The sequence below is a fragment of the Prunus persica genome, chromosome G6 (genome assembly GCF_000346465.2).
Source record: "Prunus persica cultivar Lovell chromosome G6, Prunus_persica_NCBIv2, whole genome shotgun sequence".
NCBI lineage: Eukaryota > Viridiplantae > Streptophyta > Magnoliopsida > Rosales > Rosaceae > Prunus > Prunus persica.
This window is the reverse complement of record NC_034014.1, coordinates 20,489,199-20,542,151: the sequence shown is the minus strand read 5'-3', so window position 1 is coordinate 20,542,151 and position 52,953 is coordinate 20,489,199. Positions and strand designations below refer to the sequence as shown.

Sequence of the window (52,953 nt, the reverse complement as noted above, 5' to 3'; positions counted from 1 at the left end):
ATGAATTTTGAAAAGATATAATAAGAAACATTAATTTTTGTGTGTCACCACCAGATATGATCAATGGATGACTCAGAAATTCCAATCCAATATCAATTTCATAAAATTTGAACATGATCTATGAATGACTGAGAAATTCCAATCCAATATCAATTTCGTGAACATGATCAATGGATGATCGAGAAATTTCAATGCAATGATCAATGAATGATGCAATCTCATTGCCAAGGTATAAATTTCTAGTCTCTATTCTTCGCTTACATTCCTTGGCTAGCTATTTATTTTTAGAAGGCTTAAATATCGAAATGGTCCTTGTGTTTTACTTCATCGGCCAATTTAGCCCGTGTTATCAATTTGGCCAATTTAGTCATTGTGTTTGCATATTTTAGCAAATGTGGTCTTTTTTGTCAAAATTTTGTTGAAATTGAAGAAAAAAATATTTAAATTGATTAGAAATATTCAAATTCAAATAATAATAAAAACTTAATTATTAAAAGCCATGTTCTTGCATTCTGTTGCAAAGAAAGTTATTGAGTCAATCATATTTTCTTGCTGCAATCATCTTCCTTCTCACCCACTAACACACAATGTGTACTTTTTGGGCTTGAAGTGGGTGTAGTGAGAGTGGCTATGAATTTAGGAGGTGGTTGAGGTTTGAGCATGAAATTGGGGGAGGAAAATGTTACGATTGACTTAATAACTTTCTTTGCTACAGAATGTAAGAACATGGCTTTTAATAATTATGTTTTTATTATTATTTGAATTTGAATTTGAATATTTCTAATCAATTTAAATATTTTTTCATCGTTTAAAAAAAAAAATTAATAGAAAGGATCACATTTGCTAACATATACAAACACATGGACAATATTATTTCACGTTCATTCATTTCAATGAAACACCTCTATGCCTTTAGAATCCAAATTCCAAAATCTTTTTCATCATCATCATTTGAATTAACTTATGAGTTTGTTTTGGGTCACACAATCAAAAGTCGATTCTGACAACGAGGATGGAAGAAGATTTTGGTAACCATTTGAGTTCTCTATATAGGGCAGACATATTTTCCATTGAAATAAATGAACATTTATGTACTTCAAGACTTTCATCTCTAGGACAAGAGTAGAAAACATTCATTTCAACCCAAAAAAAGAGTATAAAAGATTAATTTAAAAGGGTAGGCTGCTAAAAAACAATAGCATAAGGTGTTGGGCTTGAGGTAATTGATGGGTTTAGGCCCAATTGCTTGGGGTTGAAGCTGGGAATGGATAGAAGGTTAAGGTAAAAGCCCACTATATATATAAAATATAAATAAATTATGTTAATTATATTCAAGCTGGTCTGGTTCGGCCCGGTCCAATTTTTTGATACATGGAATCGAAACCAAAACTAGCTAGAACCAGTCCGGTTCGGTTGTTGACTTTTTGGTCAACTCAATTTTTTTCGGTGCCGTTCTGCTCGGTTTTTTAGTTTGTCGGTTTGAATGCCCACCTTTACTAATCTCACCAAAGAGTTGGCTTAGATATTCTTTGCCCTAATGATTTTGATAAGGGTATATGATTGGAAAGAGGAGATGAGTTCCTTGACCTTTGCCACGTAAGCGGTCACCTAGTTGACCACCAGTTGTGAGTCGCTATTAATGTCGATGTGTGCAACAGTGAGCTCATTTGCCAATCGGAGCCCAAACAAAGGGGCCTCGTAATCTGCTTCGTTGTTAGAAACTTGGAAATGGAATTAAATGGTCTATTCTACCTTAGCTCCGCCTGACGAGATCAAGACCAGGCAGACTCTGTAGGCTTGTTGATTTGATGCACCGTCAATATACAAGACCCATCGTGGCTGCGCCAAGGTATCAGTGGTGATATCCATTGTGGTTAGTAGTGGGGCGGGCGCCGGGTCAATCTTGGTTTCTTGCTACTCACTTACGAATGTTGACAGGGTAAACTCTGAGATGAAGTCGGCAATAGCTTGGGCTTTTATGGTCATCTGTGGTTGATATTTAATATCAAATTCACCTAGCTCAATAGTTGATGAGTTGACATGGCATTTTTGGTTTTCGCAAGACATGGTTGAGTGGATGGTCGATCAAAATGACAATAAAATGTGTTTGAAAGTAGGGCCTCAATTTTCTAGCTGAGACCACTAAGGCCAGTGCTAAGCACTGAGCTAAGGGCTAAGGCGGGTCTTCTACTCTACCAGTGCACGACTTGGGTAATACACTGGGTGTTGTATTTTATTGTGTTCGGGAGTAACTGGTCACCTCGCGGAGGAGATCTTTATATGTTTTAGGGGATTCTTGGTAAGGGAGAAAAAGAAATCTTTCCTTGGATGCCCTCCATAAGGGCGATACGAGTTGTATCCTTATCGCAACCTTCACATCGCGCATACTTGCTATTGAATCGAGTGATGTAGTCCCTAAGTTTTTAATCAAGTTGTTGTTTGACTGCTAGTAAATCATTTGCGATGTACAACCGATTAAAGATTATCATGTATCGCTTCAAGAAAACCTTCTAAGTTCGACGAAAGAACCAATTGATTCAAGAGCAAGCCGTTTGCATGAGATCATAGCATGGTCTTTGAGCGTGGTTGGGAATATGCGATACTTAGTTGCCTAATTTACTTCGCGTCCTTCCATTGTGTAACGAAAATTGTCCAGATGGTCATAGGGGTCGGTCATCCTATCATATAATGGAATATTTTGGGCCTTCAAGTCTACTGGCATCCTGTAAATCATGGGTGTTGGGTAGTGGAATTTCTTCCTCCTTGAAATATGGCCCCCTAGGCATATTTGATTTCTCCACTTGGCTAAGCTCATCCCACACGCTCTTCAGCTTGCCAGTGACCAGGTCCTTGAGCATGAAGGTTATGCCATCAACACCATCCTCTGCTCCGTTCGTCTCAGCGGTGGTCTTTTATTTACACTCTTCACTTAGGTGCCTATACTGCAGTTGATCCTAATGAAGCCTTAGTGTCCGTCTACATTACCCTCCATTTGGGGTCGGCACAAAGATCGCCATTTTGTTCTTGGTTGGCCTCACGCTGCAAATTTACCCTATTTACCAAGTCTTCTTGATTTACCTCATTCTGTAAGCGGATGATGTTGCTGAAGCTATGGACATTCTTCACGCCATTCAGGATTCGGCTCATTTTGTTTTCCAAGTTGTCGAGACGATCTATTTGTTGCCTCTTCTTCTTCTGTCTCTAGAAGTTTTTCTTGGTAGAGCCTAAGAGGGCCTTATTTTTCAAGCTTTGGTTCAGCATGGTTTGGTTTGTTCGTGTTGGACTTCAATAAGAGAATGAGACTTTTGTTTGCAAATTCCCACTGGTGGTGCCAAATGTTGACTGATACGAAATCAATTAGCCAACTAGGATCTTGGCCTGGGCCCAGATCGGATGTGAATAAGACTAACTCTGCTCAAATGGGCCTTCTTTGATTACCCAAGTGATCTGCACAACGTTAAGAACAAGTTATCAAAGAGGCACGGGTGTGGCACCAGCCAAACCTTCTCCGATGCCAAAGATAGAAGTAGAACGAACTAATATTTAGGAAAGTGAATGAGTAGTGTTTCTGGATGGGGAAAAAGCTATTACCTTTGTATGGTTGTAGATGATGGGTATTTATAGGAGGTGAAGAGAATGCATATCTCCTTAAATCCAGCACAAGAAGATCTTCAGCCACCCTCATACTAGGGTGAGAGGGTGGCTCTAGGCACTGGTTACTATACCAGTTATCAGAGGGCTAATGGTTGGATGACACATGGAATTGATTATAGGTGCAGTAAATGTCTTCTCCACCCATAAGTCGACACATGTGTAGACTAGTGTAATTAGGAAGATAATATGTGGCGAGGCGTCAGTCGACCACGGTCCTTTCCCATGCGACATTTGAGCGAGAGGAACATTGGGGGCAAAAATGGTTTACAAGTGTGGGAGTTGGGTGATCCCATGAATGGATGAGTAGAAGAACGAGTCGACCCTCCAAATAGACTATTAGGATAAGCCCCATAACATGGCAATAGGTCGGACCGGTGTAAGACTAATTTGTCCTTACTAGCCTATTCGGATGAGTCGGTGCGACTAGGTCAGTGCAACATGTATCATTCATTTATCTACGTGGTCTTGTTTTATGGGCTTGGCGATAAAACCTGTCAACGGTGTTAGAGAGAATATTAGAGTGAAGTTGACGGTGACGAGCATATGCTCTTTTGGTTGTATTCTTTGTATATTTTTTTTCACTGCAGCGCTTGGGTTGGTGTTCTAAACACTTGGGACATATAACATAGTCCTATGGCTCATTAAAGTCCTAGATGAGTCATGTGACTCTACTAGCTGTCCAAAGTTGTTCAGAAGCACCACCCAAATGTTACTTTGAAAAAATTTACAATCTATTCTTGTCACCATCAATTTCAATCCAATATCCTCTTTAACACCATCCTCATCAACCTGCCTACCATCTTCTTCTCCATCTTTCATTGGCCCCATTTTCTTGCCATTGTTCTTTTCCTCCATGGTAAAATTATGCACTCTTTTGTCTCTATTTAAGTTCCATTTTCTTGAAAAAATTTCTCTAAATTTCTCAACAATTGGAATCGCCAAAGAGACCCATGCCAACCCCTTCATGTAACTTCAATTTGATAATAAAAACATTGCACTTAACGGAAAATAAATAAATGTCTATAAATTGTAAACTCTAAAAAACACAGTGATCAATTTGGCTAAACTTTTTTCTCAGTTACCAAATTGAATTTTCAAGTAAAACCCAATGACCAAAAAAGTATTTAACCCTAAATCATAATATACATGGCTAGACAATTAGAATAAGTTATGTAATATTGTAAGTGTACCTACCTAGTGTTCAATAGTATAACAATTTTGTTGTTGTTGGTGAAATGCCTTTAATTAAAATTGCGGAAAATGGCCTTGACTTGCATATAAAAAGTCTCAATTTCGAACTCCTATGACATCTTAGTTGTGTGCATGTGTATGAGAAACCCCATCCCTGTAATTTAGACTACCTTTTATTATGAAGAAAGTTTATTATTATATTTTGGTACGTGATTAGTGATATATAAGAAAAAAGTTTATTATTATTTTGACTATCGCTTAGACTAAAAAAAAAAAAGTGAAGAAAGTTTATTATTATTTTTTGGTACGTGATTAGTGGTATAATTCCATTTCTTATTTTAAAATTAAAATTTAATTTTTTTTGTAATTGGAGGTCAAGTTAGCACACTAATCTTTTTTTTTAAAAAATTAAAATAAAAACTTATAACGTCAGAGTGTCTCAGGTTCCACTTTCAATTTGTTCTTCAATTTGATCCAAAATTTTAGGATTTGTTTCGATCGTATCATAATTGATTGCTCCCTTTGATAATTTCTCGTTATATGATCCTCGGGGAAGCATTCGAAGTTCCAATTCAGCATAGAGATTTAGGGTTCGTAAAATGCCATGGCTGCTAACGTGCTCGAAGCTGACGCTCTTCACCATAGCTGGAGTTGCGATTCAAATGGTTGGCCTCTCCATCTTCGTCTTCGGCTTCTTCCCTGTCAAACCAACCCTACCTGGACACAGGTACTCTGGTTGCTTAGAATAATACCAAGGATCATAGAAATTGAAACATCAACAACCAAAAGAAAACAAAGCACTTTTTTTTTTTTTGTCTGAGTTGGTTCATTTCACTGACAATGGCAGTGGTCCGGAGAGTTTTCAAGCACCCAAGTGCAATTCGATTCAAAACGAGACCGAGAGAGACCTGCATCCTCATCACCTCGGGTCACTGTATAAGGTACTTGTTTCCCTCATCAGTTTTGTGAAGTTTGACAGTCTTCTAGCTCTAAATGCATACTTGCTCTGGTGGGTTTTTGGTATTTGTAATTTGTGGAATTTAATTTTTGTGGCAACAAAATTTTTGTGGAATTTAATGACTTCCAGGGCAATCCTTTTCCAGATAGTATGTTTGGGCTTTAAATGTTGCAATATCAGGGTTTTTGCATTTGTGTATGTACACATGCATACATACATAATTCCTTGTTCTATTGGCAATGCAGGAACTATCTGGAATGCCCCCTGCATTTGACCGGCTAATACTAATGGTATATTTAGTTTGTGTCTGTCAACATCTGTGCGGTTTTTTTGATGTGTTAGTCGATAAAGATGTTATCTAGAGGATAAGATTTGGTTTGTCCTTTACAATCATGCCAGTTTAGGTGATTGATGGTCTTCCAGCAGAACTTGTGCTTGGCAAGGATGGTAAGCCTCCAAGCAAGGCATTAATGGAAGCTATGCCATATACTCAATCACTGCTTGCTAATGGAATGGCAATTGGGTATCATGCAAAGGCTGCACCTCCAACTGTTACAATGCCTCGTTTGAAGGTTGTCTCCATCACAATATTTTTATATGTAGACAATAATTCTTGTAGAGGTCTGCTTTTTCATCACCCCTTGGTAAAGGATTGCAGGCTATGGTTTCTGGAGCAATAGGGGGATTCCTGGATGTGGCTTTGAATTTTAACACACAAGCTATGTTAGATGACAATCTTCTCGGTTAGTTGATAATTTATACTTTAATGTTAAATTCATTCACTATGTCAAATGTTTTGAAGACTGTCCAGAATTTCATGATACTTGTTTACATCTTTGCCTCACAGACCAGTTTTTCAAGATTGGTTGGAAAATGGTGATGCTTGGTGATGAAACATGGCTTAAGTTGTTTCCAGGATTATTTATTAGGCATGATGGAGTCAGCAGTTTCTTCGTAAGTCTCTTTTTACATCATCAGCATGTTACATGTCAAAGCTTGCATATGACGATTAAGCTTCTACATCTTCACTTTTGAAGTGTCTGGATGCTAATGGAGTGAATGCTCGTCTTAAGATTTCCTGTTTTTATAGGCTTGGCTGTGTTACCCTGATGTGTTAAGGCCACTGCCATTTTTGGTTGGCCAGTTTTCATGCAATTTTTCACTTTTCAGATTGATTAGTAATCTTATGTTTGATGTTACTCTATTCTTGTAGAAGTCAAATTGGTAATTTTGTATCTGGGTTTATTGTGGAGGTTGTAATATATGCTGACTTGCAACATGCATTCTTTCTTGCTGAAGGTTAAAGATACTGTACAAGTGGATCAAAATGTTTCTCGACATCTGGGTCATGAGCTTAACAAAGATGACTGGGATTTTCTGGTTAGTCTCAGTTACTAACTTACTAGATAATATTGGATTGTCCAGGGCTCCTAGTATACCTTATTAGCAACACTGCTGCCGATAATTGTTGTAAAGAATATTTGTACTCTTACTTTGCCAGTTTGTTAAATGGACTAGCATTTTAATAATTTTTACTTTCAAGCTGGTTTTACAGGGTAGTTCCAATTTTTCACTGTGTTTAATAGCAATAGTTTCATTATTATGGGGGAAAAAAAAATAAAATCTACTTTGAATATATATTCATCAGATTAATTGTCAAAATCATTCTTTGGAAAATTCAAAGTATCATGTACTTTGTATTCTGTTGTTTTAAAATGACATAATCAAATCTTGAATGATGAATTTAGTTTCTGCTTGGAGGCATTGCTCTGTTTTTCACTTTTAACTGAAACTGCATGTCAGATTCTACATTATCTGGGCTTAGATCATGTGGGACATATTGGTGGGCGCAACAGGTGGTCCTTTTTCCCATTTATGTTAAACCTCTTTTGATTGATTCAACAAGCTTATTTCTTGAGGATTAAGTGGACATGTTTTTTATTATTTCAGTGCCTTGATGGCTCCAAAACTTTCAGAGATGGATGACGTGGTTAAGATGATTCATATGAATAGTATACTAAATCAAAAAAATGATCAAGGACGGACACTCTTGGTTCGTCGTTCTCTTATCTGGTTCTTCTCATTGACTGTAGATTCTTACTTATGTCTCATGAATTCACTTCTGTTGATCATGGAATTTCATCTGGGGAGCAATAACTGACCAGCATTTTACCCACTCGATTCTGAAAAATGCGTAAAGAAACAAATAATGGAAGACTAACTATAATATGCAGGGCTAAAGCTGTAGGGGTTCTGAATTTGAGGCATAAGTGTATCCAAAGGAAACATGCTTTTCTAGAAGGCCTTTAAGCAATAGAGAGTGCATTTCTATCTAAACAATGTTTTGTCTTTTCAGATAACATTTTATGGCACTGGTAGTATCATGTAAAGCAGCTGTTAATGTGTAAAACTGTTGCACATAAATACATGTATGCTCAATGCGTAGTTCACATTCCATGCCAGTTTTCACTACTCTCTTTATATTAGTGGATCTAAACAGCTATATCCTTATAATTATTGTCTCTCTTTCTGTGAGGTTTGTAAAGTGTTTTATGTATTTATTTATTTTTCTGTTCTGTCAGTAGTCATTCAAAAATTTGAAATAATACTCATATCTGTCTCTATCATGAATTTCTTATCTAGGTCGTAGTAAGTGACCATGGCATGACTGAGAGTGGTAATCATGGAGGGTCCTCATATGAAGAAACTGACTCCTTAGCCCTTTTTATTGGCCTGAACAATGACATCTCTGATTATTCGTCGTCCACCCATAACATCATTTATCAGGTAATTAAGATATAGAATTGTATGGTTATAATGTTCCATGATTATTTACATTGAATGGGATTCCTAGTTTCCATTAAATCGCAACAAAGGCATACTTTAACTTGCTGGACTAGAGAATTTCGCACCAAGATTAAGACTAAAATATTTCCTCTTCATCACTTACCTGCAAATGCAATGTCATTTATCACGTGCAATTGTTGTGGTTCAGGTCGACATTGCACCAACATTAGCTCTTCTATTTGGCGTTCCAATTCCAAAAAACAATGTTGGTGTCCTAATTGCAGAAATTTTTGGGTATTTGGCTGGTTAGCTCCTTCCCTCCTTCCCTCTCTCTCTCTCTCTCTCTCTCTCTCTCTCTCTCTCTCTCTCTCTCTCTCTCGCATTGTTGAGGACGCCCCTCAATGTGGTCCAATTATCCAAACTGTCTAATTCTTAGATCCCTGTTTAAAAGTCATTCATGCAAAACATAAAAAATTTCAGTGTTTATGGGGGAATACTGTGTTCGTCTTTGTATATGGTTATAGTTAGATGATTAAATGGTTTCTGGTTAGTTTGGCCCCACATGCCCTTTTGGTTCTTATCAAATGGGATCCCTTGTTATAAGTTTTATATAGATTTGTATCTATGCATATGTGCGTGGGTGTGGGTGTCTCTGTGAATTATTATATCTATGTGCTGGTGTGATTATATGTGGGACCTTGGTATATCTAGGTTGGTTGTACAAGGGGTTGAAAGAATGATATGTGGATAAGTTAAGCATGTGTACACAATAAACTTGAAATATTTCTTTACAAAATTTTGAGGATCAACCACAATGGTACTGTATCCCATTGAGGTATCCATTGACCTATTTGTCTCCATTGAAAATAGGTGGTGTGATTTTCTTCAGGGATGCTATTTAAATTGAGCTAATGTTGTCTCTCTATGCTAAATGACATTTGGATGTCAATCTTTGACTGATGATGCACACTAAATCAGCTTAATTTCTTGTAATGACATTTACCATACAATTATAAAGGGATGTATGGAGGGAGTAAGGTGTTAGACATAGGCTAAAGCCCTTTCTGTAAGACAGCCATAAGAAATGAATAACTGACAATACAAAAAAATGATACTTGAAACAAGTGGAACTTTGAGCCACAAATCTATCCTCTCCTGTCAGATTAATTAGTCTCATCGGTAAATATTAATTACCTAGTTGTTTTTTAACCTATGAGTTTTGATAAGTAGATAAATTAATAACTCGCACTGAATGTTGCTGACTGCTGTGACTTTCCTTAGCCTTAGATCTTGTCAAGATCAACTGCCTGCCCATGTACTACTGAATGTGTGTAATTTCTGATGTTGTTTCCTTGTCTTTGATGAGTAAAGATGACCAACAACTGAAGGCACTGGAGTTAAATTCCTGGCAATTGCTTAGATTATTGCAAGCACAAATGCCTGGTTTATCATGTCGAAATTACCTATGTGATGGCTTCAGTGATGATCAAGAGTCCAAGATAACCAAATGCTCTGGGAGCATGGGAAAGATGTTTTGTTGCCTATATACGAATGCTGCACTTCTCCAAAATTCCTGGATGTCAAAGGAATTCTCCAGGTGGATACATGACACTGTCTGTTATTGAAATCATGACACCAGATTCAATAAGGAAAACCTCTAATGCCAGTCTTTATGTGTAAATTATGTAACTAGGTCTAAAAGTAAGGAAGACTACAACAGCGCTGTTACAGCATACTATGAGTTTCTGAGAACTGCAAGTGAGTGGTTATCACGCAGCGCAACTGATGTATGTATATTCTCTTCTTCCTTGTAAAGATGAACTGAGATGGTGATTGTTTCTGATGGAGAGAGTCTTAGACTGTTTCATTATGTAAATCTTAGTTTCTTTCGTGTAACTTTTGTCCACTGACAATTATTTTATTTTCTAGAAACCTGTCAGCCTACTTACTCTCGGAATTGCTGCTATGCTCATGTCTTGTCTGATATTATTAAGCCTTCTATTTAATATGTGCAAAGAAGTCTACATCAGAGAGAAGTACCTCTTTGACTTAGAGAGCGCCACGCAGACCTGGTATTTAGATGAGACTTTTGTATTAGGCGTTATATTGATCCTCATTGTAAGTATGGTATCAAGTTCTATGGTAGAGGAAGAGCAATACATTTGGCATTTTGTGGCTTCCACATTGAATTTGTTATTATTGCGTAAAGCAATACAATGTCCTCCATGTGGAGGAGCTCAAGGTCTCCATACTTTATCCAAGGAACAAAACAAAATAAGTTGTTTTCGATTGAGTTCCATCTTTGTGGTTCTTGTTTCTGGAAGGATATTGAGAGGCTGGCACCAGGGAGGTGTGAATTGGACAAATCTTCCTGACATTTCTAAGTGGCTTGAGCAGGCTGGGACTGATAATATAAAATCAATTCAGCTCGTCTCATGCCTTCTACTGATGACCTTAAGCTTATATGTTCTTTTGCTACTTGGGTCCAACAAAAAGTTTGTTCTGGTGATTGGATTTAGCTTTCTTATGTCTGGATTGTTGGTTTTGCAACACGTCACTAAGCATCAGGATGGTATGTTTGTGTCATCCAGTTACAGCACGACTACATTGGTACAAATAATTTATGCAACTCTGGGTGCTTCCACATTTGGAACTGTTGTAGCCTTACCGTGGCTTGTATCTTTTTCAATATCTGAGATGTGCTCGAATCAGGATTTGTACATGTCAACTTCTGCTCCCAATGAAGTTCAAAATAAGTCGCTTATGGCAAAATTAAGAGATTCTCTATATATAATTGGGTGGACATACATCTCCTGCTGGTGTATTCTGCAACTGTTGCTTCAACAAACAATTAACTCAATGCCTATACTATTGCTACTTGTGCAAATTTTCGCCAGCATGTTGTATTTTTCTTACAGTGCTCTGCATCATAAGCCGTGGGTTGAGGTCAGTTTCAATTTTAGTTTGTTTTGAGTTAATATTGTTTTCATTCTTGTGTGTCAAAGTCATGTTAATCTTAGACTGGTCCAGTCAATAAAAGCAATTATGTCGTACCGTTCTTAAATTGAGAAGTATGAAAATTTGAAAGGCTTCAAGTCTCTTGAGGTTTGATTTGCCCCTTGTTTGGTTGGAGAAAGATAAAGAACATACGTACAGAAAGTTGTATTTTTTTTCTTTTTAATATGTTATGTGAAGAATATAGAGGGAAAATAGAAGGGTAACTTTTTGTTTCTACGAGACAACTTCGTTTTGAGTATCATATTGTAAAGAGATTCAGAATATCATTTCGAAAAAGAAAGCATTGTGTGTGTGATGTGCTGCATGAACAGTGTTAATTTGTTTGGAAAATGTTCTCTTGCCAGACAGCCTGGCATGTTATTAACAAGCCACTTATCTGGCAACATAGCACATTAGATATTTGGCAACATGAGATGATAGACATCTGGCAATAAAACATTACCCCATTTTATTTACTCCCTAAGCCTCATTTATTGCAGGTGCTAATACTGCATTTTGCATTTGTTCTTTTAGGTTGCTGCATTTTACTTTTTGGGAATGGCTGGCCATTTTGCTCTGGGGAACAGCAATTCTCTAGCTACTATTGATGTTGCCGGAGCTTTTATTGTACATCCTCTTTACCCTGGCATAGTTTATATAGAAAAGAAAAACATTATTTTGGGGACAGATTGCAGAAATTTTGAGATTTGAAAAGTTTCTGTTTGTTTCTGATTGTTTACTCGTTGCCAGGGCATCTCAAGTCACTCGACGGTACTTTCTGGCATCTTAATGTTCATGATCACCTACGCCTCCCCAATGTTATTTATCCTTAGCATGGTGATGTATATCTCTGTGAAGGAGACAAGCTATCTCCCATCTCCCTTCAGTGCAGATTCCACACAACTCCTCAAAATAATGCTTGGCTTTCCTTGTCTGGTTCCACTGGGGTTGAACTCCATTTTGTTGACAGCGTACACCATCATATTGCTGTTAATGAGGAACCATCTCTTTGTTTGGAGCGTCTTTTCTCCCAAGTAAGTCTCACTGACATAAGGGCTTGTATTAGTTGATGTTACCTCTAGAGTGAGGGAGTCTTAAGTGATTGTTTTAGAAATCTTCTGTGATAATCTATTTATTGTACTATGGAACTCCTTGGAAAGATGTAGGACAAAGAATTTAGGACATGGTGAGAAATAAAAAGACTGGAGAGTAGAAAAGAGAGAACCAGTTGTAGAGGTTGAAGAAGCGAAGAGGGGCAGGAGAAAATTTGGGTAAACTACAATCAGTCAATCTAGAAGTATGAAACTATGTTACAATAAGACTTACTTTTATATGCATTCCAAATAATAAAATATACTAACATAGTAATTAACTCTAATGATCAGAACAAAGTTATCATAAACAGAGATAAATGAATAATTAATCCCTAAATTGTAATCGTAATAGGTGAAAATTATATAAGATAAAACTGATTTCAAGCTTCTGTTTACACCTAAAGTAGATATTATTTTCTCTTGCATCCGTTGTCGAAAGACATTTTAATAGCTAAAGGCAGTCCACAGCTCATATTAACTTCACTCACTTTGGAATTTATGGTTTGCATATTCTCTCCAGGTACATTTATGTTTGTACTACAACAGTATGCGTCTACGTTGGGGTATCTGTAGTAGCTACAACTGTGACATATACATACTTGGTGCTGGGGTTTAGAAGAAAGATGCAAGGTGAGCTTAGCCATCAGCAGTGATTTAAGATAGAGCTTGGCATAAGGAGTAAGGCTATTTTCATTGGTGGTAAACCAACGCACACAGATCATTCTTTTCTGTAGAAGAGTTTGTACTTTTTCCTCTTCGGCCAGAAAATATTTTTTTTGTAGAAATATAGTAGGAAATGAAGCAGCAGAAAGACATGCTGACGAAAGTGTTGCTTCTTGCGGAATTTTAGTGCTGCAGTGACAAATTTAGTACACTTTCTTTTTGTAGCTTTGCCCTCTGTCTTGGGAGATGGAGTACAGGAACTAAATTCTTGCAGATTTGTTGGGAAAATAAACAGGAAAGAAAGCTTGGGAAGAGCCCTAGATTGTTGATCTATGTTGTGGCGTGTATGATCATCTAGTTGCCTCGTATTCTATACCAACTGCATTAAGCCATGGTGGCGTGGCGTTACAAAAATTGTGACTTTCAGCAATGGGGAAGAATTCTGAACCAAAAAAAAAAAAGGTAGTGGGGGAGAATTGCTTCCTTCTGCTGAAATGGGAGTATAACTGCATGGCTCCCATGACGGCTGAATTGGGAGAGTAGTTAGGGTGGCTCAGAGCTGAGGTCGCTAGGCTAATTGGCAGCATGATACTGCCAAAAAAAAAGTAATCACCTCCATGACATTGAGGCAAGTAGATGGGAGTGCAATTCCAAGTCAGGAAATTCTTGCCTCATTTTATGGGAGTAGGAACACCTTATGCTGCCAATCACAGTTTGGCATGTGCATAAATGTTTCTTTTAATTTTTTTATGAATTAAATTTTTTTTAATACAAGCAATAGTCTAATCTAGAAGGGGAGCAGAGGTTTCTGATACAAGTAAATGCCCTTGTTCATTGAATTTGACCATATTGACTTGATGAATTAATTTTGTATATGTCTCAAACGTTTTGCACGAAAATAGGGATGTCTCCTTACAGGAAAGAGGTAAGCCACTGAAATTAGGGTGTTGCTAAAAGGAGTATGCCTGTACTCAATTCAGATTTTAATAGACTTTTTTCTGTTACAAGATTTTATGACTTTAAATTCATATTTAATGAACATATGGGAGTATTACCATTGAGAACTCTACAAAAGTTTAGGTGTCTTAAAAAGTCATAGATTTTGAAGTAAACACAAAAGTTGGGGGTTTTTATTTTTTATTTTTTTAATGAATAGATTTTAGGCCATAACAAATCCTGCTCTCTCTCACCTAGAGATTTTGACAGAAATTTTTTTCTCTTAATAAAATATGATATAATTTAGCTATTATTGACTCAAACCTTGGCTTTAAACTTAACATAGCATACAAATTACAATAACTTTCCTGACTCTACTATTACCCAGCATACAAAGAAGTACTACTTTTTTGGTGCAACAAAACTTCTTTACTCCTTAAAAAGAAACTTCTTTATTTACTATATATAACAATAATGATTTATGTAATACAAAAGAAGTTATATGTAAATGAAGGAGATGGACTAGGCTCATATCATATGCAGTCAAAGGATGGAGAAATCAAAAAAGGAGCACCAATAGAATTTTGAGAGCCTCTGCCTGTCCTCCCTCCGTACATCTGATCTCTGTATTCTCCTACTGTGCATTAAAACCCACAGACTACACCACTGTGCTCTGAAGCAGGGGAAGATTGCGCCCCAAGCAACAGCCACGTCTCTTTCCTTGGAGGAACCCACCTGGAATGCATATAATATTCCTCCTAAAGGACCAAAATACCCTCACAAGTCCCGGCACAAACAAGTAAAGTTTCCTCCGAAGCTCATGCCCCTTTTCGTCCACTGAATTCCCCATCTTTAAACCTCCTCTTCTTCCCTCACAAAAATCACTCTTCTTCCCACAAAAACACAGCATTCTGAGGAAAAAAAAACACAAAAAATTGATCAACAAAGAACAAACATGGTTCATGCAAAACGCAGCAGCAGCTGCTCGCCCAAAGCCCAAAAACTTCTCACCCTCTCAGCCCACTATCTCAGCCACCGAGATTTCTCTTTTTGCCGCAAATTCGCTCTCAAAGCTCGAGAGTCCGACCCGCACAACTCCGGGGCCGACCGAATCCTCGCCGTAGCTGACGTACTCCTCGCCGCCGATCACCAAAACCCAACTGACTGGTGCTCCATTCTCCAAATACCGCCACCCGGCTCCGAAAACCCGACACTCGTCCGGACCCAGTTCGAGAAACTCAAGACCCTCTTGGAACCCAGCAAGAACGGGTTCGCTTTCGCTCAGGAGGCCTTTGAGCTCGTCCAGAAAGCTTGGTCCTTTCTATCGGACCAAGACAAGAAAACCCATTTCGCAAATGGGTCTGAAAATGGGCAAGAAACCCCAAAACAGAGAGAGCAGAAGGAAAAAAATGTGGGGGAAAATGGTAAGGGGTGTAATGTGGAAGAGACATTTTGGACAGTTTGTCCGTACTGCTATTACATGTTCGAGTACGGGAAGGTGTATGAGGATTGTTGCTTGAGATGCCAGAATTGCAGGAAAGCGTTCCATGGAGTGGCAATAAAGGCGCCATCACCGGATATTATAGTGCAGGGGAAGGAGCAGTACAATTTCTGTTTTGGGTATTTTCAAATGGAGTACGTGGACCCAAAGAAGCAGATGGAGACAGAGGTAACTGGCAATAAAGACAAGGATGTTGTGGTCATCTCTGATGATGATGATGGTGATGGTACTGATGATGAGTTTGAGGATGATTTGTTGGATGGTAATGTGGGTTTTGAGGGAATGCATGAAGAAAAGGTAAAGATTGGGAGTGAAGGAGTTGTGGGAACTGATATAGGTGGGAGTGGAAGAGCAGAGTTGAGGAGTGAAGGGAGGACACCAGTGAAGAGGGTGAAGACTCTAGCAAGGCGTCTGAAGAGCGTCAAATCGAAGTCCGTGGCAAGGAATACGAAGAAGATAATGGGAAATGAGATGAGAAGCAGGAGGGTTGAGTTGATGGGTGATGAGAGGGTGGAAGGAGCGGACACGAGTGTTGAAGATGGAAATGGAATTGATAAGGGAGGTAGTGGAAGTGGGAGTGGAATGGATGGGCTGGAGTTTTTTGAAGGAGAAGATGATATCTATGTTGGTATAGGGGATAGTCCGGTTTGAAAGGAATGGAAAGGTAAGAGATTTCAGGGTAGTGATGGAAGTTCCAAAATTTTATATGGGTTAACTTTTGAAGGTTTAGCAAGTAGGAGCATGGCTTTTGAGTAATTGGCTTGGCTCACAGTTGAAAGTAGACTGGATTACACGGTAGACTCATCAACCAGGTGCTTTGATCTCATAGTAGAAATTAGGTAATAGTTTAGCTAAGGTAATATTAACCAACTTTATCTTATAAAATGACAAGTTAAGCAGATGTTCTGGTATCTCTTGCAGGATTTGCTTCAGTTCTAAGTCTGCTTAATTTTGTGGATAAATAGATTAGGATGACTGATTTTGAAGCACAATGACCTGATAGTTGATGGTAGTTTCTTTCTTGTAATGGTTCACCCCACTTTGATTGAACAATGCTTGCAGTGAATGGTAAATTGGCAATCAAGGTTTTTATGTTCTGTTTTGCTTGGGACCTGTACGAGTTATTGCTTTACACACTAAATTATTCAACTTAAATCCTTACTGTTAGTTGTTTCCATTTGGTTCGTCGGGAGCTTGTTAATCTTGACTATACCAATTTTAAAATGAGTTGACAACCAAGTAACAATACGGAAGTTACCCCAGCTCAAAAAGTGAAGAAGTGCCTCTCACCTCTGCCACAAAAAGATGAATGGATGCAGCCATTGTGTAGCATATTGTGGTAAGAGATGCAATGTGATAAATAATGAAATGGAGTTTTAGTAAGAGTTACTATCCTTTTTCCTCATATATTAACAATCTTGAATGTACTTACTTCGTATCCTTTCTTATTTAGCTATTGTGTAAGTTAATACATCCTCTTATTGCAGGCCTTCTCTGTCATCCTTATGAGTATATTGTTTAAGATACATTGGATATATCTTTAGGCTCTTACTGTTCCTCTCTTTCGCATATATTATCCATAGGCCCTTAGTGGTGTGAGATGAAAGACCTAAAGCTGATGGTCAATAGTTGAAGGCAGTAAGGGAAAGATAATGATAATTGTAGGTTGAATTTTGCTGTATAGCAGAATGCTGTAAGTTATATGTATAGAGGATGTTATATAGGAGAAAACTCATGTGGAAAAATGCTGGTCCTTCAGGTAGTTCTCATGGTGCTATCAAAGAACAATTAGAGAAAGCAAGTCAAGCAACTCACAGGGCCACCACTGATAGGCTTCTAGAGTATAATATGAATGTTTTGATGCTTTTGCATTGTGCTGCAAAGTATTAAAACAGAGTATGATATAGTTATTTTAGTTGTTGCCTGTTTACATAATTCTGAATATGAGATGGTGTCCATGAAAAATATTAGCAATGGAGTTAACAATGTCAGGTTGATGGCAGCTATGGCTACCATATTGTGCCCTCAGGGCTCTACCATTACAGGCCATGATTTATGTATGAGAAGTGTTTATATTAAGCACTGATGCCATGCATACTTTGGACAATTGGAATTTGCACCTTTTTTTATAGTCATAAGTTACAGTCAACTTGGATTTTGCTTTGTTTTTGGATTGATATGATGATGTGAAGGGGTCTGGCTTTTTGGTTGGGGGGAAGCTAGTAGGGAGAAGGAAGAAGCAACATATTCATTAATTGAGTTGTGTAAAAATGCAAATGGTAATATGAAGAAACCAAATTGTCCTTTTTATTATTTTTAATTTTTGAGAGCATGCAATATTTGTTGCTACTTTCAATCATAGTTATATATATTTCAAAAGTTAAACCAATAACCATTATTTTGTGTAATTAATACTTGGCACATGCGTTTTGAGAGGAGTGACACTGAGATAAAAGCAGGTAAAATTGTATTTAAAGAGTAATGCTAGGGAGACCACATTGTTGTACTTCTCTAACAGAGGTAGAGACAACCAATGCAAGTAGGTCTTACCTCTATTAGAGACATGATACACAAAGCGGTACAATAATGTCTCCCCAACAATTTCTTAAGTAAATTCGGAAAGGAAATAATTAATAGAAATAAAGAGCACTATTTGGCTAGAGTATTTCTCCTTATTAGCAATGACGTATTATATTTATAAATTTTTTTTAAAAAAAAAACAGAGGAGAAAAATTGATAGTAAGAACGAACGACTGTCAAATGACTATTTAGTCTAGTGACATAAATATCTACTTTGCTGGAAGAATTCGATCATATTGATTTAAAAGAAAAAAAAAGAACCAAGTATGAGAGAGTAATAGATGTGATTCGTGACTCATGTGATACTGATACCCTAAGTCATCTTCTGTACTTTATTGATATTGTTTTGCCTTTTTAGGTTTATTCTATATGATCCCAATTTTTAAATTTATAGCACACCCAATATCCAGATTTCAGGATCGCACAATAATTACCCTAATAGTAAATGTCATTTATTAGGTTCAAAATGTCACATTTAAATGCAAATATATTCCATCGTAGCATTTATTTGCTTCAATATACAGTTTTCTGGTATTTGAAAGCACTGGTTGCAGAACATTTCCTATATAAAACACAAACGTTGTCTTTCCCTCCATTGTTTTTAGTGTTATTCTTTCATGGTTTTACTATTGCAACAGGTAGCATCCCTCTCTTCTGTTCTTTTCCAATTTGTTCTATTTCCCTTTCTCTTTCTTTAATTCTTTTTGTTATCAGATTTTTTTTTCTTTCTGTTTTCTAATGGTGTGATTATTTTAGACAGGTTATAGCTAGCTAGAGCAAGATATGCTGTCCATCCCAAGTTATTATCCGAAGCAAATCAGCTTCCCAAAAGGCCAAGGAGTATTCCCAGTGAATACTATCTACTCCAAAAGCTTCTTTAAACCAAAATCAAAGGCAGAGACCAAAGTAATTGCAGCCAAGAAACACAGTGACTCAGAGAGAAGACGAAGGATGCGAATCAATGGTCAATATGCCACTCTTCGTACCGTCCTCCCAAACTTGATCAAAGTAATTATCTACTCTTAACATGCATGTGCATAAAAGAAAAACTCTCTGTTGCCAACCAGATTGTGAATTAGAACCATCGGTTAAGAATTATGTTTAAACATATGTGCGGTCTCATTTACAGTTTGACAACCTAACATAGATTGTGAATAAAAAACCGTTGGAATTATGTTTGAATGTGCGCAGCTTCATTTGTAGTATAATATAACATGCCATGTATTTCACAATTTCTCTCAAATAAAATATTTCTTTGACACAGATGGACAAGGCATCTGTGCTTGCAGAGACGGTCCGGCAAGTAAGGGAGCTGAAGAGGGCGGTGGCAGAAGTGGAAGCAGCATGTCGCCACGGTGACAGTGATGAATGTGTTTTACCAGGTGGGGTTGACAAGTTGAGTTTGGAACAGTGTGATGGAGAGCAAGAAGGGCTTGTGAAGGCCACATTGAGCTGTGGCGACAGGCCGGGGCTGATATCGGACATGACAAGGGCACTGAGCTCTGTGAAAGGGAGGTTGGTGAGGGCTGAGATGGTGATAGTGGGTGGAAGGAGTAAAAATGTGTTGTGGATTCAAGGGTTGGGTGATGGAAAAGAAGGGATGGTGGCGCTACGGAGGGCATTGAAGGTGGTTATTGACAGGCCTATTTTTGCAGGGCTTCGTAAGAGGTTTCATCTTCCTCAGTGATTTGGTTGTGAGTAGAGCTAACCCATACAACAACCATAACTTGTGTTTGATATGCTAACACAATTTAGGATCAAGTATATGTATCTTAGTTGATTTCTTATTAATTTATCATTAATAGGAATGAATATCATTTGTCTCCCTGCTACTTGTGGAACCATGCTGAGGAGATGTATCTTGTGTCAACAGGCCATCAAATTCATATGGCCATTCACAAAACAAATAAGAACTTAAATACAATCATTTCTTATAAGTTAACAAAATTCTGACTCATCCATCCTTGGCTTAGCCCAGTGGTTAGGGCGAACTTGCACTTGTATAGGTCATGGGTTCGATTCCGCACAGGATCAAACCAAGATTTAAGTGGGGGCTCGTGGCTGTGGGTTGATACACTAGTCTACCCTAAGTTAGATGATTAGAAAAAAAATCATTGAAACACTACCATCTATTTCTAATAATATGAAGGAAATATCCATTACTTGATAAATATATCGTGGGGTTAGACTTTTGACTCTCAGAGAAGACAAGGCTATAGAAGAAAAGAAAATGTTGGGTACCAATACCATCTACTTCTAATCTGAATGACATTGCTACATAATAGACTGCTTACGTTGGACAATGTCACAAAGGGGTTGGTGGATAGTTTTAAATAAAGATACGTTTCGAATTAATGTTTTTGCGAAGGTGAGCTAACCACTACTTCTCCACACAACCCCAACTAGATTTCATCAAACATTGACAACTTAGTTTATACTTTCTCCCTATAAATACCTATAAGACATGTTATGCCTTCAACTCAAACAAGAAACAGAAACAATTACTCACATATATTGAAGAACTTGCTCTGTGTGATCCTATATATCAACCAATATGGCAGGTTTCAAGCATTGTTTCCTACTATTTTCTATGGTGGTAGCAGCATTGTGTTTATCAAGCCTTGATGTGAGCCTGGCGGCCCGGAACCTTCTGGACACAGCAGCTCCACCCCCGGCATTGACGCTGCCTACCATTCCATCTCTTCCAATTCCCAAGGCTACATTGCCTCCACTGCCTTCCTTCCCAACACTGCCTAAAGCCGCATTGCCACCATTGCCAACCACCCCTTTAATCCCAGCACTGCCAAAGCCCACATTGCCTTCTTTCCCAAGCACACAAATCCCATCTATGCCAAAACCAACATTGCCAACCATCCCCAATGCTCCCAAGGTCACTCTTCCTCCACTTCCTTCCACTCCATTGCCAACTATCCCGACTACGATGCCTTCAATCCCAACCATTCCAACAACAATTCCAACAATTCCTTCCCTGTTCCCTCCTCCATCAAATTAAACAGTTCTATCTAATTCTGTTGCCATGGTAAAGATCCCACATTTGCATTTATCTACATCCTACTAGCTTATGGTTCTGTTTCAGAGGATTCTTTCTTTTCATGAACTGATGTTCGTAGATGCAGAATTCATTTTCAGCTTCGCATGTGTGATGTTATATTTATATTGTTGTTTGCTCTGTTACTAATATATTTATGAAAATCATCTGTTTTTGTTATGAGCTCCTCTTGAATATCTTGTCTTGGGGGTATGAGATGAACCAAGGTTGAATCCAATCAAGCCATGCTTGAGCATTATATTTTTTAAAGCAAACACTGGAATAAAAGGCCGATCATCCACGAAACATTGAGAATCTTGACGGCTAATTTAATCGAAACAATTTCTACTTCAGTCAAAAAATGATGAACTATTCTAAGTCTAGTTTGAATGATGCCCTGAAAAAAGAAAAGAAAAGAAACAGTATGGATCAATCTCATATTCAAATCGATTAGAATGGCTAATTTATTAGGACCTGCTCTTTATAGGACAAACTGACAAAATTATAACATCAAGATGACCAAGCGCATAAAGTATAGAGTAATTTCAGAAAATTAAATCAGGAATTTTGCAACTAGCCTAGGAACTGCTTCTTGTTACTTCGTTTTTCTGCTGAGTTTCTGTGATAGTTTATTTGATATATACATTTTATATAAGACCAAGTCAAAAAACTTGTTACAAATCTCTAGCAAGGATGCGACGTCGTTTCAGGTTTGATGGTCGCATTCGGCCAAGAGACTCAGGCCTCGACGCAATCATGATCATCTTTAGAGAAATTGTCCGTAGATAATCCGTCTGGACAATAGATGCACACAGAACTTAGATTACACGTTTAGCTACAATAGCAGGAGGTTGAAAAATAAACAATACACATGTAAATTTCAATGATTCGAACGATCCATTTTAAATCCAATGATCATTATCGTAAACAAATAAAAACAAAAAATTACTCAAACTGGAAACATTTTAGACATCTCATTGTGAAAAAATTAGATAGAAAAACATAGTGCTTGAAATAAAATCAATGATTTCAAATAGCTAAATGAAAATTTTATGGTTGATTTTTGGCAGGGCTGAATTCTCTTGTACAACAATTCAATATACTGAGAAATTCAGAAATCTTTTCCTCTGTTTATTTTCTATGAATATTGTAGATTTCTCTCTCTCTCTCTCTCTCTCATTCTTCTCTGTTAGCAAAATGTACAATGAAAAATAGTTAGGAAACCTTGGTTATACCTGGCTTAAGGCAACATCATAAATTTTGTCCTCTATCTTTACAGCAGTTCTGATTTCATCTAATCCGTCCCAGGAGAAGGGAGGATACCTCCTTATTGCATCCATTCTGCATAAGCAATACATTTAATCAAATGTTACTAGTACTGATTATCAGGAGAGCTCAAACAAAACAATAACACTTAAACGTAATAACATGTAATTAATCAATAACCTAAAATGTATCTGTATAATCTGTTGACACAGTGACCCTTACATCTTGATTCTTGACGACAATTCTTTGCCGTGAACTTGGGAGAAACTGGGTCCTCCAATCCTGTCAGCATCCATCAAATCTGCCAAACCAAACCAGCAGTACTAAAGATTTAAGACGAAAAAATTGGGTTGCAACTTCAATGAAAGTGCAGTTTCTTGTTTTTCTGTTTCCCTTTATTTTTTATTTTTTTATTTTTTTATTTTTTTTATTTTTTTAGAAGTAATGGAATAGAAATATGAACTTGGAATATATCTTCTTATATATATAAGCAATATTCTAAACTACTTATGGGGAAGGGATGCGAACTTGAGGCGGACACATTGTCTTGACCAACTTGCCTAACCAACATGTCCGCAAGTTCAACTTGTAGTATTAACTTGAGCAATAGATTGGGGAAGTAGAAAGGTTACCAGGGGCTGGAGTTGGAGACCAGAGTGAGATATAAGAGGTTTAGAGAGTTTTCAACAAGAGAACGAAGAGCAAATAATGTAAGGGGAAATCAGGTTAGTTTAGCTTCTAAATTTTGTTTATTAATGATGCATCGATATAAATTAGGTTCTAATTTTAAATGGCATTACATTACTTGACGTCTCCATCACAAATTTTGTTTAGTAATATGTACAATAACCTAAAATGTATCTTGATAGTTCTTTGTCATGAATTCACCAGACGAGAGTTGCCTCCAATCGTTGGTATCCATGAAATCTAACCAAACTGTCAAACAAATTACACAAAAATAAAGTGGATTGCAACTTCAATGGAAAACTGGCCCAATATAGATTCTTTTTTTCTTTTCTTTTTTTGCCTTAAATTGAGTAAGGACTTCAATATTTATCCAGTACAACAAGTAGTAAGACAGAATGAAATACAAACTTGAATTTAGGCATGTTGAAGAAATAGAAGGAAGAAGACTGGAGCAAAAACAGATAAGTTCAATTCAATCTGATCAAAACAGCAACAGCTCCAATACAAATAGAGGCACCTCTTTTGAGAGGGAGACTTTTTAGCAAAAACAGAAAACATCCTGGAGACTAGAGAGTAGTCAGCACCGAAAGCATGACTCGTTGAGGCAATAAACAAAACATGTCCTACATAAAGCATGGGCATGCTTTTGCAAAGTGAATAAAATAATATTATAGCTTTGAATTCGGTGGGTTTTTTTTTTTTGGGTCTGAATTCGGTGGGTTTGGTTTAACTTTCAACAAGGCAAATGATTTCTTCAATCGAAAGCAAGCCATTGAGATGCCTGGATTTCTGGCAGAACAGCAAGAATAGCCGGAGGTTCTGGCACCTTTGCTGTGAAAAAAAGGCTTCTGCATTCGATAGTGGCAGTAAGGGTGGGCACTCAAACCGGCGAACAGAAAATCCGAGTCGAATCGCACCGAATTAAATCGGAAAAAGACTGAGTTGACCAAAAAGTCAACAACTAGTCAAAAATTGAACCGAACCGGTTTGGACCGGTTTCGGATTCGATTCCATGTCTTCAAAAATCGGATTGGACTGAACCGAACCGGTCAAATTAAAAAATATATAATTTCAATATATATTTATATTTAATGCTATATTTTAAATTTCACTTTAAAAAAAAACTAATATTTATCCAAGTTCAATTTCAAAATATCTCTCTTTTTTAACTTTAATATTTATCTTTTATATGAAATTGAATAATTTGTTAATTTTCAAGTAAAAAAATAATATTTCAATTGAGAATTGTATTAAATAATAATTAAAAATAATAATTTTTATAATCCGGTTCAAAACCGAACCGGACTAGAATCGGTTCAAACCGAATTAGACAGTTTTTGAAATTTTTTTATTAAAACCAAACCAAACCAAACCGGATAATAGTACCAGATCGGTTCTAATTTGAGGCCAAAACCGGTTCAAACCGAACCGTGCCCACACTTAAGTGGCAGTCCTAATGTTTTAGAGGCCCTAGGAGAACTAACAAAATGTGGCTTTTTTACCCTTTGTATATATTTATCTGAGTTTTTTTTCCAATAATTTTATTAAAAAAAAGTTATATGAATTCAAAGTCACAATTGTAACATAAAAAAGAAACAAACAACATGTAATTCACATAACAACTTTATAAAATGTATCAAAACATCACTTAAATATCACTCATCTTGCATTTTTTGATGCAAAAGTATCAATTAACTTTACATAATCAAAATTTTCTACCATGTCTTTTTCAATGGATAGCATAGCTAATTAAGCCATTCAATCTTTCTTCAATTGCTTTTTTTTTTGTTGAATTTTGTCGAAACCTCAACTCAACTGTTATACGCTCAGCAATAGAAACTCTTAAATAGATCATCCTTGTATTTTATTTCTTACCTTGTTCAACTAGGTTAACTTTTTTATTTATTAAAATTTTCCATTCAACTAGATTAATTGACTTAAGCTATAAGTTTAAATAATAATGGGCTGTTTGTTGAATTTCCCCGTTTTAGTTTTACAATGAATAATTGGGATTTTATTTTTTACAATATTTGGGTCTAACATAATATTAATATAGTATATTTTAAAAAAATAACATACGTATGTATATATAAAAGTTTATGCAAATTGGGGCCCTCTCAATTTAGAGACCTAAACGGCGGCCTTACCAGTCTATGCCCAAGGCCTCCCCTCTATTCGAAGGCCTTGGATTGTGAGCTTTGAGTTTGAAGCTTTATTTTGAGTTTTTTGGTTGTTTGATTTGTTTGATTGTAGTTCTCCTTCGAGCTTGATTGCTGCTATTTATAAACGAGATCCTCCCGGGTGGTGAGTGGCTCCAATGATGAAGGCTGGATCCATTATGATTAAAAAAATAAAACAATTCCTCTACTTGCCACCAAATGGTGAGTGGGGTGGGTAGGAACGAATTAGTGCCAAAAAAGCAAGGATAAAGCTGAGGGGTTTACCACAGTGGTGAGGTCTCTACCCCTCGTTATTGGTCACAAGTTTGAATCCTAGGAAAAAGTGCCCCCTTCTCAAATCGTTGCATTCCAAAAATAGAAGAAAAAAAAAAGGGATAAAAATACAGACTCTTTTAGAACAAGCTCCTACATGTTGTAAAGTTAATAATGGAGCTCAAAATGGTAGAACCACTACCTAATTGATTGAAGAATAATAATAATGCTTGTCTGCCAAACATTCGAGTGAAGCTAAATGCTTGTGAGTGAACAGCCAATATTTTGGCCTATAAATAGACACCTCCATCAGTAGAATCTCTCCAGAAAAAGGATGAGAGCACACCAAGTGAGAAAGGAAGCCCCGTCAGAGAAGGAAGAAAGAGGAAGAGTGAGAGGAGAGAGCAGAGAGAAAAATCAGTGAGCCAGTGAGATTGTAAACACTAAAGATGTAGCCCTATTATTTTACATAGTGAAAAGTTACTGCTACTGCTCTCCGAGGACGTAGGCATGGCTGATCCTCGTTAAATATTGTGTCTCATTTACTTTATATGCAGCTTAATATTCTCGCATATCCGGTTCATTTTACAACATGTTATCAGCACGAAAAATTCTCAGGTATAGTTTTATGTGCTGCACTATTATTTATACTACTAATCATTGCGTTGATGGAAGGAAGAAAAGTAGTAGAGGAACTGTGGTCTACTAGAGAAAGGAAGATGCTAACTTTTATAAGAGAGAGATATATGAGCAAAGCCACATAAAAATGATAAGCTTTAAATCTCTTTATCTTATTCATTTATTTTATTGATATTCTATACTATTCAATACCACTTCATCATGCTTAACCATACAAAGAGAGTTTGTACTAGTGATAGGTGAGAAAGCAACACGATTGGAAGCATACGCATATGCACAAAAACCACTTTAACTTGGTAATGATGGTCCATGTTGATTGCACTTTGATATGACCACTATATATGTATTGATATATATATATATATATAATATGAATATGGAATGATGATTTGATGAGAATATAATTTACTATATTTATTTACTTTCCTATTACTAACCACTAATAAAATGGACCCTTTGTACTATTAACATATTATCAATGGGAGGCCGTTAATAATACTAAGGGTAAGTGCAATCAACATGGACCATCATTACCAAGTTAAAGTAGTCTTTGTGCATATGCGTATGCTTCCAATCTTGTTGCTTTCTCAACTGCCACTAGTACAAACTCTCTTTGTATGGTCAAGCATGAGGAAGTGGTATTGAATAGTATACAATATCAATAAAATAAATGAATATGGTAAAGAGACATAAAGTTATCATTTTTCGGTGACTTTGCTCATATATCTCTCTCTTATAAAAGTCAGCAGCTTCCTCTCTCTAGCAGACCACAGCTCCTTTACTACTTTTCTTCCTTCCATCAACACATTTTTCTTACTTTATTGTTAGGTGGCGGTTTTATCCCCACATTTACTTTATTTACAGTATGGTGCAGTTTTATTACTCATACAATAATATTTATTTAAAAGTGTAAAGAAAGTTTATCGTCCACACAACTGCCCTTACTTTTTATTTAAAAGTATGGAGTAGAATTAGTGCCCATACAAGTACATTTACTTTATCGCACATATACTTTATTATTTAAAGTATGGTGCGGAATTAAAGTATATGCAACAAGTAATTTAATTTATGAATTTATTTTACCGCACATTTACCTTTATTTAAAATATGGTCTGTATAAGCAATTTATTTTATGAATAAATTGTATAATATGATGAGTTTTACAGCATATAAAGATTAGGACCAGAAGTTCCTTAATCCTTATCATACAACTACATCAGGACCTGAAGATCCTTGATGATGATAATGATATGAGAGCTGGTAGTCTTTTCAGTACTATATTTGTAAACAAGTTATCAGACTTGAGATCCTTGATCTTTGAAATGTAAATAAGGACCTGGAGTTCCTTGATAATGTAATAGTACCGTATTGGTTCATAGTACAGTACACATGAATAATAACTGTACTGGCAAATGTATTGTACGCATAAATAGACACGTATTCATGACCTGATGAATAGTACCATTTTAGGTAAATCGTCACTATATACAAAAGGGAACCTTTAGTTCCTTAAACTCATGAATGAGCAATTAAATGAGATGCTAGAAGCTCCTTAAAACATGGATAATTATGTAAGGGCCTGAAGTCCCGAAATATGTATAGGAAATTATAAAAATGTCCATATTATGAAAATATGCGATTTTGGCCTGAAGTTCAAAATCTGACAATATTGAGAACCTGAAGTTCCAACAGTTAAATGGACAACCCTTGAGGTATTATTGCAAATTGTGGTACACCACATATTTCTTTGGTATAAGAAAATAATGAATTTAATAAAGTTCGATTCTATTTAAAATCGACACCTCAAGGAAGAAATATATCTTGTAAATTCTGGTTGTTAAGAATACACCGTGAAATGGATAACATCAGGATAAACCTCAAATGATGAATTGAGGCTCCCCACATATTTTGTTATATTATATTATCTGGGTCGGAAGCCCATGGATCCTAATAAATGAGAAATCCCGAACTTGAAGTTTTGGGTATATAGTAGTTAATGCTCTTCACTACTATATTACAATAAAAGCCCCCTGAAGTGGCTTGGGTACCCAAAAGCAAAGAAATGCTTCTAATTGATGCATGCACACGCACATAAGAATAGTGGGATCATGAATTGATGAATGACAATTTTTGATTTTGGAGTAGCTACTCAAATCATCAATGGGCTATGTTGATTGGAACCATGTTCTATTATTAAATGTCGACAATATCATTAGCCAAAAATGAAAAGAGGCAATTCCATTATATAGATGAGAGTGAACATGAAGGAACAAACCCGTAAGACGAACCCCAAAATATGTTAACCCTGAAAGTTATACCTGGGTATTCGGAATAAAGAGGAATACACTCACTTTGTATGACACAATGTTTCTGATATAAACAAGGAATGTTATAGATGCAATTGTGCCTTCTTATTGCACATTTACGGAGACCAACGTGTTATCTTTAAGGGTTATTAAATGCACAGAGCATATCGCCAGAAGCGATTCTTTAAAGATATACAAGAAGAACAAATAGATGGATATAAAGCTATATAATGTGTCATGAAGTGTAATTCCTTAAATAAAATCCCTGAATGATTGAAATTGCATGAAGCAAGTCTCTGAAGGATATGTGCTTGAAGCACAAATTTTGTACTCAATACTAATATGTATAAATTGCCTCAATGAGTTTATTAATTATGATATGGTTGCACCACATTACAACTCCTGAAGAGTTGATAATTGATCAGAACTCCTAAAGAGTTAATACTTGGTTAAAACTCCTGAAGGGTTAAAGAAATATTTGTCTCGACTTGAAGGTTGAGCATAATGCCAACAAGATTCTTGCTTATACTAAGAAAGTATTGAAGCATTTTTATGTGGATTATCCGTTTGGGCACTTAAATGATATTCCAGAAGTATACAGGACCAGACATTGTATTTTCCAGATAAAGCACAGCTCCATCACCACCACTTTGGGATGATGTGAAGCATATTTGATGCTATCTCTGCAAAACACCATATACAATCATATTATTTTCAAGTGAACTTACAAATAGCCCAAGTTTTGTTTGATATGCTGACTCTGAAAATTTCTATGATTTACATAGAGATAGCTCACTTAAAATATATTTACTTAGTCAACTACATGAATTGTTGATGGCTACATCCCTCACTCAGTTCGAAAGATCTTCCCTCTAGAAAGATAGTCATGAAGATATCAGGGGGATATATTCATTAGGAGGAGCATCCAGAAGTATGCTATACTAATTGTTGTACTCTTCTTCCTTCCATTAGTTTTCTACCTCATTTGGTTTTCTTCAAGCAAGATTTGAATGAGGCAACCGTCATATCATTTGTGGTCTCCAAGGGGGAATGTTGTAAAGTCAATAATGGAGCCCAAAATGGTAGAACCCACTACCCAATTGATTGAAGAATAATAATGATGCTTGTCTGCCAAACATTCGAGTGAAGCCAAATGCTTGTGAGTGATCAGCCAATATTTTGGGCTGTAAATAGATACCTCCATCAGTAGAAAAGATATCTCTCCAAAAAAAGGATGAGAGCACACCAAGTGAGAAAGAAAGAAAGCCCCGGCAAAGAAGGAAGAAAGAGGAAGAGTGAGAGGAGAGAGCAGAGAGAAAAATCAGTGAGCCAGTGAGATTGTGAACACTAAAGATATAGCCCTATTATTTTACATAGTGAAAAGTTACTGATGCTGTTCTCCGAGGACGTAGGCATGGCCAAACCTCGTTAAATATTATGTCTCATTTACTTTACATGTAGCTCAATATTCTTACATATCTCGTTCATTTTACAACACTGCACTATCATTATTTTATATTTCCTTTCCATTCCATTTTGTTATCCTTTGTTTGCTGGTGCGCCGCCCTTTCCAACATCTTCATCATTGCTCCATTCAATATATATTTTTTAAAGCTACCACTCAATTCTTCATTCTAGCTAGGAACTTCTTTCTTCAATCAACTAGGATTGGCTAGAATTAGTTCATGAACCAGCCATAATTTAAGCAAAAATGAGCCATATATTGGTACTGTGCAATGACCAAAATCCCTTAGTTTATCCAAGACAAATTTCCAATTTTGGTACAAACAATTACCTTGAGCAAGAGATTGCAAAGCAGAGGAATGACAATTTTTCCCCTGAATTAGGCTCTTCGTGGGCCTTTAACTCTAATAGGTCGGGTATGAAAGATAGAAATTGGATATGGGGATGGATTTTGGGAAAATTTTCGGATATGATGTTCTGGGCGAGGTAGGGATGGTATTCTATAAATTCTCTTAATCCCCAACCCGAACCCACCCTGTTTAGAATATATATTATTTACTTTTCATTTGAATATATTGTTAAGTCTCTCTTCCGTAGACTCTCACCAAATTTTATGTTCCACATATCATATTATATATTGAATTAAATAATACATTTAAAAAAATGTAAGTCTAAACTAAAAGTTTTGTGTTGTATATTTAGTTTCGAACTTTTTTTTCTCATTCATAAATTATTTTTTATTTGTATTTTGTAATGTGGCAGGGTGGGAAATTTGTTCTCCTAACGAATGAGGGGATGAGGAATCTCCATTTTGAATAATATGAGTATGAAGGTGGGGATAGGGATAGTCACATTGCCATCCCAATGAGATATCCGAGCTTGATACTTGAGAGAGCTTCAAGACGAGAACCAAATAAGAATAGAAGGTAAAAGGGAACCAATATTCAAGGGTGGCAATTTCGGACACGATTCGAAACCTACACGAGAAATTAGCAAATTCAAAACGATTAAAATTCGGGTCATTTTTGGGTCAATCTCTTCCCACCACTTATAAATAAATAAAAATTCTTCTCTTTCTCTCCTATCTTCTCTCTCCCTTTATTTTTTCTTTCTTTTCTTTCCCTCTTCTCTCTCCTCTCCTCTCTCTCTCTTTCTTTTTTCTTTCTCTTTTCTCTTCTCTCTGTCTTCTTTTTTCTTTCTCTCCGCTAGTTTTCTTTTGTTTCTTTGTTCTCTCTCTTTTCTCTCTTTCTTTTTTCTTTCTTTTCTTTCTCCCTTCTCTATCTTTCTTTTCCTTCTCTCTTTTTTTCTTTTTTCTTTCTCTCCGCCCAAAGTTATGATTTTTTTTAATGTAATGACAAAACATGATTGATAGTTGTTTCAGAAATTCCGAGTGATAACAAGGTCCCTACAAATCCCTAAGAAAAAATTACGGGTGTCATGAAAAGTCCTGACGACTTTGCTGAACACGTACGTTCAGAAATGTCATGTCGCGATAAATTATTTGGGGACAGGTGGAATGCCAGTGGCTAGGGTTCATCTATAAAAGGAAAAGAGGGGAAAATACAAAATCACAACTCAAAAATAAATAAATAAATATATAAAATTAAAAAATAAATAAAACCTAGCTCCGCCAATTTTCTTCCTTCCCATTTCTCTCGATCTGAACCTACCTGAGGTTGCACCAGTGTGGATGCTCTACTTTGCTTCCTCACGAGGGCCCATTATAATAAACGATTCAATACTCATAGACAACGATGTTAGCATTGGAGTTGTGAGGAGTTTCGTGACTCCAAGGGATGTTTGTGTTCTGGGAACAGGGGATGATAACATGGTAGTAAGGATGCCATGGTATTGAGCGTGCAAAGTGCAGCATCAGTCACAAGTGTGGGTCATCGCCTTATAGTGAAATCTCATGAAGTGCAAGTGCTAAGAGCTTAGTTAGTGGCAAAATGACATTTGGTTGAAGATTGTCAGAGCGTCATCCAAAAATTGAAAAGGGGGAGGGCAAAGATCTGAAAGAGACGCGATTCCATCTTGAAATGTTGCAGGAGGAGAATAAACAGCTATCAGATATGGTAGCTATTTACTCTAGAGACTTGCAAGAGCAGCTGAAGGCCTTGGAGAAACCGGGTAAACGCAAGCAAGGAGATCACAAAACAAGTTTCTCTCTTGCTAAGAGAGTGATCTTTGGAAGCTCAAGTGATGAGCCCAATAAGCAATGAGTGAAAACCCAAGAGAGGATGTCCAAAAGGCCAAACTAAAGTCTCTTGCTGTGGACAACTAGTTTCTTTATTTTTTTTTTTAATTTTTTGAATTGTTATGAAATTTAATCAAGGGTCATCGAAGTTTATGGTTTTTTGTACATATTGATGTTGCTTTATTAATTGCTACCACTTTTTATTAAACAAGTTATTAACCAAACAACTTGTTTAATACCTGTTTAAGACAACTTGAACCCGACACGACGCATTTATTAAATGGGTCAGTTTTGGGTTGATCATTCTTGACACGTTTATTATCCCGACACGACACGACCCATTGCCCCCTTCATTTAGCTTTAGCCTCTAGCATCTACAAATCATGCTCTCTCTATTTTTTTAGTTAAAATTTAGTTTAAAAAAAATACAAAAAAACTATTTTAGGAGCTCTCTATAAAATTTGAACTTCAATCATACATACTCCATAGTTTATGACAGGACCCGACCCAATTTCCACTTTGGAATTCGAGCCAAGTCCTGTGCGTGTCCGACACCTGGCGAATGTCGGGCACAAAAGACCTTTTTACCCTTCTTGTTTCAAATTCTTTTTAAAATTTCCCTTAGGCTTCTGCCGAAAATTCGACAGAGTCTCCCCTGTAATTTGACCAATCCCAAAATCTTCCACCTGTCAAACAAGCTCAAATATCACACCAACAGCCAGACTAGGATAACCACTTATTTGCCAGCTTCAGTTTTCCACTAAAACCAGATATCAGAGCAAATTCTAAAGTTCACAGGATTTCAAGAATTTATCCACAAAACTCTACCTTACTTGGTGGTGCGGAAGCTAGGGATGGCCCGGTGGTGGATCCTGCGTACTTCTACGGCCTGGGGGCGAAAAACAGGTTAAAAATGTGAGTGGACCAAACATAAGGTTCTGGAAAACAGTTTACAATCATAGTAACCCCCATAGTAAAAATAACTTGATAAGTAAAGCTAAAGTTCACCTGTGTTTAATATAAAGTATTCCTCTAAATATAAATATGTAACAGTATGTATATAGATTCGTAAAGCTGAACAATTATATGAAGAGATACAACATGCACGTTTATTGAGAAAACTGATATAAGATGATTGAAAAACAATAGCTGCATAAAAGTGCTCAAATTACTTTAAAACTACCACCTGAGTGTACCCCTGAAAATCCGTCAATTCCCCTGGCAGGTCTCGGGCGTCACGCAGGCTACCCGAGCCGCAAACTGGCGAAATCAGAGGACTATGGTCAGCCTGATCCGCCGGCAGGTCCCGATGACACCAAGTCGACTCGAGCCGCTCTGGCAAGATACAGGGGACCGCAGTCAGCCTGGTCCGCAATCCTGGCAGGTCTCGGGGACACAGAGTCAGCCCAGCCGCAATCCTGGCAGGTCTCGGGACACCAAGTCTGCCGAGCCGCAAATCCTGGCAGGTCTCGGGGACACAGAGTCAGCCGAGCCACAAATTCTGGCAGGTCTCGGGGACACAGAGTCAGCCGAGCCGCAAATCCTGGCACGTCTCGGGGACACAGAGTCAGCCGAGCCGCAAATCCTGGCACTCACAGTCCGAGCGTCCCCGAAACTCGTGAGGCAATGTCAAGTGCACTGACAGAACTGTAAACAGACTGGATGTCCGTAAACATTGGTCCGTATGAGGGTAATCACCAAAAACAAGCGGGTACATGGTGGTTCTAATTTAGAAAAATCTGATAATTCACTATATTTGGCAAGTCTGAAACTAAGCTGCTATTTTCTCTGATATAAATCTCAACTCTGCTTTCTGTCACGTTCTACCATGTTCAACTAAGCAGCATAGAAATAAAGATATTTTTACGGCACAAACCATGCTCGGAAAACATTCAGTAAAACTTATTCAAAATCAAATAATGAAATTTACTCATATAAACTCATTTATAAAAAGCTTTATATAACTCATTTATATAAAATCATTTATGAAAGAAAGTCCACTCACTGATGGTCTGAGCTAATTGGACCCTTCGAAGGTCCCTTCTGCGGGACGACTGGATCTCTGGGGCCTGACTATCCATGAATAATAAATTAATAAACTGCTGAATAAAAAGAATTTAAATTAAACACCCTGCCCCCGGCTCCTAGAAATACGCGCACTCGTTATAAAATTTTCCTTATACCCACTTTAGCCTTTCAGACTCTTAGATCAGTTTTGGAAGACCCGACGCTTAGTTAAGCGATAAGCTGCCCGATCGGCCGACCCGGGACCCGTGGGGTCCATGATCTCCGATGGCCAATCTGGGCTTCTCTGAAGATTCCTCATAGAGAAGGAGCCATGTTCTGCGAATTCGGTCCGAAACGGGCGGTCGGATTAGCCGAAATCGCGTTATCGCTTAAAATCCAAACCCTAGCCCCAGGGTTCGCGATTTCGGAGTATTCGGGACTCCGATTCGCAATCCGTTGAATCCTACACGATCCTGGAATCATGTAGTACGACATATCAAAAATTCAGCGCGATCCAACGATTAGACGACACTGCACCCAAGGATCGCGCGATATGGAAAATCCGTTCGGGGCACAAACGGACTCCGAATCGAGATCCGCGAAATTCTACGTGCTCGTGACGACACGAGGGTCACAAAACTGTATAAAATTACTTCACCACCCTCGCCCACGCGCCCCAGCACGCGCGGGCAGATTTGGGTGTCTTAAGCGATTTCGGGTGGTTGAAAAATCTCAGAACTAGGACTCCAAACTCCTATCCTAGGTAAAACACCCCATTTGGAGTCACTTTTGTTCTTGGACATACCCCAAAAAGTGATCAGAGACAGTAGATCACGGCGGCCGAACTTTCGGCCGATTTTCAAGTTGAAAATCGAACGTTCTAGAGCCAAAATCGATCGAAACCCATATATCCATCAGTTAGACCACGAAAAATAGCTGAGAAACCATACCTTACTCGATCGTTTTGGTGGAGAATTGAAAGAGAAAACTGAGTTGGAAGTTTGAACACGAAAATCCGGCAAAATGGAGTTTTCCGGCGATCTCCGGCCACGGAAACTCCGGCGAAGGGTCATAAAATGACGGCGGTCGAGTGGTGGTTCGTTTGATTCCAACGGCGGAAATCGGCTCCAAGCGTGGCGGCCGTAACATCAAGGAGAAGGAGGAAAGGTTGGCGGCTGGAGCAAAAAAATCGGGAGGAGAGAGAAATGAGGAGAGAGAGAAGGAAAAGGGTTAAAAATCTGACTTTTTGGCTAAATTACCATTTTGCCCTTCGCGGTATTTTGATCGTATTTTCTTCGTTACAACTCCGATCCGGGTCCACTCCGTGTCTGCGGACTCGTTTCGCCGTGATCTACGCAATGGCGCAAACGAAATTTCTAAATTCTTTCTCGATCAAAAAATCAATTTTTTCTCTATTAAATTATGTGAGGGCAAAATTGTCTTTTTGCTAGAAGATATTATCCTTACTTTTTAGATATTTTATTTCATTTTAGATATTTTGTTTTGGGTTATTACAGTTTAAGGAGTCATAAATATTATAAAGATTTTTTAAATCAATGTGATTGGTCCAACATTATATTATAGGGAGCCACGATGAGTCATTTCTCTCCTCAAATTTAGGAGCTCCTAGAGATCTCCCTATTTTAGGAGGTGGATAAGGAGTAAGGTTGAAGCTAAATCATTAAGCTCACACTTTTCTTTGTTCACCCCAATACTTAAATCATTAAGCTCTTAAGTTTTATTATTGTGTAAAAAGACAAAAATGTAAAAAGACAAAAAAGGTCATCCAACTTAATACTTAACCCTAGTACATCATACACACCTCACACACCCCACACACTCCACCACTCTTCTTCAAATTAAGCAAGTAATTTTTGTTGCGGTTAAATAAAGAGTCATATAAGGATAGTCAACAGCTCTTTGTTACAAAAACAAAGCCCACCGCTCTGTTATTTCCTGAAAAAACAATAGCCGCGGCTCTTCTTTCTGAGCACAATCCATCTCGTGCTTGTGTTGTGCCACTAGCAGTCGAAAGATCATGTAAAAATTACTTGTTCATTTCCTCTAATTGATTTGAAAATCCACAGTAAACATGTTGTTGGTAGAGATTCAAAGTCTTTACGATGTTCTAGGCGCCAAGAATGATGAATGTTGGTCTGTTTAGACATAATCATTCCAACCTCCAAGTATATGATTGGTATAGTCCATATCGAGATCGCATTGAAAATTTGAAAGAGTTTGTTGGTTCAGTTGATAGTGGGGTGTTGGGTGTGAGGTTGATGAGTTTTTCATTTTTTTTTTTTTCTGCTAGGTGTGTATTTAAGGTTAGTTTGAGAAGATAATGGAGTTTTATTAGAAATTGTGAAAATTTAAATTAAAAATTGGAGTGAACAAAAAAAAATACGGGGTTTAAATAGTAAAACTCTATTTTAATTCCTCCCTAAAATTTGTCACCCTGCTATGAATGGTCTAATTTTCCACACCATATAGTCAGTTGCATTCCCAAATTAATTTCTTACCAAAACATACAAAGAAAATAAATAACCGACCCCAAAAAAAATTTTTCCTTTATTTTAATACATATGCCACAAGCACAATATAGTACAGGTCCGGTCCATATAATCCGGCCCATTGGAGAGAACTTGTCCAATTTGAATCTTCATCATTGGAGATGAAGATGCCCTAACTTTGGCAGCCTCCTCCTCATTTTCCGATGGCAGCCTCTAACTCTGGCACCGTTAGTTTGAAGCTCCTCATTGACACAACGCGCAATAAAGTTCTGTTTGCTGAAGCGGGTAAGGACTTTGTGGACTTTCTCTTCACTCTCCTGTCTCTTCCGGCTGGCACTATCATCAGGCTGCTCTCTAAGGATGCCATGGTTGGTAGCTTAGGCAAACTTTATGAGAGCGTTGAAACTCTCAACGACGAATATTTGCAGCCCAATCTTAACAAAGACACCCTCCTGAAACCAAAAGAACCCGTTGCTGCTGGACCTAACCTCCTTGGTTTGTTAACCGATGTCAAATCTGATGCTCCAAAGACGATCTACCGTTGTTCGAATGGTAGTTGCATCTACCGCATCTCTTATGTGGCTGACGACCCTAAAGCCATATGTCCAGGGTGCAAGCACTCCATGACCACCGCCGTTACTTATGTTGCTTCACCGACTAGTGAGGTACAGGCTACTTATTCCGGTGCTGGCAAGGTAGGGTATGTGAAGGGCCTTGTTACATACATGATAATGGATGATCTCGAAGTGAAGCCCTTGTCTACTATTTCTTGTATCACTTTGCTCAGCCGGTTCAGTGTTAAGGATGTTGGTGTCCTTGAAGAGAAGGTGGTTGATCTAGGAATGGATGAGGTACGTCGACCAATTTCTTTATTAACGGTGTGCTCTATCTTATCTGTGCCTTTATAGGTTATACAGTCCTTTTCGATTGTTTGCCTTCATGAATTGTCTTGATTGACATGGGAGGGGGATTCGAACATGAGACATGTTCTATTTTAGGAAAGAACACCGTATGCTCGACGAAATGCCCCAACCAGTCGCCCACCGTATGCTCGACGAAATGCCCCAACCAGTCGCCCACCGTATGCTCGACGAAATGCCCCAACCAGTTGCTGCTGTCTGTGCGCTACTTTAAGCCCAGCTGCGTGCGCTGGCTTCCTTTTTGTTTTTTAAACGCTTGGCCTGCCGCTTTGTCTATCATTATGATCAAAGTGGACATCGCTGTGGACATGCTATTTGACCTGCATTTTAGCCTATGAAGGCTATATTGGCTGCTGTTTGACATGCAATACTCATACATCATGATTTTCCATGTCAGTAAACTTTTGTGTTAAACCCAAACTAGGTTCAAAATTATAACAGATACAAAAATAGGAACATATTCATGAGCCAATTAAAGTCGTAGAACACATGAATATGTGTACTGACATGGATGAAAGGGAGTTTGTGTTTTACCATAAATTATGAATGCAAGTGTTACCATTTTAATTTTTGGAGTTATTTTCGTCTAAAAAATATAGGAACTTTTACACGTTGACCCTATAGAGGAAAAATCCTGGATCCACCACTGTATAAGTGGTAAGTTGATAACACATAACGATCTTCGATAAGTTTTCCAAAGAAGGGTTTGATGTGATAGTTTTCCCTTTCTAAGTTGTACCCTTGGGGACTATTTATACATAGTTAATTGTATATACCTGTTCTATCTTTGTTTTCATCTGATGCCCTTTGAAAATTTTTCAATTTCTTTGTTTGTGATAGATAAATCAAGGAGGGAAACAGTAGGGAAATAAATCCGAGTTTGCTTAAAGACATAAATTTTTCTATGGTTTTGAGTCGTGAACCAATTCATCATTTTCTTGAGTTTGCTTAAATAAATCTGAACTTTCAATTCTATTTGGTTATAGCTGGATTATTCCAGAGACAAATTCTCTAAGTTGTAACCTAGCTAATTTGACACAACTCTACTGTCATTTTATTCAGACTAACAATCATTTTTGTTTTGCTTTATTTTTAGGGTGTGAAACTACTAAAGGCATCATTGCAGACAAAGTCAGTTCTCACCCAAGTGTTCCTTAGGTAGAATATCAATGCAGCATGAGCACCTCAACTTAGCACCTCTGGAATTGACATTCTGAAGCTTCTCTAAGATGTTTCTATTTTGAGCTGGTTTAATTTGTTATTACCTGGTTATTTTGGAAGTCTTCACAGATTTGCTGCTTAAATGAGATGCAATGTCGTTCTTTTCGGATTATTTGCCCCCAATTTTTTTATTTATTGGATTTTCAAATTATGTTTACGCCTTGCAAAAATCTTACGAAATTTTAAGGATTATAAGCAGGCTGCGAGCTCTTCTAGTGCGAGCCTGAGAGTGTGTATATATATAGCAAAGCCACATTAAAGGAACCAATGTTGAGTCCAATCATTCTACTCCAACCTAGAATATATATTCAAAATGTGAGGATGTGAAGAAACGTCTCACATTGGTAAGTTAACAAACCTTTGAATGGCTTCTAAGGAATTGAGCTATTTTTTCATTAACAATTAATTTTAGGGTAGACTCTCAACTTCCTTTATGGTATTAGAGTTAGGATTGCCCACGCGTGAAGCCTAACAATCACGTGCTCAATGTCACCCAATAATGTATTATCTATGTGTTAGACTTGAAATTTAGCCATACATGCCACGGTGTGTAAGGATGTAAGGAAATGTCTCGCATCGAAAATTTAACAAACCTTCGAAGAACTTATAAGGAGTTGGACGGAACGAGGGAAATTTTATTGATAAAAAGAAGAATTACAATGGGGGACAACACGTCTGACCCCGACTCTACAAATCACATAATAGAACGTCCTGAATAAGATCAAGGGACACTCAAACCAAATAAAGCTGGCCACATTATGTAAACCCTAATCCTTTTTATACATAAGTTAGTAAGAGGGCAATCCTTGGACAAAAAAATGTACGAGGGCAATCACCACATACAATGCACCAAATATAGCATTACATACGTTAGTAAGAGGGCTACATAATTCCATATGGATAGGCAGCAGCCACCAAATTCAATGCTTTGCATTGGAATATGAAGAGTCATTTCAACCTTCATGTACCACTAATAATACTCTAGAGAACTCTAGGATTAGTAATTGCTCCATCATGGGCTGGAATCCCATGGCACCCAATATTTATATACAACCTCCAAGTTGACACTTAGCTTTTCATTTTTTTTCGATGGCAACCTCTAAGTATGGCACTGAGCATTTATATTGAGCTCTCTAAATCACCTCTTTAGTTAAAATTTAGGGAGGAATTGAAAAAACACACCCTTAACCATGCTCCCTATCCAGCTCCTAAATTAGAGAGATCTCTAGGAGTTCCTAAATCTGATGAGAAAGAAAGGACTCCTAATGACTCCCTATAATTAAATGTTATTATATTTTATTATTATTTTAAGTATTTATTTAATGATGTCTTTAATTTTATCATTTATTTATGCATTATATTGTTGCAAAACAAAAATACTTTTCGCTGTAGGTGTTTTGCAGAGCACGATCGCCTTTTTTTTTTTTTTATAAATTTCTTTTCGCTGTATATATTTTGCAACACACAAACACCTTTTTTTTGAAAAAAAAATTTCTTTTCCCTGTAGGTATTTTGCAAAACACAAACACTTATATATATATATATATATATAATTCTTTTCATATGATTTCTTGTTTTGACAGCCTATCCTTTCAAATCAGAAAACCATAGAATATCAAAATTAAATAACAATTAAACTTACAATTATTTGGCAATATTCATTATTTGAATATGAAAATATTATTGAAAAATTAGTAATTAAATTTAAAAAAAAGTAAAGTATATATGACTCTCCAATTTAGGGAGTGTGGTTGGAGTTGAATTTTTTAAGAGAGCTCCTAAAATAGCTCTTTTGTGTTTTTAGCTAAATTTTAGCTAAGAAATAAGGAGCATGATTGTGGATGCTCTTAGTTTGAAGCTCCTCATTGACACAACACGCAGTAAATTCCTGTTTGCTGAAGCGGGTAAAGATATTTGAGGGATTGGGATTAGTGAAATACAGTATAGAGTGGGCCCTACAAGAGTGTGTCCCTCAAATATTATTTGAGGGATTCCTCAACTAAAGCTTCTTGTATATATATATTATCTCTATAAAAAATCACTTGAATCCGATATCATTTAATTACTCAATTGAGTTATTGAAATTTTAGTACTTTCTTAAAGCACCATATTCATTGATTTTGTAGCACACAATTGGATGTCAAAACGGTTTTCGATTTGTCTAATTTTTTGTAAGGATGATCTATGAATGTATACTTAAAAAATAGATGGTTTAGATCGTTGAAAAAAAAAATCGTAGAGAAAGAGCGCTTCAGTTGAGAAATCCCTCAAATAAGAACCAATGTTAAGGTACCCTTGGAGGTGAAATGAAAAGAACCAATGTTGAGTCCAATCAACCTATACTTGAGCATGGTCTTTCTAATTCAATACCTTAATCATATCAATGTCTACAATTTTAGAACAATTTCAATACAGAATATTCTACAACAAAAAAATCAATTCAAATTAAAATTCATTTCACTTAGTAACATCACGACGTATGTTTTGCGTGAGTTTGAAAAGCCAAATTGAAACGGGCCCATGATATGTTTTTCGCTCTTAATTTGGCATATAGATGACTTGTGGTTTGCATGAGTTTGAAAAGCCAAATTGAAACGGGCCCATGATATGTTTTTTCGCTCTTAATTTGGCATATAGATGACTTGTGGTTTGCGTGAGTTTGAAAAGCCTTTCTTGTTTGGTTAACTTGGGTTGAATTTGCAACCAACTCTTAATTATAAGTTAGGGAGGTAAACTAACTAATGCTTTTTCCCACTTCATCCGACCACAACTCATCAAACTCATTGTTTCTGTCTATATAAAGCCAATGGAGACACTCTCCTTTTCACAACAAGAAACAACATTTGAATTATTAGATTTGCTTACCACCTTCTTCAAGCTTTACTCTCCTCTCAACTTCAACGATGGCTTTTCCCAAGCTTTGCTTCATTTTTTCTTTCATGGTGGTATTGGCAGTCTCGAGCACCCAAATGAGCCAAGCAGCTCGCCAACTTTTGGACACACCAGCAAAACCGCCACCACTGGCAATCCCTACAATCCCATCTCTGCCAAACCTCACACTGCCCCCGTTGCCCTCGCTACCGACACTGCCCTCGAACCCCTCCTTGCCTACACTTCCCACTGCCCCAACTCTGCCAAAGCCCACATTGCCTACCTTGCCCACAACACTACCTCCATTGCCAGCCAACCCACAATTGCCCACACTCCCAACATTCCCTAAAGTCCCCACCATTAACATTCCTTCTACAATTCCAACAATTCCCTTCTTCTCCCCACCCCCGTCAAAATGAACCACTTGAGATATATATATATATATATATATATATATATATATATCAATCTCTGGTTCTCCACATTTACTATTATTACTATGTATCAAGATCTAAATTCTTGGATATGCTGGAGAGTCTCCAGAAGTCCCGGAACATACGATATGGTTCTTGTGTTTCGTTGTGGCTCATTAGATTAAGTATACAGTAAGCTTGTGCCAGAGAGAGAGCTTGTGAGGATGTTATTTTATATGAATTCTTTGTTGTACTTGTGAGCTTATCTTTTCATTACCTATGACAGTATTTGTTGTTTTAATACTTGTTATTAATATCATAATACTATCCAAATGCTTACTGCTGAACCTGAACCTGTTTTTTTTTTTTTTTTTTTTTTTGGTTGGATCTGAACCTGAACCTGAACCTTGAACTCTAAAATAAAGAGGTAATGCAAAACAAACTAATAAGTTTTCCTTTTGATTTACTAATAAATAGTCAAGATATATATAATTATAAAAAATTATTAAAAGCCTAATCAACTAGAAGAAAATATCATGCAATGACGCAAAAATTAGTTAAAGGCTAATTATTTAAGTCGTGACCTAGATCTTCCACAATCAAATAATTGAATGGCATATGGTTTTCATTTATAACATGAATGAAAAGATCAAAAATCAAACCTTTTACCAACAAAAGTTTATTATAATTATGGAAGATCCAAAGGGAAAAACTTACATTCACAAATAATATGCGAAGATCATCTGATGATAGGGATGAGGTAGCTTGCAAAAAGAATATCATCGAGAGTTGTTCTTGCTTATGCATTTGGTGCTTTGCAACTCTCTGTAATATGAGTGCGTTCTGTTCGGTTAAACATACTGAAAGGCCGGAATCGCCCACTAAACTGGAGTTATCGGTATAACAAATCCCGAGATAGACATCAAACCGCCACTCATGTCAACCGACCATAGTTGGCTCCCTGAACAAACGGTTTGGTGCGGTTTGCTTTTGGTTTTTAGAACAAGGACGACAAATCACGGAAGAAGAAGGCTAGGGTTATCCAATGGGGTGGGCTGATTACTATCCAGGTGTCAAAACTATTTTTAGGAAAAAAAATAAGAAGAAATCGCGTATAGCTGTGCGGCTATGGTATTTATACGCGTTAAAAAAAGGATCCGCTTGCAAAAAATCAAAAAAAGTGAGTATAGCCGCCCGACTATACTGTTTTTAGAAATAAAAAATTTGTGTATTACCATGCGGCTATACTATTTATACACTTAAAAAATGAGGTCGTGATTAGGCGCCCATCATTCAAAAGATTTACCAATACAAGTGTAAATTCTCTGGCGTGAAGCTATCTCTAACCGCAGAGCATATCAATCAAAATGTACTGTTAATTAGGAGTACAATTTCAAGGGCATCTAATGTCCACCCAAATTGAGAATTAATATCCCAGGGTAAGGGATGCTTGCAGCTGAAGCAATCATCTGGACTTTCCAAGCCATGTAAAGGATCCAACGGCAGAACCATTATGTAGGTCCCATGATATTTTCTGCTTCAAAATTTGGTTACTTCCGCAGCCACAATTGGCATGCATATAACTAATAAGATTTGTTGTGGCTTAAGCTAGTTTGGCTTTGAATTTGAAACCAATTGTATATATATCAAAGTTGGGAAGGTGAACTACCTATTGCTTTTTACCTTTTTTTCCCACTTCCTACAACCACAACTCATCAAACCCAAGTAGATGCTTCTAACTATTGGTTTTAAATTCTCTATAAAAACCCAATGGAGGCTTTCTACTCTTCACAACAAGAAACAACATTTTAATTAAGAGATTTGCCTACAATACAACTGGCAGCTTCTTAAACTCAGCCATGGCTTTTCCCAAGCTTTTCTTCATTCTGTCTTTGGTGGTGATTTTGTCACTCTCAAACACCCATATGACCGAAGCAGCTCGCCACCTTTTGGACACACCAGCAGCAGCTCCACCTCCAGCATTGGCATTCCCTACAATCCCATCTCTGCCAAAACAAACACTGCCACCATTGCCTTCAATACCAACACTTCCCAAGCCCTCAAACACCTTGCCTACATTTCCAACTGCCCCAACTCTGCCCAAGGCCACATTGCCTCCATTGCCCTCAACACCATTGCCTACCCTTCCAACTGCTCCAACTCTACCAAATCTGGCCACGTTGCCACCATTGCCTACTCTTCCAACTACTCTGCCTCCATTGCCAAGCTCTCAAATGCCTTCTTTGCCAAAACCTTCCGCATTGCCTACGTTGCCCACAACACTACCTCCACTGCCCTCTCTCCAAATCCCAACAACAATCCCTTCTATCTCCACTATTGCATCAACAATTCCGACCATTTCATTCCTCTCCCCACCCCCATCAAATTAATTAAACCATTTGAGATTTGAGATATATGGATTGATCTCTTTATGCTTGCTAGGTCCTACAACTATCTAATTTCTTGTATTTCTCGTGTCAGAGAGCTTGTGAGGATGCTATTTTTCACGAATTATTTCTTGTTGGGTTTCATGTATCTTCATGATATCTATATATTCTAGTGTTGCCTTTTTCTTTTTTCTTTTTTTGGGTTACAATAATAGTGTTTGTTTTGCATTCTTGCAATCTTGTTATAACTCTTGTATTATCAAAAGGCTTATCGATTCATCCCGCCACATAATCTTCGTCACTTTGTCATCGAACTGCTACTGGTCATGCCATGGACTATATATAAAGTGGAAAAACAAATCAACAACAATTTCATTAACTACTGCCATGGCCATGGGCTCAAAGTTGATCCCGACTGGCCATTTACTAGCAATATTAATCCACCCCCCAATTCCAATGCATTGAATAAACAAAAACCAGTGGTTTGAATTCCCCTTTGCCATTAACATTCCTGGCTCAGGGTAAGTAATCTCTCTCGTCTAACAACAAATTCCACTGCCTCATTTCCATTTTCATACGCCATTAATCAAACTACAAATTAACATCATATCCAATGCTCCAACATGGTGGCTCATCCATATGTAGGTAATTACTATTTTAACTCATTAATTGTAAACTAATTAAGGTATCAAATTGTTTAGCTCAGCCTAGGTAGTGATCTAATCTATAAGATTTGACGTTCTATATAGATCATGAGGCTGGATTTTCAAAATTTGTTTCGTTTAAGAACACATGAAGAACAGTGCAACCCACTGCTCTCCCTAAACTAGCACCCAGAAATGAAATTGCATGTCTCGGTCCAAGAAGGAAACCTAAGGGCCCATTTGATAACTATTTCGATTTTAGTTTTTAGTTTTTAGTTTTTGTTCTAGAGTACAGAGGAAAAAAGAGAGAATGGAAGGGAGAATGAGAGTGGAGATGGAATTGAGAGGGAAGATGAAAGGGGATGGGAGGGAGGAGTAACAAAAGTGAAAAACTAAAACATTGTACAATTATGAGATACTTTCCTAATTCTTTACTATATCTAATTCCTTGTAAAACCTTCATATGTAAACTCATATATGTACCTCCTTATAGAGAACAATAAAGGTCAACCTAAAATATTCAAACCATATTCATATTTTAGCATGGTATCAGAGCAATCAATCTTCAGTTGTCTCTAAATCCTCATATCAAATTTCTTCCAACACAAACGCTAATCCTCATATCAAACTTCTTCAAACACAAACCATAAAATCATATTCCTCAAATTCCTCATATTTCTCCAAACTCATATTTCTCTTTACCAGATTCAGATCTCCATCCACATCCCTCATATCTTCAAATTCCAAAACACATTTTTTTTTTTTTTACCCTTAAAATTCTTCCGCTGCCATGGATGTCATCTCCTCTTCTGATACCACCGACACCACTCCACCATCCTCCCAAATTGTTACTATCTACAGTGACAACGCTCCTTTCCCAAATAGCATCACCTTGACTGAAACCAATTATGCCTTATGATCTCAAGTCATGGAGATGCGTATTGCTACCTGCGAAAAATTGGGGTACATCACCGGCGACACCCCGCAACCTTCTAAGCTCTCCTCCACCTATTCCAAATGGCGTACGGAGAACTTTCGGGTGAAGGGGTGGCTCATTAACTCCATGTCTTCCGACTTGATGAGTCGTTTCATCTGCTTAAGTACCGCCAAAGAAATCTGGGATGCCATGAAGAAAACCTACTTTGATGGTAGGGATGAAACTTTCCTTTTTGATCTCAACAAATGGGCATTCACCATTAAACAGAATGGTGCCTCTGTCCACAAATACTATAGCCAACTGCATACCATCTTTCAAGAGATTGATCACCGCACTCCCAATCGCATGCACTGCAACACCGACGTGACTGAACGTCAGACCGAACTGGATCGTCTTCGTGTTCACCTGTTTCTTGTCGGGCTCGACCCTCAGTTTGATCAAGTCCGGGGGGAAATCTTGCGTAAAGAACCTAAATTAGACCTTGACCAAACCTTTGCATATGTCCGTCGCGAAGCTCAACAATGACCATGACCAGTACTCCAGACATTATTGTCCTAGCCACCCAACGTCCACATGGTCCTCCGACTTCTACCACTGGTGCTTCTCAAACTCAAGTCACAAGCTCTAGTCTAGAACGCAAATGCACTCACTGTGGTGGAAGCAAACATACTCGTGATGGCTGTTACGAATTGATTGGTTACTCGGATTGGTGGGACCACTCCAAAGCTCCGCGCAAGAATAGGGGCAAATCACTCGACACATCTTCTGACTCAGCTTCTGTTAGTCCTGCAGCTCCAACGGCACCAACTCTTGCATCTGCCTCTGTAGCCACAACAAGACATCCTCAGCAGCAAGATGATTAGTTGTGGTACTAGGAGGGGCAAACTCTACCACTTTAAAAAAAAAGTGAAAGGGCTATGTTTATTGACGTATCCCAAGAAGATGTTGCTTATTTCTTGACTCTGACGACCCCTTCTCTTTAAGGGGAGAAGGGGAGTGAAGAGAAGTTGTTTTGTCTCTACACCATTTTCTCAAATTTCTCAAATTTCTCAAATTTCTCATATTCAAATCCAAAACCCTAAATCAAATTCCTCATTTTTTTTCCCCAAATCCAAATCCCTCAAATCTAAAGTCCTCAAATCCTCTTATCCGAATCCCTAAACACATATCATCAAATCTTATATACATACCTCTTAAATCCAATTCCTACATCAAATTTCTCACATCACCTTCCTCACCTTCTCATATCACATCTTACTTCCGCTGTGATGTCAAGAACCCATACGATTCTCCATCTTATTGCAGACTCACAGAAGCATGCGGTCAACCCAGACTCCTTCTTCTATCACCACCACCAAAGGTTCTACTCTTCATACGTCCTCCAAGATCAGATATTGCATATGCTGTGAGTGTGGAAGAGTATTTCATGACTCACTTACCAAGTTGGGCATTCGTGACATATATGCACCAACTTCAGGAGGAGTGTTGACGTGAGTCTCCTAATTAATCAAGGAGATTTATTTCCTTGATTAATTAAGGGATTTACTTTCCTATTTTTTATAAAAGTGACAAATCATTGTACAATTATGAGATACTTTCCTAATTCTTTACTATATCTAATTCCTTGTAAAACTTTCATATGTAAACTTCTATATATACCTCCTTATGGAGAAGAATAAAGGTCAACCTAAAGTATTTAAATCATATTCATATTTTAGCACAGAATCTTAAGACACACAAAAAACCACACATTTATACACACCTTTTAATCCTTAGATGATTCACCATCCAATGGCTCAAATGCATATGACAATATTGTTTTTCAATAAATAAAAAATCAATATTCTGTTTTTACTTTTTGAAAACATGCAACAATCATTACTTCAATTTATCTCTCCTTGCGTGTGCCTCTTCGTTTCTATTGCTCTTCCTTGTACAGATTTCTTCCTTCCACAAACAACTCTCTCCCACTCCATTATTCTCTTATGTCTTCATCTCTTCCTTAAGCTTCTTCATCATTTCTTGTTGGACTTGTCGGAAAAGTGAAACCATTGCAATGTCGGAAGCTTCTTCATCATTAGTTGTGAAGTCATCACGCACCTCTAGCCCTCATCTCCATCAGGTCAGAACCATTATGTGTTTAGTGTCAATAGCTCTTTTGCATGCATATTGTCTTCTTCTTTATTTTATTTTTAATTTGAATCACATAAATTGCCCCAACACAACAGCACTTGAATTGGTGTCCTCCTTTCATATATTGCATCAATTCATTATGAATTGGTATTATTAAGTTTAAGTCTACAGTTAAATTAGTGGTAGTCTTAAATTATAAATCAGTGAGATGGAAAAAAAATAAAAATTCAATTAGCCCTGGAGCAACTGATAAATAATTATATAATTATTCTTTGAGTTATGACTTAACTTGGTTTGATTTCTTTCTTTGAGTTATGACTGAATTTGGTTTGATTTCTTCATATGCAGATGGTTGGAGGGATACTAAATGGTTTGAGTTATGATTGAAGGGTTGTATTGGATATTTTCCTGGAGTATTGGTTGCTGGGACTACTGATTCTATGGGTGTCGGGACTATTGATTCTTTGAGTACTGAGTATCCATGCTGAAAAAGAAAGAAGAATGTTGTGAACAGTTACTTTTGGTTAATGATTGATGGTTTGTTGCATTCATCAAGCTCTAATGTTGTTTCTGGAATGAGAAATGGAATTTTAAACATCATTTGACTTTACTAATATATGCAATCTATATGTTGTGTTTTGGTGAACGAATATGGCTGAAAAACAATTGTTTCAACTATAAAAAAATATATATATTGTGTTTTGGTGAACGAATAAGTTCATTAGAAGAGCGTAAAATAAGGAGAAAAGGGAGATCATTGGAGTGACATTGAATAACATTATAAAGCAACAAAAAGAAAAACAATCATGAAAAAGTGTGATGAGAAATTACAAAATTAAAAAATTTAAATGGTGAAGATAGATTAAATGAAACTACAAAATTAAAGATTTAGAAAAAAAAAAAAGTTCGATGGATCGAAACGAAAGGAAAAAAAAAGAGTAAAAGAAAGCATAGTGGAGAGATTTTAGTATTATTATTATTTATTTATTTTTGCTAAAAGAGTAGAGAGATTATTGAAGAGAAACGGGGAAAAAGTAATCACTAGCTAGCTAGTAACCTAAAAAAACAAAAAAACAAAACAAAAAACAAAAACAAAGCCTAAGATAATTGCGTAGCAAAAAGAGTAACTAAAGAGAAGAATAAAAGTGATGGATTTTGTGAAAACCCAGCTAAAGTACCAACGAGTTTTAGATGGAAAAAAAATGTCTTTGTATTTTTAAGAATGTAATTAAAGAGGAGAGAGAGTTGGAAAAGATAATCATGTGGTTGACTTGTGTTTTCTAGAAAGTAATGAAAAAATATTGCTTTCCTTTTTAAATAATATCATATGCATTTTGAGCCATTTGATAGTGAATCATCTAAGGGTTTTCAAAATAGGTTTTGTTAACCAATTTTAAACTTGAAAGAACCTATCAACCTTTGATTGAGTGTGGTTTGGCTCCATCTCTAATTGGTTAACCAGATCTCTTCCTATTTGAATCATTTGTTTGAATCCGGAGTTTAGTTTTTAGGAGGAGATGGTCAAGGCCATCTCATTTCCAACCAACGAAAATGGTTATTGTAGTCAAACGGACTTTCTTAGCCGTACCCAACCAAAATGGTGATTGTATATGTAGGTCCCTTGTTCAATAGCCAATCGGCTTAAGATTATTGGCTTGGCTTGGTTTGCGTGAGTTTATTCTTCAGCCTTTCTTTTGGGTTAGTTTGGGTATGACTTTGAAACCAATTTATTAATCAACTCAGGGGGTGAGCTAACTATTGCTTTTTTTTCCCACTTCCTACAACCACAACTCATCAAACTTATTAGATAGATGCTTCCAAGTCCTCAAAGTCTTGACACATATTTCTCTATAAAAACCCAATGGAGACTGTCTGCTCTTCACAACAACAAAACAACGTATTAACAAAGAGACTTGCCTATAGCCCTAGCAGCTCCTTCAACTCAACCATGGCTTTTCCCAAGATTTTCTTCATTTCGTCCTTGCTGGTGGTGATTTTGTCAGCCTCAAGCACCCAAATGAGCCATGCAGCTCGCCACCTTTTGGACACACCAGCAGCAGCTCCACCCCCAACACTGGCAATCCCAACAATCCCCTCTCTGCCAAATCCCACTCAGCTGCCTCCCTTGCCTTCACTACCAACACTTCCCAAGCCCTCAAACACCTTGCCTACACTTCCAACTGCCCCAACTCTGCCCAAGACCACATTGCCTCCACTTCCCTCAACCCCATTGCCTACGCTTCCAACTGCTCCAACTTTGCCAAAGCCGGCCACGTTGCCACCGTTGCCCTCTACCCAATTGCCAACTCTCCCAACTACTCTGCCCCCATTCCCAACCTCCCTACCCCAAATCCCATCTTTGCCAAAATCCACATTGCCTACGGTGCCCACAACCCTCCCTCCATTGCCCGCCAACCCACTTCCCTCATTCCCCTCAACAATCCCTTCAATCCCCACCATTCCAACAACAATTCCATCGACTCCATTCTTCACCCCACCCCCATCCAATTAAACCACTTGATATATATATGCCATGGTTCTCCATGATTACTAGTAGAAGTATACAATCTAGTTTCTTGTCTGTGCTGGGGAGTCTTCAGAATATATGATTTGATGGTTTCTTCCGTTTGATGGTGGCTTATTAGTGTATGTATACAGTATACTTGTGACAGAGAACTTGTGAGGGATGTTATTTTCCTTGAATTCTTTCTTTGTTGGGATCTTCTCGATATCTATTGTAGGGTTTGTTGTTGTATTAATTTTTGTTATGAATTATAGTATTATTATCAAAATAAAGGCTTATTCTTTATTATATATATGATCTTTGTTATGGAAACCTACTGGTCATGTCATGGACTATATGCAGTACCCAAAGACTGAGCAGAAAAAGGAGAATTTATATTATCTTATATACAATCAGATTCAGTAAATCGATAAAAGACGGCCTAAATATAAATTTTCAAGCTATTGTGCTTCAAAGAACAAAAATGCATAGAAGATTTATGTAAACAATATATTACAAGCTATTTAAAATAACCATCAAATTATATAAATTTTTTTCACACAATATGATAACAAAAGTAAACACAATAGGGAGTAAATGCATAACATCATCTCCAGCAACAACAAAACTTGCATAACAGCGCTGCTCGAAAGCAGGCAGCGCCACATGGTCGAAGTTTACATTTGAAATTAAAAGAACGAGGATAGATAATTTTGACATTAGGACTTGAAGAAATAGGAGTGTTGGGATCAATAGGATTTTTCAGAATTGGAGTTTTGGGAAGTTTTCTAGGTCCATGTTTAGAATGTCGAACATTAACCAGAATCTTAGAAATTTCAGAAGTCCTATGGATTCTGAAAATATCACCACCATGTGGAAGAGAGGAGCAAAGGCGAGATGGAGTTTTCGAAAGGGAGTAAGATGAGGGAACAGAAAGAGCCTCTTCACCATTAATGGCTTGCACTACAACCAGCATATAAGTAAAACCAGTGTCACAATTATCTTCATCATTAGCATATCCTTGTTCAAATATAACTATCATATATTCTCTCTTAAAGTTTTTGCGTTATTTGTAGTGTTCGTAACTCATGCATGGCTTCAAAACCATAAATATTAATTTAAATATTAAATAAAAACACAATTAGAAGGCTTAGAATCAAATTTTACCTTTCTTTGGGGTTATTGTCCTATGAGAAGTTTTTCCAAATTTTACCTTTCTTTGGGGACACTGTAATAACCAATTCACCACTTCATTATCTATCATAAGTTCGTCTAACAAAAAATAAACAAAAGGATCACCTTCATCTAATTAATTAATAATTTATCAATGGGATGTTAGTTGAATTGGTCCAAACGTTTGGTATGTTTCTAAGTGGTCCTGAGTTCAAGCCCTCATGGTATCCATGTGTGTGAGTTTCCTGCCTCTCCTTTTTAACTTTTGACACACAAAAAAAAATCTAATTAATTAATAATTCATTCAACTTATATATTATCTTTAAGTAATCAATTAATATTTTATCTAGTTGTTGTTACACTTTCAATTAAGCTTTTATAAATTCGTGCATCATACTCATATAAATATGTATGTATTCTGTTTAAATACTTTAATTTTTCACATTTCTCAATTATGCGGAACTATACTTGCTTTTTAAACCAAACGTATTATACTTGCATTATTCAAGTATATATTTTTTTTTATGTATAATCCATGCATGTTGCATATATTTTCCAATTATTCACATATTTTACACTCTTTCAAAAAATGAAAATAAATCATTTTAAAATATAACATAATGGTTGAATTTTTACCATATTTTTTTTTATAATAAAGAATTTCCAAATAATGCACATACAAATTTTATGTATATTTTCTCGGTCTGGTATTTTACTAAATACAAAGAAGATATATACAAAATGTGTTACTACTATGATCAAGCGAAAGTTATCAAATAAATTGCAAAATGTTAACACTGAAGATTTCATAATGTTCATCAAAGTTCTTGATC

General features: G+C 37.1%; 6 protein-coding genes across 8 annotated transcripts; 4 read left to right on the top strand and 2 right to left on the bottom strand.

Annotated features, from left to right (window-relative positions):
• On the top strand, positions 5,291-13,710 carry LOC18774546 (GPI ethanolamine phosphate transferase 2). Of its 3 annotated transcripts, XM_007206193.2 has the most exons (17): positions 5,291-5,572; positions 5,693-5,786; positions 6,049-6,093; positions 6,208-6,375; positions 6,462-6,546; positions 6,651-6,757; positions 7,103-7,183; positions 7,607-7,659; positions 7,754-7,856; positions 8,447-8,590; positions 8,799-8,895; positions 9,962-10,187; positions 10,284-10,377; positions 10,520-11,536; positions 12,122-12,214; positions 12,338-12,621; positions 13,202-13,710. In XM_007206193.2, exons 1-17 carry the CDS (start codon positions 5,445-5,447, stop codon positions 13,332-13,334), a joined length of 2,952 nt encoding a protein of 983 aa, XP_007206255.1. In that variant the 5' UTR covers positions 5,291-5,444; the 3' UTR covers positions 13,335-13,710. The 3 variants fall into 3 exon arrangements, with proteins under 3 accessions (XP_007206255.1, XP_020422161.1, XP_020422162.1); XM_020566573.1 differs by lacking the exon at positions 5,291-5,572 and having other exon boundaries at positions 5,742-5,786; positions 6,203-6,375; XM_020566572.1 differs by lacking the exons at positions 7,607-7,659; positions 7,754-7,856.
• Positions 14,900-16,892, top strand: LOC18773441. Its single transcript, XM_020566793.1, has one exon. The coding sequence runs from the start codon at positions 15,236-15,238 to the stop codon at positions 16,430-16,432; it is 1,197 nt and encodes a 398-aa protein (XP_020422382.1). The 5' UTR covers positions 14,900-15,235; the 3' UTR covers positions 16,433-16,892.
• LOC18774074 (transcription factor bHLH131) lies at positions 18,901-20,336 on the top strand. The gene is made up of 2 exons (XM_007206464.2): positions 18,901-19,369; positions 19,626-20,336. Exons 1-2 carry the CDS (start codon positions 19,145-19,147, stop codon positions 20,046-20,048), a joined length of 648 nt encoding a protein of 215 aa, XP_007206526.1. The 5' UTR covers positions 18,901-19,144; the 3' UTR covers positions 20,049-20,336.
• Positions 20,845-21,636, bottom strand: LOC109949534 (uncharacterized PE-PGRS family protein PE_PGRS54-like). The gene has a single exon (XM_020565369.1). The coding sequence runs from the start codon at positions 21,320-21,322 to the stop codon at positions 20,900-20,902; it is 423 nt and encodes a 140-aa protein (XP_020420958.1). The 5' UTR covers positions 21,323-21,636; the 3' UTR covers positions 20,845-20,899.
• Positions 21,982-23,887, bottom strand: LOC109949535 (mediator of RNA polymerase II transcription subunit 15a-like). The gene is made up of 3 exons (XM_020565370.1): positions 22,899-23,887; positions 22,646-22,751; positions 21,982-22,204 (listed from the first exon to the last, which is right to left on the bottom strand). Exons 1-3 carry the CDS (start codon positions 22,970-22,972, stop codon positions 22,085-22,087), a joined length of 300 nt encoding a protein of 99 aa, XP_020420959.1. The 5' UTR covers positions 22,973-23,887; the 3' UTR covers positions 21,982-22,084.
• On the top strand, positions 37,019-39,171 carry LOC18775406. Its single transcript, XM_007205752.2, has 2 exons — positions 37,019-37,769; positions 38,935-39,171. The coding sequence occupies exons 1-2, from the start codon at positions 37,122-37,124 to the stop codon at positions 38,998-39,000; spliced, it is 714 nt and encodes a 237-aa protein (XP_007205814.1). The 5' UTR covers positions 37,019-37,121; the 3' UTR covers positions 39,001-39,171.

Coding starts and splice junctions, on each gene's coding strand:
- LOC18774546 (XM_007206193.2), top strand. CDS start 5,445: ATGCCATGGCTGCTAACGTGCTCGAAGCTGACGCTCTTCACCATAGCT. Junction 6,094..6,207: donor TTGACCGGCTAATACTAATG/GTATATTTAGTT, acceptor ATGCCAGTTTAG/GTGATTGATGGTCTTCCAGC. Junction 12,622..13,201: donor TGGAGCGTCTTTTCTCCCAA/GTAAGTCTCACT, acceptor TATTCTCTCCAG/GTACATTTATGTTTGTACTA.
- LOC18773441 (XM_020566793.1), top strand. CDS start 15,236: ATGGTTCATGCAAAACGCAGCAGCAGCTGCTCGCCCAAAGCCCAAAAA.
- LOC18774074 (XM_007206464.2), top strand. CDS start 19,145: ATGCTGTCCATCCCAAGTTATTATCCGAAGCAAATCAGCTTCCCAAAA. Junction 19,370..19,625: donor TCCTCCCAAACTTGATCAAA/GTAATTATCTAC, acceptor TCTTTGACACAG/ATGGACAAGGCATCTGTGCT.
- LOC109949534 (XM_020565369.1), bottom strand. CDS start 21,322: ATGGTTGGGATTGAAGGCATCGTAGTCGGGATAGTTGGCAATGGAGTG.
- LOC109949535 (XM_020565370.1), bottom strand. CDS start 22,972: ATGGATGCTGACAGGATTGGAGGACCCAGTTTCTCCCAAGTTCACGGC. Junction 22,752..22,898: donor TTGTCGTCAAGAATCAAGAT/GTAAGGGTCACT, acceptor TTGCTTATGCAG/AATGGATGCAATAAGGAGGT. Junction 22,205..22,645: donor ATGATGTTGCCTTAAGCCAG/GTATAACCAAGG, acceptor TCTATTGTCCAG/ACGGATTATCTACGGACAAT.
- LOC18775406 (XM_007205752.2), top strand. CDS start 37,122: ATGGCAGCCTCTAACTCTGGCACCGTTAGTTTGAAGCTCCTCATTGAC. Junction 37,770..38,934: donor TTGATCTAGGAATGGATGAG/GTACGTCGACCA, acceptor CTTTATTTTTAG/GGTGTGAAACTACTAAAGGC.